The sequence below is a fragment of the Helianthus annuus genome, chromosome 9 (genome assembly GCF_002127325.2).
Source record: "Helianthus annuus cultivar XRQ/B chromosome 9, HanXRQr2.0-SUNRISE, whole genome shotgun sequence".
Classification (NCBI taxonomy): domain Eukaryota; kingdom Viridiplantae; phylum Streptophyta; class Magnoliopsida; order Asterales; family Asteraceae; genus Helianthus; species Helianthus annuus.
Window position 1 is genome coordinate 180,569,175 of NC_035441.2, and position 72,089 is coordinate 180,641,263.

A 72,089-nucleotide genomic window follows, 5' to 3' on the forward strand; every position below is an offset into this window, starting at 1 on the left:
AAATTAATTTTAGTTAAATTAGTAACAAATTGCATCGTAAAATCGCTAATAAGACTCGCCTTGAACATTCACGTCGATGATTTTCCGAGTATCTCTTATTTAATCCAAAATTTTTATTACTTGTATATATTTTTTTTTTCTGAAAAGTGGGGAAAAATAAATTAAAATACAAGAGAAGAGGGGAAAAATAAATTAAAATACAAGAGAAGAACGTGAGGATGCATGCGAGGAAAACACTCGAGAGCAAAAGTCTATTTTGTTTTATTTTAAATTCTTTCCGGCCGGTGAAAGTGTTAAACAATCATTTTAGTACCTTTAGAGTTGTATCATTCAACTAAAAATATACTTCAAGTTTTATCCATATATTCCATGGGTATTTTATACATAGTAAAAAATGACTGAAGCCGTTTAAAAAGAAGCAACTCAGTTGGTTTGACAGGTTTAAAATGTATATGATTTGGTTCACGTTTCATTTTTTGCACGGTTTATTGGTGTTATAGTTCGGTTTATAGCTTCGACTTGAACGTTGTGTTTTCGAGTTTACTAATGAAAGGAAATAGGAAAAAAATGAAAAGATGTTTGTGTTTCAAAATTTCTTTAATTAAAATGTATATTTTTAAATTGAAATCACGTATCATGTATAATGATGAAAAACGATAAGTTACAATAATAGTTCATAAACTAATCAAAATGGGAATAGAACAAAATAAATTACTTGCTTATTTTATGCTAGAATGATATGACAAAAGAAATATTACGAGACTCAACAAATCATAGCACACATGAGCTCTTTGAATATGTAAATACATTATTGGAGTTTTTATAAAAAAAAAAAAAAAAATTTTGGATCCAACCTGGTTATAAAATCGTTTTCAGTTTATATAATACAAAATATGATTGAATAATTTAACTGATAATAAACAAACTTTTGAATTCAAATATCTATAAATAAGAATCAAACTGAATTTTAGCTTAGTTGCCTAAAACAATGAAGTTGATTAAAACAGACTCAATAAAATCGAGAAAAGTATTTAGGTGGGAAAAAGATGAGAAGGCCTAGAAAAGTGATATAGTTTCTTTCTTAGTATACTAGCGGTAAGACTCGTGTGCAAACATAGGTGGTTTTTAGAAAACTATGCATAACATATTTACTTATAAAATTGATATAAACTAATGATCAACAGGTTTACTCTCAACAGGAATTTCATTATGTTAATAACCTAACCACTGTTGTCTATAAAGTTAAATGACATAATATAAAATTGTTTGCGATAGTATACAAAATTATAATCAGATTTTAATATATTTAAAACCAAAAAGTTGAAAGAAAGAGGCACGAGGAGCGCACGTGTTAAAAGATCTTTCATATATCCCATATGATGTTGGATCTATAAAAAGGTCAGGACCCTCGTCCAGCTGACCCAAGTGATGAATTCATATTCCGACCCGAATCCGGTAGAACAACCTCATGGCAATCCACGTGCCAAACTTTTGATCACAAAGATGTGGATTGCTTTTTGGCTAGCAAAGGCCCGACCCGACAATTCAAGCCCCACAGATAAAGCCACTTCTATGTTTTCTCTAATTATCACCTTTTTTAACATGAATATTTTTAATTTAAACAAATTGTTAAAATCAAAAGAATTCATGTTTCTTATTGGCTTAGTTAAATACTACATATAATTGCTTAATTAATTAACTCAAGTTGTTAATTAATGACAGAAACATATACAACCAAATATTTACTTAATTAAAATATCATAGTGGCCTGTGATATTGGTAAAAGGACTAATGTACCAAATATTGGAATTGAAACTTTACATTTTTTATATAAATTATATTTTAGTTTAGTTTGGAAAGGATGGTTTAAACTTTATAAGATTCTATTAAACCCAAGATTAGAACATGCGAAACTTGATTGGATTCTTTTGGTCCAAATAAGAGGATAAGGAGCAGACCTAGCTAGAGGGCTGGGTGGGCAGACGCACCCTTAAAAATAGTGTATTTTATAGGGAAAAGTCTTTCGATCGCACACCTTGAAAATTTAGTTAAACCATTCGTTTAAGGGGATTTGCTGTGACTGTTAGGTGTGGTGATCATACGGGACATCGGGTTTTAAGTCATCTCAGGCCAACGATCTAGTATGGGTATGAATAGACAAACCGCAGGTTCGTGAGGAATGACTTAAAAGTTTTTTAAAGATGAGTTCTACGATCTTTAAGTCCTATTTAATGAGCTTAGGGCTAACATTGCACAGGGATTCGGTTGACTGAATGATTGTGACAACAAGTTTGCCAATGAGCTAGTGGTGGAGTGGTAAGGGAGAGATCTGTTGTTCCAAGTGCCATAAGTTCGATTCTCGCCTTCCCATTATCTTCTGCGGCACCTGGTGATGATGTGAGACTAGGCGGAGATCGATCGCTAGCTCGGATCCTCGAACTGAGCGTGTTTTACCTCACCGCACTGTCGTGCCTTCGGGCGAGTGTTCACAGGCTTCGGCCCTAGGTGAATGTTATCCCCAGTTCGGAGGCGAGTGCATCCCAATGTGGTGAATTTTGTCAGTAGACCATTTGGAGAATTCGTTATCCGTTAAAAAAAATGATCACAAGTTATGTTGCGTGCATGTAAATGGTTTGATGTGTAAAGGAATAATTATGCATGAATGTAAAAATGGTTGTGTGAATGGAATGTGATTAGTGGGGTTTCCATGAAAAATGGGAGAAACAAAAGGAGTTAAAATCTAATGGGAGTCGTTGGGATTGTTGTCATCGAACAAGGGCCACATGTTGGCAAGAAATAGAGGTGAAAAGGCCATGTGTTAATATAATGTAAGGTACAACACTGCCCTTGACGATCCATTGGCTTACACGGACCAGGGGCCATGTTCATGGAGTTTTTTTTGCCATGAAGATATGAGATGTTGTAAATGTTTATAAAGATGAGTTAAATGGCTTATTACATTATATGATGAATGGTTTTGAAATGTTTTAACTATAGATGCACCATTGAAAATTGAAAACTAATAATTATTAACATGTATTTCAGGATAAGCTATAGTAAGCTTGGGTTTAATTTTAGGATAATTTTAACTATAGGGCATTCTATTTTATTTTTAACTCTAGTGTAACAATTAGTGATGTAATTGTTTAGCTAGTCAATTGTAAGGTTGGGTTTAATTTGTTTGAGATTGTTTCATTAAGACCTTCAATTAGTGAACTGTTTAGCTAGTCAATTGTAGGTGTGACAAAAAAATTAAACTATTAATAAAGTTAACAATATGTATGTATTATAACTTGTATTATAAAGGCTAAAAAGGCACTAATATCCAAATGAATTAATTACATTCTTAGTACATCTCGTTGACCTATTTTGTTATTTTCATACCAATTTATTGAAACTTACATCATTGGTGCTAACTTTTAAAAACTGTTTCATCACTAGTACCCCATAGGTACTAACCATGTAATTAATTCTACAAATGATTTTACCAAAAACTGTTTCATCACTAGTACCCGATAGGTACTAACCATGTAATTAATTGTACAAATGAGTTTACCCACATGTACTAATGGTGAAACAATTTGTAAAAGGTGGTATCAATGAGATAATTTCCAATAAACAAGTATGAAAATGACAAAACGGATAAACCACAAAAACTAACCATGTAATTAATTCTATCCAAATACTTGAAAGGCAATGTTTCTTCCGATGCTTAAACCTAGACCTTTAAGGGAAACATCACTTTAACTTTAAAACTTTGAAATTGGACTCAGTCTCCACACAAGCGGTGAACGAACACATAACCTTCATGTATTACATATATTAGCAAGATATTACTCAATATGTTTGTTTGTTTGTTTATTTAATTAACATCTAAGTTAGAAGACAAGTCACATAAACATCATAATAAATATAAGCTAAATGAGATTAGGAGACAATTCCTTTCTTGCAAGAAGTAATATTATAAAACCTAAGGCCATGTGTAGTCATAAAGCCCTTGTGGGGCGTTATGTGACACGTGTCGTGCCACGTCATACGGGGGCTTTATATCACTAGAGTCCGTAGTCATAAAGCCCCTACCCATCATTACCTAATTATTAATTTTCAATTTTATTAATTAATTATTAAAACCCTTAATAATTTTTGATTGGTCAAACAATTAAATCATTCTCACATCACGCCGCGAAAAGGATAGCGCCGCCCCCCATTTTCACCCCCATAGCGCCGCCCGTCGCGGTGTGCGGGGCGCTATGGGGCGCTATAACCCAAAAAAAGCCCTTGTTCGCGCTCCACTACATATGCTCTAAAAAGGCACTAATATCCAAATAACGCCATCCGTTTCTTTCACCCCAATCCAATCCAATCCCAGTACAACGGAAAACGTACCCTCATCACTCCTTTTGACCAAAACACCCATCCCACGTGAGCCACCTAACGAGAAAACACAAACCCATTCAAGGGTAAATCAGTCATTTCACAAATCCCAGTTCAATGTCATTTTGCATGGCAACCAGGGGCATTTTTGTAACTTCAAGTTGATAAAATGGGTTATATAAACCCCAACATTGAACCTCACTTTGCCACCCTTCAATTTCACACACACATATTTCCTCTCTCTCTAACTTTCTCTCTCTAAAATGGAAGATGATCAAAGAGAACTACAACTACTACCAACACCCCAACACACCAGAACCCCCTATGCTTCTCCCTGGCCGTCGGATTCGATGCGATACCAATCGGATAACATAAACTTCCCTTTAGAAACTGCTGGCCCATCTTTGGACTTGCAGCTATCCATAAGTCTCCGGCCCATCCAGCCGCAGCTGTCACAATCTTTCAACTGCCAAGAATCGGCTAAACCCGATAACGGACGGCTCGAGTCGCTGAAATGGCAAGCGGCGGATCAAATTCGGATAGCGACAATGGAGAAAGCGTATGCGGAACGTGTAAGGGAGATGACAAAACGTGAAATGGAACTCGCGCAATCGGAATTCTCACGTGCGAGGCACATATGGGAGCGCGCACGCGAGGAGGTTGAGCGGGTTGAGAAGATGAAAGAGCGGGCCACTCGACGGGTTGATTCGAGTTGTTTGGAGATTACTTGTCAAGCTTGCAGGCAAAAATTTCGACATTGATAGTTATCAGTGAATATTTTTATTTAACTAAATGAATTTCATATTTTTTTTTTTGGTGTATTAGGCGAGCTAGAAATTAAACGATCAGAATTGTTCTGATCGGGAAAAAATAAATAGGGTAAAATGGGAATATGGTAAAGGGAGGGATAATAAATTAAGGTGACAATGGAACTTCACAAGCAAGATTATTTCTGTTTTCATTTTATTATTTTAGAATAGAATTCTACTTTTTCTTTCTTAACCTGCACATGAACTTGTGTGTTTAATAATTACTGAATCATTCTTTTGATTTGTTGGATTTTATTTAGATTTAGTATTTGATGTATAAAAACAAAACTGATGTACGAAGTTGGAATAACTCTTCGGCATTTTTGTTTGTTTTTGTACCTTTTTATTGTCAATGATGAGTGAAAGTAAAATTAAATGAATCGTACGAGAATTGGATAATAAACATACTACAAAGGTATATTTATGTACAAACAATCCAAACTCCAATTAATCGCTAATTCATGATTCTCTTAGATGGAATGGAATGACGAAGATTTTCAAACTTTATTTGGTTTATTTTGTTTCTCTTTCAGTTTATGTTTCTTGTTCGTGCGATAACAATGATACTAACGTTTCATCATCCGATACACTAAAGATGCTACATTTAACGTCATCTACGAATGGTCACTAACGGGTTTGAATTTGATCACATGTTTTGTCTCCATTGCGAGATGAATAAAGGAATATAAAGAGATTTAAAAAAGTTTTATGGCGTCGAATTGAAGATAACCTAAGGTATCTTCATTTCAATCTCTATCATTTTGTTAGGTAATGAACTAACATGAATTTGTCAATACGTAGGCAAAATAAACATATTCCTCAAGGTTGTGGTTAATTGGTTATGTAAGTAACAAAAAATAATATAATAAATTTATATATATATTTTTTAAAAAAAGATCACTCTAATAATAAGATTAAGACGAGAAGTAAATTAATAGAACAAAGGATGAGAGAAAACAAAATGACAATATAATCGTTTTATGATTTGAATTATGGATCAATATATTTGTTAGAATGATGTATTATTTCCAAAATATTACTTTTGGTAATCATGTTTTTTTGTTATATATACAAGTTGACATAAATCTTGTTTCCTTACATACCAAATCTCCATTCTGTGGCTACTTAAGGGACACTTAGGATTGTTGTCTTTATTAATAGATAAAATTGTTATGTTTTTATCACTTATATAGAGTTTACGTTAATCACAACTTAAACAACAACGACAACAGCAGAATAACAACAATTATTCTTGTTATAATAATACTAATAAGTGACGGTAATAATATTAATATTAACTAAAATAATGATAGTAATAATGATAATAGTAACAACAATATCCATACAAATCATTACAGTAAGTAATATTAATAATTACAATCAAAATAAAAATAATTATAATACCATCAACAACAATGATAACAATTACAAAAATATTAATAATTAATTTGCTAATAAAACATTTGTACTAAATTATTCAATTTATACGTGTAAAATTTGTAAAAACAAACAAATTAATAATAATGAACTGTGAAATAATGAATAGTTTTTGGTTGTTCATTACTACTTAAATATGTTACTTAATATTCAAGATATTAGATAAAAACATCTAAATCAATATTAATGACATTTAGCATTAATATTTTATAGTATTGTTGATTTTAAAATCACAATTTTAATTTTAATGTAAAATATTATAACTCATAAAAATTAATTCACATCAATAGTTATGTTACATGCAATGCAAACAATTGATTTTGTAATTAATGGACACTCAGTTTTATATTTTTTTTATTGGGTTTGTAAAATTGAAGGGTAAGGGACTAAATGAACACGGAACGCACACAAATCTTTTTTTTTTTTTTTTTTTTAACGGCCAACGAATCCTCCAAATGGGCTACTGGCGAAATTCACCACATCGGGATACACTCGCCTCCGAACCGGGGAAAACCCTCACTTAGGGCCGAAGCCCGTGAACACTCGCCCGAAGGCACGACAGTGTAGTGAGGTAAAACCCGCTCAGTTCAAGGATCGAACTAGCGATCTCCACCTATTCGCCTAGTCTCCCATCATCACCAGGTGCCGCAGAAAATAATGAGGAAGGCAGGAATCGAACTTGGGTCCCTTAGAACACCAAGACTCATCCTTACCACTCCACCACCACCTCATTGGCGCACACAAATCTTTTATCTCGGTCATTGTCATCTTCTCACTCGTCCTGCATTTCTTTCTTATTATTTATTTTTTGAGAAAAATGGTATAGAGATGAGATCGAGTGATGAGAGAGATGTAAATTTTTATGGTTTAAGAATATGATGGATGTGATGGAAAAATGTGATCTATCAATGTGAAGGAGTGAAAATTATAGGATTGGAGGTTAAAAAATAATGAATTATCCCACTCTAAAATCATTGGCGGAGCCAGAAATTTTTTGTTATGGTATCTTTTTTATGGATACATCGGTTTATAGTAACCCGGAGTCGAACTTTTGGATCGGTTGGTCAAATCACATAATAAAAGCAAACATCACAGTAAAAGTACAATGTCATTGAATAAAAACACATAATAAAATTACAAAGTCATTTGAAATATGTAAAAAAATGCATTTAATAGTTGCTCTATACACGGTTTCATGTTTTGAAAACGATTCATTATGTTTTCAATGGCAACTTGCAAAAAATAACCTCTTTTTCATTATAAGGCTAAAAGGTATGGAGGGTGTGAGTTGGGTCATCAATGCCACATAGGACCATTAATGGACTGCTATACCATCCTCTTGTTTCATCCACCATGGTTGGCATGGATTAAACCATGGCAACCATGAGTCTACTTTCCTTTTTAAATATTTCCTTTTCCTTTTCATAAAAATAAATTAAAATAAAAAATAGTGGTTTGGGTAATGAGCATACCCTTAGAGTAGTGGTTTTAGATGATGGATTAGAAGTGGGTGACATGACGCTGATGTGGAGGGTCATGGTGACCATAAGGGTCATGACCACACCCTAAAGCGTAACAAACAAGTGCACGCATCATTCAAATGATCATCAAACATCCTGTTAGGTTAAACAATTGAAACAAAACAAACTAGACATGGAGCTATAATGTTTACTGGATTAGAAAAAAATAAAAATTAAGCATTTTTATTGATTTAAACTATACTAATTAAATTCAAGTAACTGGGCTTATTTTTGAAATATAAATTTGTTTATTATGTAATTCTTTTAGAAGAAAATAAAACAATGGTGTCGTTTGTAAAAAGACAATGGTGTCGCTCGTAAAAATACCATGGTGTCGCTCGAATTTTTCCGATTATACGTTGTATTTGCTACACAAAATTCAATGGTGTCGGACGACACCGTTGTTCCCCAATGTAAAAAATTCATAAAATTTATTTTACAATCAAAAAGTTAATTTTTACCTAATCTTTTTTTTCAATTAAAAAATTAATATTTTCTTAATCTTTTTCAAAGCTTTTGTATATAAATACATGTAGAAAGTCGTTTAATAAAAAAATTGAGAAATAAAAACAAAGTTTTTACAAAACAGTTCAAAAAAGTGATTTTTTTTTACAAAAACTAGTTTTCTTTTTATTTAAACGATTTTTACATCTGCTTATATGAAAATGCTTCGAAAAAACAATGTAATTTTTTATTTAAAAATGAATTTTAATGATTTTTATATGTAAAAATAGTGGTTCTTCGGGTCTCCACTGTTATTATGTTTCGTATTGAACCCAACCTTATATGTATTATTAACATGTATATATTAATGAAGGTTAGTACATTTATTAAAAAAATTATATATACCCCCACATTATTCAGTTTTAATACAAACCAACATGAAAATCACACATGATAAGGTTAAAAAAGAAAATGGAAAAAAGAAATGGAGTCCACCTTCTTAGCTTTTAGGCATTCAAACCGAACACCCACTACCCTTGTCTCCCTTCCTAATTTGATTCCAAACGCTAAAATCTATAAACATTGTCACACTCCTCTCAGTGTAATAAAAGTACTAGTTTTCAAGCTTAAGGAACAACCCCATAAGTGGTTTTGCTATAACAAATATGAGACCAAGAATAGTAGAGAGACTGGTTAGGTAAAAGGCTTCACGAGTCTCGCTTTGCCTAACGCAGGTTACGAGTCCCCCTACGTATTCAATACGTAGGGTTGGATCACTTCCTTATCAATTGCTTGGAATTCAAGGTTAAGAAAGACTCAACCGAGATTCTATGCATGTAATGTGATAGTTTTATTGAATGTGAAGAATAGAATATGCAATGTGCAGATTCTAGAGAGAGAGTCAGATTTTCGGAATGTCCTATCGAATGACCAAGTGTGGTCATTTATAGAGAAGGATTGTTCCAAGATGGGAAATCTTTAACTAAGTGATCCGAGTATGCAGTGAGGGGGTTACCCGTTTTGGAGGGTTGAAGGCTTTAACCTGCGGATAAAAGTCTGTTTCTCCTCACGTGCCTCTTTTGCGGCTGAGTGAGGGAGTCACACGTAAAGTGTGATAGGACGTGTCACTGTCCCATGCTTTTTGCTGTTTACCACAGCTGGTCGTCTATTTGAACCCTTTAAGCTATTTTTACTCTTGTAGTTTGTTTATTAAGCTTGAGCTACCCACGTCATCAGGTAACTAAAAGCTTCCTCAAAGTCAAGAGCATATCAATATGCGACTTTCAATTGAAGATAATCCAGAAAGTAGGGGAGGGGTGTGCACGGTTCGGTTCGGTTCGGTTTTTGGGTAAAATCAAAACCGAAACCGAAAAGTCAGTTTTCGGGTTTTAAAAACCGTTCGGTTTCGGTTTTTTTCGGTTTCGGTTTTTCGGTTTTTACGTCGGTTCGGTTCGGTTTTTCGGTTATTTCGGTTTTTGGAAAAAAAAAATTATGTAAGATTCAAAAAATAAAAAGTATAATTTATATTATAACAATCTTTTTATATGTGTACAAGTTATTATAGTCAACCTCTTTAATTAATATTGTTTACATAAACCTAACCTTCTAATCTATTTTTATGTTTCTTCAAAGTTTTTATTAAATTTAATTTTTATATTAAATTTTGTTATATCTTATAGGTAATAATAAATCATTTCAGTTATAATGTTTTTATTATAAACACTTAACGTTCAAGAATAAAATTAACATTTTCTACTAGCATTGGGTTAAACACTTAAACAATTTAAACTTAAACATAAAAATATATGGATTGTATCTTATCGGTTCGGTTCGGTTTTTTTCGGTTATTGAAAAAGTTTATCCGAAAACCGAACCGAAATTTTCGGTTATTGAAAATCCGAAAACCAAACCGTCGGTTTTTGTTTCGGTTCAATTTTTTCGGTTCGGTTTTTTCGGTTATTCGGGTTACGGTTCGGTTATTTCGGTTTTCTTGCTCACCCCTACCAGAAAGACAATTATATAAAGTGTCACATTCAGAAATCATCTCATTTTTTTGTTGTTACCTACACTTAGTAATTTCTGTTCTAAAATAACCATTGAGAGTAGCTAGTTTTGGGTTAATTTCTGTTCTAAAATAACCATTGAGAGTAGCTAGTTTTGGGTTGGTCAAATACATTTCGAACCATATATACTCCTCCCGTAGCAGTTTTCTTCATTGTTTACTCATCTCCGTTAAATACACATATGCTCAAGATTTAATATATGTACACTGACTTGACTGCCAGCGAGAGTAGTCGCGAGGCTTCGGTTACATAGACCTTCTAACAAGGTGTTCGTGGTCTTAGAACCTTCAATCATGCTTGAGAACACAAGTATGACACAACACTACCACCAAGACGATTCCGAACCGAAAGAACTCTTTCTCCACGTTGGTCCTCAAGTCCCCACTCTACTTCGGGATTTTTGTAGCAGTAAAATTTTATATTCATGTGTACTTCAGTGAGAGGTATACCACAAGTATCTATAGTTTATTTTTTATGTATTTAATAATAAGATTTATTATTTAAACAGTACTTGAGTTTACGCCTACAAATTAATTGGCCCGAAAAGAATCTTCACAAATGTTTCCAAAAATAAATGGACCTATCATGAATTGAACCTTCACGTTTAGATTATTAATACCATACCCTACCAACTAAATATTATTTAGGGGCTGTTTGGCTACTTTTGAATGTTTAAATGCTAAATCAGTAAGAGATTTTAACTAGTATAATGTCTGAACTATTAAGAGACAATATAATGCTTAACTTAATGATGCTTTTATAAATTCACTAATTAATGTCGCTTTTTGTTTCTTAATTTATTATTTTTGTTAAACTATGCAATATACATATACATATACACGGGTGATCATTGAGAACCAACTCGAAACAATTGAAAAAGGAATAAAGAAAGCAGATGCAAATCTATACGTGCTCTCAAAAGAAAAAGATCGTAAACAAAATTCAGACATCAACTTTTTTAATAGATAATTATTAAAGCAAGAAACAATGTTAAATATTTTTGTGTATTCTTCACATAGTTCAGTGTATTTTTTTATATCAAACTGAAACATTCATAGATTTTATTATTATTATTATTATTATTATTATTATTATTATTATTATTATTATTATTATTATTATTATTATTATTATTATTATTTTATAACTTTTCACATAGGCTAATGTATTATTCGCATTGATTTTAAATAAGTTTTTTATAAATTTATAGTAAATTCTCTTTTTCATACATATATTTTTTTATTTATATGCAAAAGTAGATGATTATTTTCTTATTTATTCATAATAACTTGTGTTACATACATTGCTGAATTTTAATGTACTATAACCTATATATATATATATATATATATATATAGGGGAAGGATCATGAGAAAACTAGTTTAAATGAGAAAACCAAAAAACTAACTAAAAAAACCTAAAAAACATACCAAAATTTTTTTTATAAAAAATCGCTAGTTTTTATACATGGAAAAAAATTTTCAAAAAAAAATAAAAAAACTTTTTTTTGTTGTATTACACATGTGCACTATTACGGATATAGTACACATGTGTAATACACATATAATGCACATGTGCAGTACAAAAAAAATATTTTTTTGAAAATTTTTTTATATATAAAAAGTAGCGATTTTTTATAAAAAATTGTAAAAAAACAAAATTTGGTATGTTTTTTTGGCTTTTTTTATGTTTTTTTAGTTAGTTTTCTAGTTTTCTCATTTAGATGTAGTTTTCTCATGATCCTCTCCCTATATATATATATATATACATAGGGTTAGGTTAACGTACAATATCCCTTATCGTACAATATGTACGCGCTCATCTCAGTCGTCCGATCTGGTGCGAATTCAATTTTGAACATGCGATTTATGCTGAAAAACCAACATGCGAAATTGTTTTATATACCAACATGCGATTTCATAAAAGAAAACCAAGATGCGAAATTGTTACAAAAAAAACAACATGTGATTTCATCAAAAAAACCAACATGCGATTTCCAACATGTTTTTTTTATAACATGCGATTTCACTATATCGTACGTATTGTACGTTAAGAGATATTGTATTTTACACTTTCAAAATATATATATATATATATATATATATATATATATATATATATATATATATGAGTGAATTGCAAGTTTTGTCCTTTATCTTTATGCCTCTTTGCAGGCAGTGTCCTTTATGTTTAAAATTGACGAGTTTTGTCCTTTATATTTAAAAATCAAGCACGTTTTATCCTTTGAGCCTAACTCAGTTAAATTTCTTCGCTAAATCTGATCATGGACTAATTATGTAATATATATAAAACTATTCTCTCTCCCCTGTTTACCACCACCTTCCACCATTAACCCCCAATCATCACCTCTAGCCATCACCCTTCACCACTCTCCAACATCACCATCATACCACGATAGTCACCAACCCTCCACCACCTGTACCGCTAACCCTCCACCACACCACCTGCACGCCAACCCTCTAAAAATTATATCAACAATTAACAATGGATAAATTAATCCCAAAGGCAACAACATGTAAGAAACACAAGGATATATATGTATACTGTAACAACAAACTTATGTATATCACCATGTTCATCAGGTTGTTTACGACTACATAAGTCGAATGCTACCGAAATCAAGAAATGAAACGGAATTACAATTCAAACCAACACAAACCATAAGATATACAGAAACAACTCACCAGTTCCCTCTCGGACCCGACACCGTCGCATTGTCACTAACTCAGCTTCACTCACTGCCACTGCCTGAGCCGAACCACCTTTGCCATCGTCATCCACCACCGTAGACGGCGGCGACGCAGCCGCCGGCGTCACCACCAGCATCCTTCATCGTCACCAGTATTCTCGTCGTCATTCCATCATCATCAGAACATAAAGAAGACAAATTCCAGGTCGATTAACACTTGGAATCTGAAACAAAAATCTTAAAAGAAACGAGAGAAGTGAGATGGCTTTATTAGGATCTGTCGCCATCGATTCTCATTACCTCATCGTTTGTAATGACAGGTCATCATCGTTATTTCAATGGCAGCATCATCATCTTGTGTCCTTCACCACTTCAGCCCACCGCCACCACAGCCGTGAGCGGCGGCGACGCCGTCAACACGAGAGAGAGAGACAGACGGATCGGAGAAGAGAAGAGAACTATCAGAAGAAAGAGGGAGAAGGTGGGTGAGGATTTGAGAAACTCCCGTCATCAGAGTTCTGATCAGACGGGAGAGATAAGGAAAAGGGTGAGCGACAAATTTGGGCTAAGTTTGTTGTTAAAGTATAGTAAAGGTGAAATGACAAAAATACCCTCATGTGCAAGGCACATGATCAGATTTAGCGAAGAAATTTAACTGAGTTAGGCTCAAAGGATAAAACGTGCTTGATTTTTAAACATAAAGGACAAAACTCGTCAATTTTAAACATAAAGGACACCGCCTGCAAAGAGGCATAAAGATAAAGGACAAAACTTGCAATTCATTCTATATATATATATATATATATATATATATATATAGAGGGTCAAGATTTAGAGAAAACGGTGAAAGTGTGAGAACGGTGAGAACGCTTATGGATCGTCCGATCAAAACAATCCATGTACTAGATTACGCGGTGGCTTTTTCGTAAATAACACAAATATAATTATGTGGGACGCGTTTCATTAAGGGTAAAAGGGTCTTTTTACCGCTCATATCCAAAATGCCAAATATGATAAAACGCCAAACAAAAAATAAAACGCCATTAAAAACAAAACGCCAAAAATTAAAAATAAAACGCGTTGAATATTACAGGAAGATGAAACAACACAAATAACTGAATTACAATTATTAACATTTATTAGAAGAAATTCCCTCCTAAATTACGCGTCAAAAACATTATTATATAAACAAACGTAAAAACAAAGCTTCAATAATCACTTCAATCTATCCATTTTCTGCAAAAAAAAACACCTTTAACCAAAAAACGCCAAATTAAACAAAACGCCAAAAATGGCAACAATCGTTTCGTGGAGATATACTCTGGGAATCAGGCGATACGTCATCCATTTTGATAACAGAAGGAGGGTGTATGTTAAGACGATCAGGGCTATTCTGAAGATGGAAGAAGAGATACAGAGGCAAATCCTATCCATTGGCATCGCTCTAGACAATGAATGCCATGAAACACATATGCTTATGAAAGCATTAACCAGCAAATTTGGACCAATCAAAGGAAATGTGAAGCCAGACCCTGTCATGACATCATGGCGTTTTGATGATGAAACAGACATGGTGACGATTACATACGACAGCGGAGAGCAACAAGTCTACTGGCTAGAGAACATCATGACAAAGCAGTGACTGGGTTTAATGGAAGAATTGCATAACGCCACCTGTACCAACCCAGAAATAGACTCAAAATTGGAGTTAATCCAAGACATGTTCAGGTGGAGGCTTCAAAATCTTCAGGAACAAGAAGCTGATGAAGGTGAATATGATGACATGGATGAAGATCAAGATGAAGACTCCGAGGAGGAAGAAGATGACACAACTGATGGATACTATTCAGATAAAGTACCTTCTGACGAAGGATTTTAATTTTTTTTCGTCTTTTTTTTTTCTTCAATGCAATCTTCTTTTTTTTAAATAATTAAATGATATATTTCTATCTTTATTAGCAAAACGCCAAAAAAATACTAAAAAATGGTTAACCCTAACAAAACGCCAAAAATAACAAAAAATATCTTTCTTGCTTAAAATTTTATTTACTCCGTTATTGTATTTTGACATGTTGTTCTGCATAAGGCCATTTAAAAAAAACGCCAAACTTAGAAGATGGGATGTCAATAACCTATAAAACTGATAAAGCTAATCAACTCAGAAAATACAAAAAACAGAAACTGAAAAGACAGTTACTTTATTACTATCATTTATTACAATAAAAAGTCACGCCTAAACTAGGCGCCAAAAAACTCCTATAAGAGAAGGGTCTATACACAATGAAATTAAACACACCCAGAAAAACACAAAAACGTCATATCCTCTAGAAACCACTCCCTTTAAAACGCCACAGATGGCAAAGCTTTCACTGAAATGCATCATTTTTCTGAGGTGGTTAACTCAATAATATTTTGCTGAATAAGATGGACAAATATTCAAGAAAAAGAGACTGATGACATTGATATGCCATCATGTAAGCTATGTTCTTGATGATTATTTGAATGGAATAAACAGATCAACACAAGGATAAAATGCTATTTTGGACTTCATTATTACAAATAGTATCAAACAAGAGTTGATCTTTAATGATATGCCACCAAACAAGAATATCACACCAAAAAACAGGTTGCCACTAAGCAGCTACTACTAAAAAAACGGGGTTTATAAAGGAAAGTTGGCATCTAGCTAATGTATTCAAAAAGGTTCAAAACGCCAAAAACAGATTCAAGAAAAGAAGAGGCTGATGACATTGAAGATGCGGAAGAAAAATTAGATTACCGTTTTGTATTATTTTTGTTTTCATTTTATATTGTTTTGATATCAAGTAATATGTTGTTTTGTTATATAAATAAAATACATTATTATATAAAACGCAAAAAACTACAAACACCAAAACGCCGGTAGTATGAAAACTGGGAGAACAGCTGCTAGCAAAACACCTTGTAAAAAAGGGGTATTAAACGCCAAAAAATTCACTAAACGCCAAAAATAATTGGTCTTCTGTAATCTTATGCAAATTTTAATGACTCGTAGTGAATTTTTATACAAAAGGCCAAAAACGCCAAAAAATTAACCAGAAAACGCTATACCGCAAAAAAAGTTATATATGTGACACAAAAACAATTAATTCAACGCCAAAAAGTTTAAAAAATACAATTAACGTCAAAAAAAACTTAGATGCCATAAAATATCATACCGCGTAGGGAAAATAAAAGAAGAATGAAAAGACAAAAAAACCCCTCCGCCCTTCTCTATGACGCGGGACACGTGTTGGGCCAGGTGCGTTCTCACACTTTTGAGCGTTTTCTCATGATCCCGTTTTTCTCTCTCTCTCTCTCTCTATATATATATATTAATGATTGTACGTACTTTTGTTTATTTCTACGAATGTGTTAGTTGGTATGTGTTCATTGTTGGTCAACTAAAACCCAGATATACATTCGCATGCATGTATGTAGATGGTAGGATGCATGCATATTTGGTGATTGGTGATCAGAAGAAGCAAAAATAAAATTAATATCCATTGCTTGCAAGTACCTACATCACTATGAAAATGATGCATCGATCATTTGAATATAACATTGATATTTCTGAATAGCATGATCCCACACATCTTTTTGACGTAGTACGTAATATCTTAACATGTATCATCAAGGGAAATACAGATAACATTATATACACACACTTGTGTACTGAAAATTGGTCGTGCCGACTATTTCAGAGCATTTGGAGGGTATATATGCCTTCATCAGTCATCACCAGATTTTGGTAACCTTATTTTTGATGTCAACATTTTTTATTTATCATTATATTCATGTACGTGTGGTGAATGTCAGAACTTAGTTACAGTATTAAACTAACATTATAAATTATAAACTCCGTGTTGCGGTGGAGGTGTAAAATCATGCCAAATAGCATTAATGTCGCATTATCGCGAGCGACCACCAACACTGAAGTTGCAGCGTGTTAATATGAAGAAATTAGACCGAAACGTAAAACATAGAAAATAATAACTAAGTCGATCTAAGACCAGCACATTATGTCAAACCTGTCAAATGGGAAAAAATAAACGATGTAAAAAAAGTTGAACCACACACGCACATTACGTCGTGTTAACTCGCAAAATTTAGAACGAAGTGTAAAGCGAAACGTAAAACATTGAACCACACACGTACGTTGCGCTGTGTTAACTCGCAAAATTTAGAACAAAGCGCAAAACGAAAAAAAATTGAAAAAAGAAAAATATAGGAGACCAAAGTAAAAACGTTGTGGTTAAAGTTTTAATATAAGTTTATAAATAGCTAATATGGTTCAAGTTTACATTTCTACTTGTTCATAAAAGTTTATAATTTTAATGTTCTATAACTTTTGGATAAATAGAAGTTATATTATTTTACATATTTATAACTTTTGGATAAATAAAAGTTACATTATTTTAAACAGAAATATCTTAAAAGTAATTGTGAGGTTTATAAGTTTATAACAAATTATTAATTTTGAGAGTCTAAATTATAATTATAAATACTATGAAACTCGAATCTACCAAATACTATCATTTATAAAAGTATTACAACCTACACTAATTATTGAATTATAAATATTAGTTAGAAAGAGTAAAAAGAATGTTGGCCCTCGTGATCCAGTGGCGGACCTAGAAATTTTTTCATGAGGGTGCGGAACATTTTTAAAAATTTTAGGCCCCTAGGTATATAAGTAAAAAAATCGGTTCGTATCGGGTCGGGTCGGGTCACGTAAAAGAAACGAACATAAAACTAAATTTATATAATCATCGAAAACATGTCAAACATTGTTACAAACATAATTAAAACGTCGACGCCCTACGGGTTTTCATTTTTTGAACTCTATCCAAAACATTATCTAAAGCTAATTTCTTAAGCAATTCTTTCTCTATATAACATAAGTTCATCGCTCCATAACATAATGTTTCAATTTTAATTTTAATTTTCAACTATTCAAACCCTAGAAATCATAACGTAAGTTGTAATCACCCTAAAAATATATAAACAACATAATCACCCTAAAAATCATCTAAACAACGTCAAAACACACAAAATTTCAAACCTATTTAACAACTTTATTACCCTTTTTTTCTCCAATAATATCAACCAAAATCATCAAAATAACAAAGAAACTTACCCGTGTTAGGATTCCGGTAAGATTTGGTATCAAACGACGGTGGTATGGTGGCTGATTACGGTGGTCGCCGGCTGCTGGATTATTGTCGCTGGGTGATGTTGTTCGTTCGCAGTGCAGGGACGCAAGAGAGAGAGCGGGAGAGAATTTCTAAAGGTTTTGTGCTTTAATTATTTTATTATAGTTTGAAATATTGTTGGGTTTGGTTAATGGGTTAAGACTTAGTGGGCTAGCTAGTTAGGAATTATAAGTGGGTAAATGTATGGGTATTTGGGTTTAGTTAGTTAGGTATTAAAATTTATATAATTTAGGTAGTATTTTTTTATTAAATAAGAGTTTACTAAAAAAATTAAAATATAAATTGATAACACTTTTTACCTAAGGGGTGCGGACGAAAAACTTCAAGGGTGCGGTCGAAAAATTCCAAGAGGTGCAGACCGGATTTTCGACGGAACTTAGCACTAATTTTTTTTTCTCCGGGGGTGCGCCCGCCAACCTTGGGCTGGGCTTGGGTCCGCCCCTGACTGTGTCATGGAGCCAGAAGGTCATGAAATGGAGCCGAGTGCTCTGATCACTCGCAATGAGGACAATTCACACGGAGGTTAACCGCATGATGTAGAGACGACAAAAGAAGTCGAACTAACGGGTAAAATGAAACATTTGGGATAGATATACAGATTAAAATCATGTATATGACTATATCATTAAAAAAGAAATTTCTCGGGCTTGAAATGACTATGGTATTAGATGATACTTTATCTAATTACCCTAAAATAGATGTATGTTTAGCCAAACCATATGTAAATATGTTCATTTCATCATTCTTTGTTATTGTCTAATAGAATAATTTATCAATATACTTTTATAGTTTTAATATTTCTAATTTCTCTATGTTATAACATTTACAAAAAATTAAGATAATAAAAAACTTATTTAAGAACTCCAATGGGTATATTTTAACAAACTATCGGGTTTACTCAACATTCGATGATTAATAGGTAATCGGGTATCTGATGACCGGCTGCTATAAAACCAGGTATGAGACTAGAAATACCAAGTGTGCATGTGACATATATATGCGGTATTTAAGTTTTGGCTCTTAAATGAGGTATCATCAACTAATCACATACACTTTTATTAAATTTAACAATGATCTATTTTTAAATGTAAAACTATTTAAAACAGTATAAACTGGCATATCTATTATTTAAATATAATACATAAGGTAGTTCTACCTTATGAAGTTCTGTAACTATATAATTCATTCTTTTTCCCTCTTTATTATGTATTGTCACCACTACATACAATTAATGTCTATATTGTGCTATACCTAATATGAGTTCTCATGGAATGCCCCTTGCATGTATATTTCTTTGTTTGCATGTGTATAAATATATGTATGCCATTGAGTATGCTATCGGGAAACCTAATTTAAACTAGACATATGGATTTGGTTATGTCTATCTTTGGGAGTTATATATTATGTTGACATGCATGCACGAAAGTTGGATAATCATTTACACATACCAAACACACTCCCGTCAAGCAAAATTAGTATATGTATAGTACCATCATTTAATTTAAATAAACAAACAAGTATATGTGTGTGAGTGTGTGTGTATATAGATATAGGTTTAATAAAATATAAGAAAAATAATAAATTTTACGATTAAGAAACAAGTCCACACGATCTGTCCCTATAGATACATTGATGGAATAGAAGCGTATGTAGGACATTGTTTCGTTTGAAAAATCATCAACCCCTTAGGCTATCACTATTATCGATCCTTAACATTTTGTCTTTTCTCTTCTTGTCATCTTTCCTTCCCTTGTAATCTAGTGCAATGTTGCTTTCCCATCTCTATTTGATGGTGATGTATGGGCATACAAACACTAACAACAATTATTTACATACATTATTGATTTTCAAACCAAACAAGTTAAGTACATGTATTTTAAATACATGTCACAAACTAGACTTGTAAATCCATTGATTTGGAGCCACCTCCAAAACGACGGTCAATGTCCGCGAGAGAAAACCAACGTTGCTAGAAGATAGTCACATTTTTGTCTTTCTATAATAAAATCACATAACATGTAATTAGAACAATGAAAGGTTCTTAAAGTAAAAATCCGCTAAAAATAGTGACCTAAAGAAAAAAAAATGGCAACTAATGTTCTTTCTTAGGGTTTGAAGAGCATGTTATGTTGTTAGGATTTGAACCTTATATTTTATATATCCGTATATGTTACTTTACTAAAATTGAGATTATTTAAGACGTCTATTTTTACCCTAGCTAGTCAAATTGACCAATCATGAAAAACCAACAAAGTAAAGAGCCCCCCAAACATCATGGGTGAAGTCTTTGATTTTTTGCACCATATGGTGTTCCTTCCTTTTTAGTATAACATTTGGAACAATTGATTTGGACAATAGCTATATGAGATGCAATGAAAATTGGCAAGGGACAAACAATGGTGGAGATGTTTCCTCCATGTGAGGATTCACAGTTCAATCCTTTTTTTATTTCCACTCTTACCCTTTTGAATGTAATAACAAAAACAAACTAATCATATTAGATTTTTATTACAAATATATTATCTTTCTTCATAAATAATTAACACTATTCATCTCATCGTGCATGAGTAGTTGTATAAGACAATAAGAGTGGTGATCCTTTTTAGATGCATATTTCCATGGACAATTTGCCATTTCATTCGGCATCTCTCGATGTTGAGTGATGGATTGCATTAAAGACGAAACATGTAAATAAACCGTTTAATGACGTCCCAAGGCCTGGGCAATATCCTCTGATGATTAAGTCAGTATCACTTGTGTGAATGTGCAATGTGTGTATATGTATATTAATTTATGTAATATAGAATCGAGAAAAGGGTAAACAAGAGATTGCGGTTGTGTAGATAGTTAGCTAGTAGAGAGAGTCTCTATGAAGGGTTGCTCTCCCTTATGTGGAGGTGATGGGCATTAACCCACAAGTCAAATTAAGGCGGTCCAGAGCACAAAAGATGAGGCACAAATAAAGTTTACCTCTACATATGGAAAAGTGGATGGCCAAATGAGTAACATTTGAAAGTGGCAATTTCAATTTCTTCAAACCCCCAAAACAAAGGGGAAACTACTTTTTTTATTGATATCCAAAGAATGATCTTATAGCAACAAATAATAGTGGTGGTGGGGCGCTTTTAGGAATCTTATACAATATGTAAATTGTGATCACATCAATATAAAAATAGCAATGTTACATTGAAGTGGACAGACATGAATAGGGGAGTGGGGGCAATTTTGTCTTTATATATAAAAGTTATACAAGCCTCAAATGATGAATTTAAAAGAACCGACGCTTTTAATACTAACCAAGTTTAAGAAGAAATTTACAAAAAAACAACATAACCACTTGTGGGTAGTGTGTGGAAAATAGGGTGTAAACGCGTCAAGCTACTTGAGAGCTACTCGAGTTCGGTTTGAAAAAAAACTTGAAACGAGCTGAGCTTATACGAGCTTGAGCTTGGACCTGAGTCTTAAAATAAGTTTGTTTAATAAACATGACCGAGCCTGAACTTCACTTACCAAACTCGAGCCAGCTAGCGATTGAAACGATTTCACTGTTTATATAACTTTTAATTAATATATTAAATATTAAATTACTATATATAAAATTACAAAAAAATAACTAAATTATATATAAAATAATAATTATATTAGTTATTATAACTTAATTAATAAATAATAAACAAGCTGAGCCCGAGTCAACGCGAGCTTAAGAAACAAAGCTTGAATCGAGCTTGAACTTTCATAAATTAAACCAGCTCAAGCCTATCCAAGCTCAAGATTAACTCAACTCATTTGCACTCTAGTGGAAAGTAATCACACAAATGCAGTATGAGAGAGATAAGGTTTAGAAAATTTCTTCTGTGTAATATTTAAAGGAGTAAATGATGGATTTATTTTATTACAATTTTTTTATCAAAGACAAAGAATATATATATTATATATATATATATATATATGAGCAACTACAACGTAGTCGTTCGAAAGGGGTCCAAAACAAGACTAAGACAAAGCGGACGATGGCACGATGAAGGTGATGATGTGGACGAGTTCGGAATGGATGAATCCGGTGCACCGGACTCATCCAGTTGGGTGATGGTGAGCCCCCTTGAAAAAACTTTTTTTTTGTCTAAACTAAAAAAAAATGTTTTTTAATTAAAAAACGTTAAACCTAATTAAATTAAACCAAAAATATATAAACCAAATTACATAAATATGATTAAACTATAACACAAACCTAATTAAAACATCACTTAAACATGAAATATTAAACCTTAATTAAACACACAAATGCCATAATACATCCATTCTCAATCATCTAGGCTGGACTCTTGAGATGACACGCTGTGATCGTTATCACGACGGTCCGACCTCTCGTCTCGTTACCTCTTCCGTAATAAGAAGATGGATAAACCGTATTTTCGTCCAACCTATGTATGTATTCCTCAATCGGGTCATTTTCGTACCCTTCAGCCCAACTAAGTACGACTTCTTTTGGACGGAGGTTTGCGGCAGGAGGGTTTGTATTGAAGTTTGTTTGAGTATTATCCCCAAGTCGTAGTCGATCAAATTGTAGTTAAGTCATGGTGTAGCCAAACACCAAGTTCAACTTCTCGTCTGTAATAAGATTTGGATCATCATATGTGTGAGGAAAATGGTGTGTAGGTGAAGGGTTTGAAGATGGAGGACGGTAGACTGGTTGAGGAAAAGGGTATGAAGGTCGAGGAGGGTAGACTGCTACAGGTGATGGGTTTGCAAGTTGGGGATTTACATTGGGGGATCGTATAGGCCTTGTTGCTGGTGCAAGGTAGACTGTTGCAGGTGTAGAGTTTGACGGAGCAGGGTTTAAACGTCGATGAGACGATTGCCTAAGCTTCGAAGGTCCGGCTGCTTCACTTGGATTATAACCACCAGCCATACCTTCGAATTAGTTTCATATTTAGAGTGAATTGTGGAGTGAGAGGTGTAAATGTGGGTTGGAAAATGAAATATTGTATTAATAGGGAGAGAAAAAATAACCTTTATAAAACCCATCGGGTTTCTATGGTGTAATTACCCCTTAGGCATCGGGTATATCTGTTGGTTTCGAGTAAACCGTTAATTTAAAAAATTTCCCTGTTGGGTATATCAAACACAAAACCCATCGGGTATCTATCAGGTAACTACTAATCAATTACAAATCACCATTATGACTATAAAAAAATATATCAAAAAACTACAATGTATATCAATAAAATGCCAAAATGTATATAGAAAATCCTCAAATGCATAGATGACAAAAATGTTATGCCAATAATTGATATATCATATAGTCATATACGTACATATTTAAAAAAAAAGTTATATTAGATATACAATCGAGTAAACGGGCACATTTAATTAAGTAATTAGGTCGGGTAAATATGTATATTATTAAAGGGTCCTAATAAATCCACATGGTATCATCTTATTTACACATGGTCTATACGGCCATATAAGGTTATACGGCCCGTATAGAATAAAGTGAACTGACAAAGGCTGCTGGCAACAGCCTTTGCCAGTTCACTTTATTCTATACGGGCCGTATAACCTTATACGGCCGTATAAACCATGTGTAAATAAGATGATACTGTGGTCGTATATATATTATACGACTACTATATACGGGTCGTATATAACTATACGGCTCGTATACAATGAATTTCCTTTATTTTATTGTTTTATTACTATTTGACGCGACGTATTATTCCTCGATTCACGTGCGAGTAGACGTAAGATTCTCTGATTCGATGTTATATTCCTCGATTCTCGTGCGATTTATGTGATTAGACGTTAGATTCCTCGATATTCGTGCGAGTTATTTGATTCGACGTTAGATTCCTCGATTCGCGTGTTAATCATTTGAAACGATGTAATATTCTGTAAAATTCTCTATATAAACGACACTAATTTCATTCATTTTCATTCAACTTCTATTTGTTTCTTCTATTTTTCTCTGTATTCAAATTATTTACGCTATAATGTCGGGTTGGGGTAACTTTTTTAATGTGTTTGATAACGAGGCGAATAAGGGGAGTTATGATAACAATGAAGATAACAAAGCGGGCATGTTTGATCTGAATGCTCCGTTCGATTCCATTCTTGCGTCGGATGCAGGTCAGGATAGTTGGGGTTTGGATGCAATTCAGCCTAATTATGCCGGTTATTATCCATCGCAACACTCGGTTAATTTTGAAGCCCCTCCTGTTAGTTTTGGACCACCGACTGATAGTTCTCAGTCTCCTCCCATAAGTGATGGACCGCCGGAGGGTCCAAATGCTGACCAGGAACGTAGTGAGTTTCAAAACAAGCAGGTATAACATTTAATTATACGTTTATTTGTTGTACGTTAACTATTTTAGTGTTTTTACGTTTGATGTTGTTTTTATTAAAACCTTAGATTAGGGTTGCTCAACGGGTCGTGTTCGCGGGTTGGTGGGTTCAACCCGACCTGAACCTGAAAATTTTACACAAACCCGTACTCGACCCGAACCCGAAAATCGTATCATACATAACAACCCGAACACGACCCGAACTTTCATGGGTTAATTTATGACGTAAAATATATTGTTAAAAAAACATAATATAGTATAAATGTGTAACGGGTCAAGCCGCTAACCCGACCATGTTGACCCGAACCCGACCCGTTAACCCAAACGGGTTCGCAGGTTCAACCTGAAACTGACCCGAACCCGTTTATACTAAAGCTAAACCGATTGGTTAATCATTAATTGACACATATAAGTGTTTTCGTTAGATATTCGCTAGCATGGATGAATTGGTAGAGTGGTGTAGAGACGTTGGACGCGTGAATGGCTACGCCCTCGTCACCAAACGCACCATCTACGATAAACAGGGTAGCGGTAAGCCATCAAAAATCTGGCTTACGTGCGATTGTGCCGGCGAGTACAAATCAACAGCCACGGTCAGACGCAGCGGGACCAGGAAAACCGGTTGCAAGTTCCAACTGATCGGGGCATACAAAAAGAGGTTAGGTTATTGGGAACTAAAGGTTGATGAAGCTAAACATAACCACGAACCATTTCTGTATCCAGAGGGTCATCCGTCCCTAATGAGGCTGACTCCATCAGAAGAGAGGACGGTGGAGCAAATGACGCATCAGAACATAAAACCACGAGACATTCTTGCTGCCATTAAAGAACAGAACCCCCATAATGTCTCAACAAGAAACACCATATACAACGTTCGGGCCAAATTGGGTCGAATGGAACAAGTCGGCGAGACTCCAATGCAGATACTTTTCGACCGGTTGGGGAAGGTTGGGTTTGTTTTTTACCATAGAACATCTCAAAGTGGCGAACGGGTCGAGGATGTTTTCTTCATCCACCCAGAGTCGAACATGTTGTGGCGCACCTTCCCGCATGTGTTACTTATAGACGCCACCTACAAGACGAATCGGTACAAAATGCCGCTAGTCCAGATTATCGGCGTTACATCCACGTTGATGTCGTTTTGCATTGCTCATGCGTTCGTAAGAAACGAGAAACAGGAAAACTTCACATGGGTTCTACAGAGGTTGAAACACTCATTAGACAGTGTTATGGAACCCCGTGTAATAGTAACGGATAGAGATCGTGCCCTAATGAATGCATGTGCAACCGTGTTTCCCAGGGCTAGACATTCATTGTGTAGGTGGCACATACAACAAAACATCTTCAAACATTGCAGGAAAAGCTTTAAAACAGATGATCAATGGGAAAGGTTTCTTTACAAGTGGGGCGAGCTAATTAAGTAAACGACCTATCATGACTACAACTACTGGTACGAGCGAATACGATCAAACTTTCCACGCAAAAAAAACTGACGGTAAGTTTTATATAATTTTTGCTTAATAATCGTATTTATTTGACTTGTCTTAACTGCACTTGACTTTGATTACAGAGATTATGAACTATTTGGATTCAATCTGGTTACAACCATATAGAGACCGGTTTGTTTCGTTCTGGAGCGACCAACATCTGAACTTCGGTCAACGTACAACGAACAGGGCAGAGGGTCAACATGCCCTTTTGAAGCAGTACCTAGGCGACTCTAATTACACCCTGGAGAAAGTGGTACCACTTATCGATAAGCTCATAAGAAACCAGGTGACAGAAATCAGAGGCAGCATTGAAACAAGCAGGAGCCGAACATTGGGTCATCATAACAAACCAATATTTAATCTCCTACTAAAGAAGGTTTCACATGCCTGCCTAGAGTTGATATCAGATGAAGTAAATGAAATAGAAAAATTAATGTTATATAACCGTACATGCGCGTGCCGTTTTTATACAAGTTGTGGGTTGCCGTGCGCGTGTCGGTTGGAACCGTATACAATGAATGGTAATACATTATTCGACCAACCACATTTTATAATCATAGCCTTTCATCACGCACAATCTTATTGACGTTTTATGTTGTTTGTTGATATGTTTCTTAGGTGAAATGATCCCGTTGGAGTTGATAGACCCTTTTTGGAGAAAGTTAAATTTGGACTCCATAGTGGAACCGAGCAAGGTGGACTCTTTCGACTTAGACGGTGAATTTGCACTTCTCAAACAACATTTAAGTGCTCAGCCGAGAGAACTCAAGAAAAACTTGATTCAAAAAATGAAGGATTTGGTACAACTCAATAAGACGAAGCTTAAACAACCAGTTGTGAAAAAAAAAACACACGGGGTCGTCCAACTTTAAAAGCTCAGCAACAAAGGAAGGATGATTCGTTTACGGAGCCTTCTAGACACAGCTTTTTTACAACGCAGGACCAGTATAGTGATTCACAAGATGGGTTTGGCAGAGTCAGCGATCGAACCTACCAGGCACAACTCGTTTATCGAGTCACAAAGTTATTGTACTGAAACACCTATGTTCTTCGGCGAGATTGCGAAAGGTGCTAAGAATTCGAAAACGAAAAACAAGGTCGCAAAATCAAAGGAAGAGCCACCAGATTTACCTTTGCTGCCTGTCGGACAAGTTAATATGTTCTTGCACTACCAAAAGTTCATTCCACCGTGCTTCTATCCACACCTCAGTCACATACAAAATGTGCAGGGTGATGGTAATTGTGGGTTTCGATCTATAGCGGTCGGCTTATCGCTTAAAGAGTGGCAGTGGCCATTCATACGGAAGAATCTTCATGATGAGTGCAACCGGTTCCACGATTTTTGGAAAAACATAAATGACATTCAGTATCAACAAGTTCTGGAATCGTTAGTTTGGTCCGACCAAATAGTCGGAGCACCTGAACATAAGTGGCTACAAATGCCATTCACGGGGCTTCTGATAGCAAACCGGTGGAATGTCATTTGTCTCTTATTAAGTGACCTTGGTTGTGCTTCATTTTTTCCCATGTTCACAACAGCCGAAGAAAGTATTCCGCATCGAACAGTCGCGCTTGTACATGTAAACAGGAACCATTTTATTCACATCAGATTAGAAGGGGAATATCCAATGCCAACCCCATCAGGATACTGGCGACAACCGACACGGAATACGCCAGCAGAAAGTTGGTATCACTATTACAAGGAACGTATTGACCATTATAATATGATCGTTGATGAATATAGGACCAGGGATTACATAGATATAGGGATGTTGTGAATATAAAATGTTATTTACATGTTTTGACAATTTGTAATGATCAACATACACGTTATATAAATGTTTTGGCAACTTGTTCAAATTGAATTTGAAAAAACGTTTAAACGAATCAACGTTAACGTATACCGACCGTATTTTCGTCAGTTCCGCATATAGTAATTGAAAATAAATGAAAAATACTGAATTGTATACGGGCCGTATAAACATATACGCCTCGTATACAGTGATCGTATATTAAGTATACGACAGAATTATAATAAATTAAATTAATGTATACGAGCCGTATACACTTATACGACCCGTATACGCAGGAAAAAAGATCGTATAAGTTTTATACGACCTCATTTCCACCATACGGCCTCAACATTCCACAAAAAATTCTCTCTGTTTTCTCTCGGATCGTTCTTGGACAGCGTTCTTCGGCGTTTTTGGCGTTTTCTTCTCGTTCTTCCTATACGGTACGTTTTCGTATAGTAAACTTTCAAATTCCATAACATGTTAGATTATGGTCTTGTATAGGAAAACGTAGATAGGCATAACGATTACGATTGTATAATTCAATTTGAAAAAAAATTTGAAACATAAAATTGTAACTGATTATTCAAGTGTATACGGTCGTATAAATTGTATACGATCGTATAATGTTTGATTATTCAAACTGTATACAATCGTATACATTTTATACGACCGTATACACTTGAATAATCAAAGGTTTGTCGACCGTATACATTATATACGCTCGTATAACCTTTGAATATTCATACATTATACGATCGTATATTTATATACGGTCGTATACCTGTTTGAATATTCAAAGGTTATACGAGCGTATTTAATGTATACGGTCGTATACTTGTTGAATATTCAAACATTGTGCGAGCGTATATGATATGTACAATACGTTCGTATACAAGAACAGTATTGGTATAATACGTTAACGATAATCGTATAGTGATTGCTAAGTTGTAATTGTTATTTGTTACAGACGATATGGCTGAGTCATCAGCAGCTGGTGCGGCCCGTAGAGGTCGAGGTCAGGGTCAGGGTCGGGGCCGTGGACGTGGACGCGGACGGGGACGTGGACGTGGACAGGAGGAAGAGGTTGTGCCCGATTTTACTGAGATGGGGCAGTTTGTTAGAGATATCCCCCGAGTTACCGTTGCCTATAGGGTTTTGGGCAAATCACGGGAGATGGTGCTGGATGCGCCTCGGACCATAGATTTTCAGTTTTTACCGATATTGGAGCGATCGGTCGGGTCCGGGAGCTCATGCCAGCTAACTCCCCGTGGGACCGCTTATTTGATGTCGCCGTAGAGCGGGCCCACAGGGAGATTACTTTAGAGTTTTATCTACCTTTTCATTTACGGACACCCGGGGTGGGGGTTTTCAGCATTTTTTGACGGCAGAGGCCGTAGCTTTTTCTATTTGCGGCAAGAGTCAGAGGATGTCACTTCCTCAGTTCGCTGTTGCCTTGGGTCTGTACTCACAGGAGGACTCAAGGTCCCGCGCATTTTATGATGCGCCAGTCACCACGCACACTAACGTGTTGTGGCCGTATTGGCGCACTATTGGGTTCGGGGAGTTCGCCAAACCGAAGCAGCGATCCCCGAAGGCACGGGCGACTGATCTTTACGACCCGTTACACCGATACCTACATTGGTGTATCACCGTGACGATCGCCGGTCATCATGATAGCAGGGAATGGGTCACCCCAAATGACCTATTCTTCTTGCACGACTTACTTAGCGGCGGGAGGGCCAACTTGGCGTACAAGTTGGCCGCATATCTCGCCGACTACGCTTTTAAGCGACCCTCTTCCCACATCAGCTGTGGGGCCTTCGTCACCCGTCTGGCGAAGGGTTACTTTCGCCTCCTGTCCCCACAGGTGGCAAGTGATATGACCCTAATACGCCAGCTTGACAGGGTTGGGAGGGACACAGCCCTATCGATGGGTTTGGCTCGCGAGCTCGAGGGAGGGCAGCTGGTTTGGGCTTATGGTGTGGGTGAGGGACCCCGTAGACAGGGTGGTGGAGAGGGTGGTGATGAGGAGGGAGACGATGGAGAGGGAGACGAGGGGGAGGGAGATGGAGATGGAGGCGACGGGGAGGGAGGCGATGGAGAGGGAGGCGACGGAGAGGGAGTCGGTCATGCTGGCGATCGATCACATGTAGCTGCGGAGGAGTTACGGGGTGATCGCCCGTACGTTCGACGCAGCGTGAGACAGCGTGTGATGCCTTCACCAGGGGTGGAGGAGAGACTCGTTCAGGTCGAGTCGGATGTAGCTGCAGTCAGAGGGGATTTAGCTGCAGTCAGGGGGGATTTAGCTGCAGTGAGAGAGGATGTACGCTGGATGGTCGAGGCGATTGTGGCTATGCATTCTGCCGCGCCCCTACCTCCACGAGCTGGCGCAACACCACCACCACCACCACCGCAGTTGCTTTTTGTATTATTATTATTATTATTATTATTATTATTATTATTATTATTATTATTATTATTATTTTTTGTTATTTTACGTTTGAAATTTTGTAAAAGTTTATCTTTTTTTTTGTTTTAGATGTAAAACATTATAAATATTAATCTTATGTTTAGATGTTAACTTGTTTGTTTAATAATTGTTGTCGTAGTTTATCATAATCATATCACATATTTATCGTTTTACATACTGGAAACTTACTAAACATTATAAATACGTTTAACTATAAACTCGACTCGTAACATAATCCGATATATACAATACTATTTTAAAATTTACAAAACTTATTAAACGATTTCCCGATTGCAACAAAAAATTAACTATTTTATACATATTTATCGTTTTACAAAGTGGAAACCTATGAAACATAATAAATACGTTTAACTACAAACTCGTAACATAATGCGATATATAGAACACTATTTTAAAATTTTCAAAATTTATTAAACGGTTTCCCGATTGCAACAAAAAATTAACTTTTCTATACATATTTATCGTTTTACAAAGACGAAACTTATTAAACATAATAAATACGTTTAACTACAAACTCCTAACATAATCCGATATATACATCAAACGGTTTCGCGATTTCAACAAAAAATTAACCTTTCTTGCTATACGGGCCGTATAACATTATACGGCCCGTATACAGATTTTAAAACTAAAAACCCTTGTCCAACCTTCGAAAAAATATGCTACTATGTATACGACCCGTATATAATATACGGCCCGTATACATATAAAAACAAAAAAACATTCCACTCATGAAATTCTGTGCATGAACATTCTATACAGCCCGTATAATTATATACGGCCCGTATACAAATTGGGATGTAAAAATAAGATTATAAGGGTGTGGATCCAAACCCAAACCCAAGAAAAAAATAAAAGCTAATCCTAAACCCGATCCTATACCCACCCTCAAAACACGTTGCAAATGTGTCGGTTCAGGTTTGATTGCTATAGAGTAGACCTGGCAAACGGGTCGGGTTGGGTTGGGTCGGGTCATGGGTGAAAACGGGTTCGGGTCAGAACGGGTTCGGGTCAAAACGGGTCAATTATAAAAAAGGGTTGTTTTGGTTCGGGTCGAAACGGGTCCGGGTTGAAACGGGTCCGGGTTGGAACGGGTCCGGGTCAGAACGGGTCCGGGTCGAAACGGGTTTCGGGTCGGGTCGGGTCAGTTTTTTTTAAGCATATAACTTTGGTGATCATACTTGACATGTTAACTGTCATTAAAAAAACTAAAACTTTTTGAACAAAAAGACATTCAAGAGATAAGCATTCAAAGGGAAAACAATGCCACAAACATTAACTCAGCACAAATATTATTAGTTTAAATGTATAATCCTCGTTACAGACAGTGAGATATGTTTTGAAATTGTGACGCGTAGCATAAAATTTGAATGTCAGATCACGAGTCATCCAAATTGGCTTTAACCGGTGTCGTTTTACGCCTTAGGTTCGGTTCGAAACGGTATTGGTCGGAACGGTTCGGTTCGAAATGGTACTTGTCGAAACAGTAAACGGTAAGGGTCGAAACGGTTCGCGCCGAAACGGTTCGCGTCAGTTCGAAACGGTACGGGTCGAAACGGTTCGATTTGAAACGGTACTGGTCGAAACGATACGGGTCGAAACGGTTCGCGTCGAAACGGTACGCGTCGAAACGGTACGCGTCGAAATGGTTCGCGTCGAAACAGTTCGATTCGAAACAGTACGGGTCGAAACGGTACGAAACCCGCCCCGACCCGAAACTCGTCTCGTGCGGAAACTCGTGTCGGTCCAAAATCCGTTGCGATCCGAAACCCGTCCCGTGCAAAAACCCGTGTCGGCCCGAAACCCAACCCGAACCGACCCCATTCCGATCCAAAACCTGCGTCGTGCGGAAACCTGTCTTGGCCTGAAACTCAATTTGAACTGAACCCGTTACGTGCCGTAACCCGTCTCGTGCGGATACTTATGCCGGCTCGAAATCCATTCCGACCCGGAACCGTCCCCGTTTCTTTAAGACACTAACCCACATCGACCCATTTCTTTAATGTTGTCGACCCGAAAATAAAAAGATGGAATTTCAAGTGACCCATTGTGACCCATTTAGTTAAAATATCTAACCCAAACCAACCCATATAATTTTAAAATCAACCCAAATTGACCCATTTGGAAGGCTTTGGGTCAAGATTGCCCCCTCTACTATAGAGTCTCACATAGTCGATAGTTTCTATAAGCAGATTTTAGATCTGTGTTGCAGAGTGGAGTTCAACGGCGATGGAAGAGGGAAAAATCAAACTCGCCGGTCAAAATTCTTTAATGAACTCCGGCATTTCCTTACGTCCTCACCGGTGTTTCGAATATCGGCGCCCTTTTCACATAGTAAGCCAGTTATTACGGTACTATTTTGCACATCCAATATGTTCAACTTATGAGCAAAATTGTGATTATTAGCTTTGATTTTGTGATTAACATGACAATTAGTCATAATCTTCTATGAATTGTTGAATGCCGTGTATTTAACTTGTGAATTTTGATTTTGAAATACTGAATTTAAGAAAATTACGAAACTATACGGAATCGGTTAATCTGTGTTTTCTTGTATGATATCGGTTATAGTCAGCGGTAAGTTAGTTTAATAAATGAACGAACATGAACAAAAAATTCCGTTCGTTTGGTTAAATGAATGAACATGAACAAAGGCCGCATTTGTTCGTTTATGCTCGTGAAAGTTCGGTAACATGTTCGTTTGTGTTCGTTAGTTTGTGGGGTTTTTAAGTATGTATGGATAATTAGGTTAAGTGCTCAAGTATGTATGGATAATTAGGTTGGTATACTTTGGCGGGATCTACTTAGTGTCTGTGATGCCGATTTTGTTGAAATATAATATATGTTCATTAGCGTTTGTTTGTGTTCATATGTGTTCATGAACGTTTTGTTTGTGTTCATTTATGTTCATGAACGCTTGTTTGTGTTCATTTGTATTCATTTGTGTTCATGAACACTCGTTTGTGTCCGTGTGAGTTCATGAATGTTTGTTTGTGTTCAGTACCTAAAATTAACAAACGAACAAGCTCATTTCCTTAACGAACAAACACGAACAGAAAATCTCGTTCAGTAAGTATTCATGAACTGTTTGTGAACACATGTATTTCCTTAACAAACGAACACGAACAAGGCCTTGGTTCGTGTTTGTTCGGTTCGTTTGCAGCCCTATGTGTGACCTCACTATAGTTCAATTGCTCCATGTTTTTCACTAGTGAAATACTCAAATGCGCACACCTAAGCGCCCAGGTACGGCTCAGCCAAAAAACCGCCTTGAGTGCAGCAAAGCGCATAGGTGCACTGAACCGGGAAAAACCGGCCTGAGTGGGTCTGGAACAGCTATAAATGCTTGTCCTGAGCACCTTACGACGGGCTAACCCTCCTTGAGCCTTCGACTACCTAGGTTTTTCACATTACAACTTCACCAGCTTTGCAAAGGATCTGATTTGGGGAAGAAATTGATAACAATAGCAAATAAGTGTTTATATTCAGGCTCTTGAATTCACATCAGTATATCTAGTTCAGTTGACTACATAGATCATACAACATATAATTATATTCATAGAGTATATCAAGAAATATTCTTCAAAACACAGATCTCACCCCTAACTAAATTCATGTGATTTTTATGTCTTTTTCCTGCCTAACAAATGATAATAACAGAAAAAAAAAAAAAAATTTGAACAAATGCTATTCACTTTCACATTTGCTTCAAAGAAACCAAATTCTTTTTCTGATCTATCTTAAAATTCCAAAACTTCCCTTTAGAAGAAACCAAATTCTTCTCACTCAAAAACTCCCAAGAAAACCATTTCTCAATCATCCGATCAACATCATGTACAACTACATTGGTCCCATTTCCGGCCCGCGCAAGAACACCAGCCATATAAATAGCACTCATTCTTCCCGGTGACTCGGGCCCGTCCCCACCCGGCCCATCCACAACAATAACATCCCACTTAGTCTTGAACACTTCTTTAGGAAGCCCGGTTAACGCAATCTTGCATTTGGCGGTAAGCGTTCTTACTCCAGGCCGCAAAGAACAACTCGAGTGTGTTCTCGCATGCTTGAGCAACTTGTATGCTTCCTTTGCAGACGTTTTGTACCGGATTCTGTAAACCCGTGCCGACCCATTAACATTCGTCGTCAAATCAATTAGCTTTTCAGGTTTGTCCTCTAGAAAAATTGTTTTACCGCCTTCATTGATGGCTGGTAGTTTTAGATATTGATCTTCAAGCCCGAAAACAAGAAGATTGCAAGGTGATTTTTGTAAAATAATATCCGAGAGAAAACGAAGTTCTTTTTCAGATAATATTTTGTTACCGTATGTGTCGGCCCGAGTGTTTTTTGTGTTTGGAACATGTTCTAGATTGAGGAAATAAGAAGTCGTTAGGGTGATTCGGAGTACGCGAAAGAGGGAGGCGCTGACTAGGATGAAAATGAGAACGAGGATCAATTTCCGCTTTGTAAGGCTCATTTTGAATGAAGATTTGTGTATAGTTTTAGTAAGGTTTAGAGTTGGATTTGAAACAATGGAGAATGGGCATTTTAGGTAGAATGAATAAAGGGAAGTATTTGCAACTAAATATCTTTGTTGAGTTGAGTGAAAAGGAAGGAATTAATGATTATTGCTGTGATTTGAAGCATAGAAATTGTTGGGGCATCAACAAACTGCTACTTATTTTTTAGAGGGTGTTTGTTCTACATTTTTAGTGATTAAACTATGCTACATTTTACTACCAGTTATCTTCATATTTGTTCATTTGTCTTTCTGTTTACATCTAGTCTGGTGGTATGCACATGAGCATGAGTCTCTCTTTTTAGCTTTATGTGAGGTAGGAGTGTGCAATAAACGAACCGTTAACCGAAATCGAACCGAAATTAACCGAAACCGAATTAAGCGAAAGTCGGTTAACGGATATTTTTTTTTACCATCGGTTAACCGAAATTAACCGAACCGAACCGAATCATTTTTTTTATTTCTAGCTTTTATACCTCTATTTCATGTATTTCATGTTTTATGCTTTCATTTCATGTAATAATACTTCTATTTCATTTATTTATGCCTTCATTTCATTTATTTATACCTTCATTTCATTTATTTATACCTCCATTTTATGTATTTAAACATCTCTTCATGCATTTATACCCCCATTTCATTTATTTTATACATCCATTTCATGTATTTATACATCTATTTCATGTATTTATACCTCCATTACATGTATTTCTAAGCAAAAAATTTAGCCGTTGTTTGAATTGGTTATTAACCGAACCGAACCAAGAACCGAAAATCGACAAATTAACCGAACCGATTAACCAATGACTTCGGTTACAGTTACGGATAATGCTAATAACCGAACCGAACCGTGCACACCCCTAGAAAATAGTGTTTTAGGTTGGATAATTTTTCATTATATGGCTTATTATTGTCATCATCAAACTTTATACATATATATATATATATATATATATATATATATATATATATATATATATATTTTTATAATTTAGAAATTACATCAAGATCTGTATAAACGCGAATGGCTATATGGGGAACCTGTGGCCTGTGGGTATGGCTGAGTTGACATCCGAACTCACCAAAATGAGCCCACATGGGTTGAAGTGAAAAATGGGTTGTTATGGTAGTTGGGAGAGGTTGGTCAGTGGGTTATAAGGCCTCACTCATTGTAGACTTTTTCTCCTACTTTGTGATCAAGAAACTTGGGACATCCTATCCTACATTATTATTATTATTAAACAAAGATCATAGAATAAACTATAAAGGACTTGGTATATAGTTCAGGACCCATTCTTCAAAACATAGTTGATTTAGGGGGATATTCATATAACATATAGCCATATAGGTGCATTTTTTCAATTTATACTATAAAACAGGTTACAGCTCAATGCTTTTATTTTGCTAAAACGACTCATTTAAACCCGATTCCACCTTTGACTCATTTAAACCCAAGTCCACCTTTGTCCGAACTCTTTTTGGCCTAAAACAATTGCTTAGGTTTGAACTCATTTTGCTCATAACTCGTTTAACAAGAACTCGGTTTAAACAATAACCTGGTCGTCTTGTCTGTTTTTCTAGGCTTAATTACAGTTTATTTGGCTGTGGTCGGTATGTATCTCATCCAAGTGCATGTAACATACTTATAAGTCTTATAGAGAAATAACTAAAAACTGAATAAATAATATGGAATTAAGAATTGAAAAAGGAAAATATCAATTAAATTAAAAGTGCAACGCAAAGTATACGTCGCGTGTGATGTGATCTACAATAATTTATTTTTACTAAATGTCTCATTTGATGGAGCTTGCAACATATAATAATATGGTTCATTACAAGCAGCTAAACATAGTGTGAATTCAGTAGTAGGACCAATACTAAACTATTTGTTAATTGAATACCTCCGAAAATGGGCTTTGTGACTAGTATCTCTTCCCTCCAACTTGTCTCCTACCAAAACGCATCTTTTAAACGGCATCTATAATCTATTATCATTGGTTAACATCCAACTCATCACCATAAAAAAGAATGTTACTTAAGAAATCTTTCTCATCAAAATGTATTTTAATACATCTATGATATATGATTAATATCGTTGTTATTACGATTGATCACGATTTTCTACTTAGTATCGTATAAAAAGGAATTGGAATTTAAAGTAATTAGAAGTAAAATGTGTCTCACTTTGTAGTCCATGAATCTTAAACGTGTTAAATGAGAGAACGCTTGCGGTTTATGGCGTTGAAGAGACCTAAGTGGTTTAAACTTAAAAGATCAATCATTCTTTGAATCTCACTCAGACTCTAATTCATAAAGAATTATAATAATCATATATATTTTGTCACAATAACCATATATTTCCGTATTAATATTTTTTAGACAATAAACAAATCTTTCTTTAATTTACCGTGATTAAACTAGTTTTTACGCTAATCTTAATTAACATCAAGCGGTTCATGCGAAAATATATATGTTTTTTTTTATTCATAACCAACACCATTTATCAATTCTAAACTGTACTTGAAAAGAGAAAAAATGTCGTTTTCCTTTGTAATTTTTATAAGTTTAAGGGGTGACATTTCTAAATTAAATATGATTAGTGGGTTCATAAACTATATTAAATCCTTAAGTTGGATGGGCGGAGGTAGGAAATATAAACCCACCCCAACTCGGATCCACAACCAAAGTTCCAACTCACTTCTTATGTAACCAACCGTATATACCCATCACTATCACACACTTGTCACAATCTAATTGGTAAACAAGCCATCATATCCTGACTCATTCACAACTCACTGAGTCAAACCAGCCTGGGAATAACTTGTTTAAACAAAGCCCATTTGCATATTGATTGTTTATTAGTCTAAATCACTATCTAAACACAAGAAATATGTAGGATTTTTTGGCTTAAGCTCTGACCAAGTCTCTTTGTTTCCAGATCCCATTTCTTGGCAACTTCCTAATAAGAATACAAGAGTAACCACTTGTGTTGTAGATGTCATCAAACACATTTATAATACTGGCAAAGGTTTCATTTGTAGACGAATAAGATCCGTTTTTCGCTTTTGTATCGGTTTGTTAGATACATAAATCTTGTTTATCAACCGAAAGATTTTAATCTTGATTGTTTGCAATGGGGAGGAACAATGAAGAGCCAAGAATGATTCAAACTAGACCAAAGGTACAAACTGTACTAATCTTTTTATCTTTCAAATGATATAAAAACTTATGATAAGATTATTGTTATTATAAACTTGTGGAATAACATTATATGGATCAGGGTGGAGTGGAGCGCGATATGGTGAAATCCCTTTTCAAGGTAACGGAAACCGCAAGACCAAACAGTATGATCATTAAGGTATGTATTAATGTGTTTTAAGCGTTTGACTCTTTTACGTTTATTCAAGATTTTTTGATATTTTTAAGGAAGATCTAATGATGAATATGAATAACAGAAAGCACATAGAGTCATACCTGCACATATCATAGCCGAAGCCATATCAAATCTTCATGGCGTAGACCTTAGATGGTCGGGACCCATTACACCTGCGGAAATGCAATATGTGGAACAGTACGTTGTCGCTAAGTATCCCGAATATTCAAATGCGCTCGTTGAAGGAAAAGACAAACCTGACCTTTATGAGCTTTGTGTGAAAGAAGAACCTTCACAGCCTTCTCCAGAAGACAAGCGGAAATCGCCACGAGGGGTATTTAGGGAAACGCCAGGAAGTAACTTTCACGATGTTGTAAGAATCCAACTTGAGCCATCAAGATTACTCGATATCCTCACTAAAAAGTCATCATATATTGGAAGTTTTATTTCAATACCCGAAATTCAAGCAAGAAACAAAGTTTTAAAGCATTGTGGATTACCCGACGATGAGTATCTTGTTTTATTCACATCGAGCTATAGGGACGCCATGATGTTGGTTGGTGAAAGCTACCCGTTTTTCAGGGGGAATTTCTACATGACGGTCATGAACGAAGAACGCGACTACATAAGAGAGTTTGCAGGCTACAAAGACTCGAAGGTAGTTTCAGCACCCGAGACGTGGTTAGATCTAAGGATCAAAGGTTCGCAACTGAGTCAGTATTTCAGAAGGAAAAGCAAGCATAGCCCGAAAGGCTTGTTTTGTTACCCCGCGAAAGTAAATGGGACCCACTACTCTATGCATTGGGTCTCGGAAGCACATAGAAACTCGTGGCATGTTTTGCTTGACGCAACGGCTATGGTTATGGGGGAAGATCGGCTTAACTTAGCACTCCATAGGCCGGATTTCGTGCTATGCAGTCCTGATGACACGACCACTCGTTCTTCAAAGATTACTTGCTTACTTGTTAGGAGGAAATCATTTGAAACGACATCATAAGAACACTATAGATGTTTACTGTTGTTGACAGCTTTGTGCCGTAAACGTAGAAGTGTTCTAACTTGTTTGAGCTTGGCTTAACAATAGCTGTTTCATTGGTTTTAGCATGTAAAATAGTTTGCTGAATATAATAAAAGGTATCAAAATTGTAACCCAGAAGAGCATGCCTTGTATTTGGGTTTTTTTTTTTTTTTTATAAACAATTGTTTTTGTGAAAATTGAGAGATTTCATAAAATAGATGGGTAATAGAACAAGTAAAAGGCATAGTCATAGGCGTATCCAGTTGACCCGTTTATAAATTAACTATTTTCTACATATTTTGACCCGAACCCATTTTGACATGTTAAACAACCTGTCCAACCCACCCATTTGACCATCAGTACCTGAGAAACAGATTTTTTTGGGTAAATGAGCATACGCCTGGCAAACTATCATTGAAGAAAAACGAAAGGGGGCATACCCTCGTCAAGTCACCCAAAACAGGCTTTGGGGACCAAAAATAAGAGACCGTACAACCAAGACTAGGTATAAACAAAATCGTAGATCTACAAGGGATCACTTTCCCGTTACAAAATAAAACAGAATTGCGTATGTAACAAGTCGGACCATCCAAACTACGCGGACTGTACAAATTTAGATACCAATAATAGCCCAACTGATGCTTGGCCTTCCAACACTCACAACCTAAATGATCATAGTGTTGGTAATCGAACATGCGAATCACAGGTATGAATATAAAAGAATTGAGAATCAAGAATAATAAACTTGCTTGTATTGAATGAAAAGTGATGATTACAATTGACATACATGAACCCTATATATACTATACGAATAGATGCGATGATAGAGACGTGTCTCTTCACGAACGGTTGCGACTCTTGAACTTGTGGTTGAGATTGATCTTGAAGAGGTGTGTCTCCTTGTGAAAAATCACGTCTCTTTGTTTCTGTGATGTTAGGCGTCGAACTGAACAGGTACGTCTCCTAGAGATGTCGCTTGATTAAGTTTGTAGGTTACAAACTTTCAACTTGTCGCTTCCGGTCCTCGCACTTACTAACTAATCTAATTATAACATAAAACTAACTAACTACTAATTACAGAACGACCCCTATACCTATATTTAGTTTAAAACACCAATACTCCCCCGTAAACTAAATATAGTTTAACAAAGGTCTTCAACTTGCTCGACTTGCAGTAGCATTGGTTCCTCTTCCAATGCGAGATTGGCTTCTTGTTGCGTGTCTTTCTCCTTTTCTTTCCACTTGGTGCAATCTCTTGCAAAATGACCAAGTTTTCCACAATCATAACATCTGAACTTGCTCTTGTCTTGGTTTCTTGGACCCATATCTTTTCCACGTCCTTGACTTCTGCCATAGTTTTGAACACTACGACCCTTTCCATGATGCAAACTTTCAAATTTGTTATCTGTACTTGCCATCATGAGTCCTCCTTGATTATTATCTTCTTGCTTGTCTTGACTTTTGAGACGTTCTTCAAAAGCTATTATTCTTCCCACTGCTTCTTCAAATGGCATTTTGTCTATTTCCGAATATTGTTCGATATTTGCCACGATGGGTAGGAACTTCTTCGGAACGGAGATAAGTAACTTCCTTACGAGTTTCTTGTCTTTGATAGTGGTACCGAGAGTTTTAAATTTGGCTTTTATACCACTCAACTTGCTTGCGAAACTACTTACTGTTTCGTTCTCATCCATCTTTAAAACTTCAAGTTCGCTCCTCAAAGTTTGTAGACGTGCTTTCTGAACCATATCTGCCCCGAGATAACGAACTTTGATTGCATCCCATACTTCCTTTGCTTTTTCGTATTGCGCAACTTGCATCAAAACATCTTCTGGTAACGTTTGGAAGATAAGTGCTTTCGTTGTGTGCGCCTTCTTTTCATTTATCCCTTCCATTGAAACAACTGTTTCCCAAAGACTATATGCCTTCAAGATTGTTTCCATCATAACTGCCCATTGGGTGTAATTCGCCTCTTTCAATTTTGGGCATTGAAGAGATACATTCCCTTGCTCGTGGAGTGACGTTGATGCACTTCCTTCTTTTTCTGTCATGCCTCCTTTCTTTCTCCCCTTGCTTTTCTTTCCTATCTTGCTTGTGATCGAATGATCCTTTTCTTACTTAGTACTTGCGTCTGGCCAACTTGCTAACCAGGTTCTTGCGTTTCTGACCGACTTGCTAATCAGATTTTTATGTACCCTGACCCACTTGCTAATCAGGTTCTGACCGACTTGCTGATCAGATTCTTGCTAACTTGCTGTTGCGAGTGATAAAAATATCCAACCAACTTGCTAATTGGACTTAATTTGATCGACCCGCTGTACTTGCTTTTTCTTGCTTTGACCGAGAATGATCGTTTCTTGCTAGACTGAATCGTGATGATTCAACGTGCTACTTGCTATTTTGAACCAAACGGTCCGGAACTTGCTATTTGAACCAAGAATCGGTTTGACTTGCTAGAACCGATACGGGTTCGATTTCTTGATATACGTATCGTTTATGATTCAAAAATTGACTTGCTTACTTTAAAAACATGCTAATGATCCCCTTTTTCAACATACAAAAAACTTGATTTCTTTTTTCTTTTTGAACACCAGTTCCACAATTAGTGTGATTCCAATATGGCTTTGCAAAAAAAGTCAAACTTGCAATTAGATTTCGTGATCTTGTTTATGATTCTTTAATGAATCAGTAACAACAAATTAATTGGAATCAAACCAAAACAACTTTGACCCTTTTTTTTTTACACAGAACCGATGACCCTATTATTCCTTTATTGTGGTTCGACTAAATCAAAAGAAAAAAAAAACGTACTTACGAAATCGAACACGTCGCCCGGTTCTCTGATTCAATCGGCAAACCCAGATTATCGTTTCTTGCTCGTAATCTTTCACTGTGATTTTCTTTCTTGCTTCCTGGATCGATTAACGTGGTGCTCTGATACCACTGTTGGTAATCGAACATGCGAATCACAGGTATGAATATAAAAGAATTGAGAATCAAGAATAATAAACTTGCTTGTATTGAATGAAAAGTGATGATTACAATTGACATACATGAACCCTATATATACTATACGAATAGATGCGATGATAGAGACGTGTCTCTTCACGAACGGTTGCGACTCTTGAACTTGTGGTTGAGATTGATCTTGAAGAGGTGTGTCTCCTTGTGAAAAATCACGTCTCTTTGTTTCTGTGATGTTAGGCGTCGAACTGAACAGGTACGTCTCCTAGAGATGTCGCTTGATTAAGTTTGTAGGTTACAAACTTTCAACTTGTCGCTTCCGGTCCTCGCACTTACTAACTAATCTAATTATAACATAAAACTAACTAACTACTAATTACAGAACGACCCCTATACCTATATTTAGTTTAAAACACCAATACTCCCCCGTAAACTAAATATAGTTTAACAAAGGTCTTCAACTTGCTCGACTTGCAGTAGCATTGGTTCCTCTTCCAATGCGAGATTGGCTTCTTGTTGCGTGTCTTTCTCCTTTTCTTTCCACTTGGTGCAATCTCTTGCAAAATGACCAAGTTTTCCACAATCATAACATCTGAACTTGCTCTTGTCTTGGTTTCTTGGACCCATATCTTTTCCACGTCCTTGACTTCTGCCATAGTTTTGAACACTACGACCCTTTCCATGATGCAAACTTTCAAATTTGTTATCTGTACTTGCCATCATGAGTCCTCCTTGATTATTATCTTCTTGCTTGTCTTGACTTTTGAGACGTTCTTCAAAAGCTATTATTCTTCCCACTGCTTCTTCAAATGGCATTTTGTCTATTTCCGAATATTGTTCGATATTTGCCACGATGGGTAGGAACTTCTTCGGAACGGAGATAAGTAACTTCCTTACGAGTTTCTTGTCTTTGATAGTGGTACCGAGAGTTTTAAATTTGGCTTTTATACCACTCAACTTGCTTGCGAAACTACTTACTGTTTCGTTCTCATCCATCTTTAAAACTTCAAGTTCGCTCCTCAAAGTTTGTAGACGTGCTTTCTGAACCATATCTGCCCCGAGATAACGAACTTTGATTGCATCCCATACTTCCTTTGCTTTTTCGTATTGCGCAACTTGCATCAAAACATCTTCTGGTAACGTTTGGAAGATAAGTGCTTTCGTTGTGTGCGCCTTCTTTTCATTTATCCCTTCCATTGAAACAACTGTTTCCCAAAGACTATATGCCTTCAAGATTGTTTCCATCATAACTGCCCATTGGGTGTAATTCGCCTCTTTCAATTTTGGGCATTGAAGAGATACATTCCCTTGCTCGTGGAGTGACGTTGATGCACTTCCTTCTTTTTCTGTCATGCCTCCTTTCTTTCTCCCCTTGCTTTTCTTTCCTATCTTGCTTGTGATCGAATGATCCTTTTCTTACTTAGTACTTGCGTCTGGCCAACTTGCTAACCAGGTTCTTGCGTTTCTGACCGACTTGCTAATCAGATTTTTATGTACCCTGACCCACTTGCTAATCAGGTTCTGACCGACTTGCTGATCAGATTCTTGCTAACTTGCTGTTGCGAGTGATAAAAATATCCAACCAACTTGCTAATTGGACTTAATTTGATCGACCCGCTGTACTTGCTTTTTCTTGCTTTGACCGAGAATGATCGTTTCTTGCTAGACTGAATCGTGATGATTCAACGTGCTACTTGCTATTTTGAACCAAACGGTCCGGAACTTGCTATTTGAACCAAGAATCGGTTTGACTTGCTAGAACCGATACGGGTTCGATTTCTTGATATACGTATCGTTTATGATTCAAAAATTGACTTGCTTACTTTAAAAACATGCTAATGATCCCCTTTTTCAACATACAAAAAACTTGATTTCTTTTTTCTTTTTGAACACCAGTTCCACAATTAGTGTGATTCCAATATGGCTTTGCAAAAAAAGTCAAACTTGCAATTAGATTTCGTGATCTTGTTTATGATTCTTTAATGAATCAGTAACAACAAATTAATTGGAATCAAACCAAAACAACTTTGACCCTTTTTTTTTTACACAGAACCGATGACCCTATTATTCCTTTATTGTGGTTCGACTAAATCAAAAGAAAAAAAAAACGTACTTACGAAATCGAACACGTCGCCCGGTTCTCTGATTCAATCGGCAAACCCAGATTATCGTTTCTTGCTCGTAATCTTTCACTGTGATTTTCTTTCTTGCTTCCTGGATCGATTAACGTGGTGCTCTGATACCACTGTTGGTAATCGAACATGCGAATCACAGGTATGAATATAAAAGAATTGAGAATCAAGAATAATAAACTTGCTTGTATTGAATGAAAAGTGATGATTACAATTGACATACATGAACCCTATATATACTATACGAATAGATGCGATGATAGAGACGTGTCTCTTCACGAACGGTTGCGACTCTTGAACTTGTGGTTGAGATTGATCTTGAAGAGGTGTGTCTCCTTGTGAAAAATCACGTCTCTTTGTTTCTGTGATGTTAGGCGTCGAACTGAACAGGTACGTCTCCTAGAGATGTCGCTTGATTAAGTTTGTAGGTTACAAACTTTCAACTTGTCGCTTCCGGTCCTCGCACTTACTAACTAATCTAATTATAACATAAAACTAACTAACTACTAATTACAGAACGACCCCTATACCTATATTTAGTTTAAAACACCAATACATAGTATATTTTGCTAGCCCAATATATGAGAATAGGCCAGGCTGTACGCCCCTTATCATAAAACCCCGCAAGCCCAGAGATACACCCGAGCCTTCTGCATTTAACATTCCGGCCCAATTCAACAAATAATAAATCCAACCAACAACCAGCTTGTATCATTTCAACCCCGGCTTTTTGTTCCATGTTCCATAGTAGCAGCAGCTAATAACGATTCCACAGCAAACCCGGAAGATCCAAACAGCATACCCGGTTGATTGCCAGCCTTTGTCAGACCTTCACAGACTACATAACATAACACCACCCCGGAACCCACAGTTTAAACCCAGATGAACTCTATCCCAACCCAAAAGGACGAAAATACCCCTGCAGCAAGCTGAGAGTATATCCAGCACTATAAGCGTCTTAGCAGCAGACCATAAAAAGCTGAACCATAGACTATATCACGTGATGGGGAACCCGTGCGTTGCTGCGGGAGCGACAATTTGCAGCGCGGAAGTCAGTTTTATAGAACATTTTTCACAGTTCTCAACCCCAATAACCCCAATATTATTTTTGTGATAGTATTGTTTATGTAATCGAAATCAACACACTGATGAGTTTTTTAATACTTTATAGAAGAGAAAACTGTCAATGGATCAACCAAACCCGGCATGTCTGTCATAGAAACAACCCATTTCAACCTGAACCGATTTGACCCGTTAAGATAAAGTAGTGCTTAAGGTTTGGTATTCCGGCTTCATTAACAAGAAAATTATAAGTAATGGTTTAAATAAACAATCAGAAGCTTCAAAATCATGAAAAAGAAAAGAAGGCAATACCAGCTTAATAGCAACTTCTTCACCAATCTGAATATTAACACCTGCACATCAGCAAACAAAATCCAGTCAACTAACTATTATAAATAAATAAATAAAAAGATATGACAGCAATAATTCAAAAAAAATTAATCGATGAAGCACCGACATGAGGGGACCAAGGGATCACCGATGGAAGTATTTCCTTACCGACTAAAACGCTTGCTTGCGACCAAATCTCCCGACAGATAACCTAAATTTCATACCAAAAAAAAAAGATCTCGTTCTTGAAAGGCATAACGTACCATGGTTTTATCAGATGGATCCAAACGGCAATAAACTCTTTTGATGCCTTCATGTGTCTTTTTTATGACTTTCAGCAATGGTAGCAGCTCGTTGGACTGCTTCTGCATTAACAAAAAGTCGCTTCATAAGTTGCCCATAATATATACATGGAAGCTTACCTCGATATCTAAGCCGTACTGACCGTATCGACCCGGTTCGTCGCCGAAACGCACTAACTCGTAACACCGCCACCTGGAAACATGGTAGACCTTTTATGTCATCTTCAGTAACAAAAAGCCATCTAAAACAGTGAAATATCAGCCCTTGTTGGGTTGAAGTAGCTTCCCTGTGGTCCACAACTCCAACATCTTTAATGCAGCCCTTGGTTAATCCATAGGAACCATGTGTCCAGCGTTATGAACCTTAATAAAAGTCAAAGGGCCATGATTCTTTAAAATGCCAGCTTCTTTTTCGTCGTCGACTATAAACGAAACATTTGAAGCTGAAATAAAATCGAGTGTGAGGTGGTGACGCGTTAATAACGCAAAATTACAACCACCTGACGATGAGATGAAGGTCAGCTCAAGCTTAACTTATGAATGTTGCTCGAGCTCGAGGTTGGCTCGTCGATAATTTTTCAAGTGATATATTTTTCGACCCGAATAGAGCTCCAGCTGCAGCAATTGATACAGGTTTAATAGGTAATTTGTTGCTAAAATTGGTTATAAAATGTAACTTGGTAATACAGTATGCCCTATCAAAACTACCAGTGATCAAATCATATAAATTTTGTATTATGATTATATTTCTTAATTGCTTTTTTTTTATGAAATCTTGTCATTGTCACCCGACTCGTTAACTTAATCCATTTTTAACGTTAATTCAAGGGTATTTTTGTCATTTTAGGCATTTTTAATTAAAATACATCTTTTTTCGGAAATACTCGACTTAACGTAAAAAAAAGTGATGAAGTTAACGAGTCGGATAAAAATGACAAGATTTTAAACGTTTTGGATCTAGATGTGAAGAAACAAATTTTTAGACAAAAGTCAAAAAAAATGGCCAAACCTTAGGGACGAAAATGACATTTACTCTTATATTTCAAATGTGTATAATTTATCTCAATGGGCCCAATCATCAAGTGGTTGCCCTCATCTAAACCAACCCGCCCTTCTCTACCATGTTGATACTTGTATCGTTCTTGGTTATATTTTATCTCTAACAAGACATTCGAATAAAGTTTCAAAAGTCAAAACTTAGCTAAAAGCCTAAAATGCAGACGTGTCAAACAGGCTATATGGGTCAAAATACGGCCAGAGTGCTATCAAATGCTTAAATCCATTTCAGTTTAAATAAGATTATTGTTTAACAAAAATAACTTTTATCATCTTGTTTGGCGCATTATTTATTTACAAAACTAAAAAAAAAAAAGTGGACAAAAAGGTGTTGACAGGTCAGCAACCAACCCGACCTGGGTATCTATCTTGCTTTCTCTAACATCAAGTTTTTACATGTGTTGCAGGACTTTGTCAACGTTGACCAAGTCTGCTAACCCTGATGACCCAACAGATTGTTTCGATCAGTTTCTCGAGTTCCATAACCAAATTGTTCAGGCCATAACCAACATGGTTGGTGTCAATCAAAGCAGCAACCGAAACAACTAACAAAGTCTAAAAGTATCAAAACACTTACTCTTGGAGTGTAGTAAGTAATCAAACTGCTTTCATCTCCTTCATTGGCGGTCGCCTTCATGAAAAGGCCAACTTCAGCTTCTGGAATAATCCCTGCTTCCTTTTCTCTTCTCGCAAGCTCGGTTAACATTTCTGTATTTCATCGTTTATATTATAGTCATTAATCGTATATTTTTTTACAAACAAACCGATGTTATATGGAGGCTAATTAAGTTACCTAAACGAGATCCAACGCCTTGGCATGTAACAACAATCCTATTGACAAAGCCTCCAGATTTCTCATTTGCCTTTTGCGGGTCAAATGATCTGTTTCAACCGAAACTTTGACCCGTTACCATACCCACTCGACCCAATCATCTTGCCACCTCTACAGAAAACACTTGCCACGATTCTGGTTTGCTTTTTATGCTTTAATATGTGGTTTTTAATATATTATTTCTGTCGATATGTTTCAGCGAGCAAGGGACCACAAAATGCACTTTACAACCGGACAGAAAGAGACGACTGAACACTTAACAATTCAAGAACCAACAAAATGCATTTTCAACCAATTATTATTCTTTTGGAATTATAGAACATTAGCAAAAGATATAAACCTTAGAGAACATTATCACTCGCTAATATAAACATACCGTTTGTCTTCAATATAAACATAAAGCAAAAGATAAAACTTGGAAATTTATTCGCGAGAGCTATTAATTAAAAGAAACATTGATAAACTGATCCAGAACATTCAAACTAAATTACACAACAAAACATTAACTTCAAAACCGACAAACTGCTTACACAACCCGCGACTTTGGACACCTCAATATTTCGTTCTGCCATCACCCTCGGTGATCACATCCGAGAAACCTCCGCCAGCCGGGATCATGGGCAACACGTGTTCTTGATGCGGCACAATCACATCCAACAAGTAAGGCCCGGGTGTATCCAACATCTTCTGAATAGCTGCTCGTAGATCCGCCTTTTGGGTCACTCGAGCAGCCGGGATATCACAGGCTTCAGCAAACTTCACCATGTTAGGGAATATTTCCGACTCTTTTGACGGGTTTCCTAAGTAGGTATGAGCCCGATTCGCCTTGTAAAACCGATCCTCCCACTGAACCACCATACCCAAATGCTGGTTGTTAAGTAATAAAATCTTAACCGGCAGATTTTCAACACGGATTGTGGCTAACTCTTGAACATTCATCATAAAGCTTCCGTCACCGTCGATGTCAACTACTACCGCATCAGGTCTTGCAACGGCCGCCCCGATAGCAGCGGGCAGGCCGAAACCCATTGCCCCTAGCCCGCCCGACGTCAGCCATTGTCTAGGTTTGTTGTATTTGTAAAACTGAGCAGCCCACATCTGATGTTGCCCGACACCGGTGCTAATAATTGCATTCCCGCCCGTTAACTCATCAAGAACTTGAATAGCATACTGTGGAGGAATCGCTTCGCCAAACGTTTTAAAGCTCAACGGGAACTTCATTTTTTGTTCATCCAATTCCTTTCTCCAGGTCGAAAAATCAAGATTAGTCACCGAATTCTTTTCCTCCAAAATCTTGTTCAAACCCTGTAACGCGACCTTAATATCACCACAAATCGACACATGAGGCTGCTTATTCTTCCCAATTTCAGCAGGATCAATATCAATATGAACAATCTTCGCCCTACTAGCAAACGCCTCAAGCTTCCCCGTCACACGATCATCAAACCGCACCCCAAACGCAAGCAACAAATCACTCTTATCAACCGCATAATTCGCATAAACCGTACCATGCATCCCAAGCATATGAAGCGACAAATCACTCGAAGCAGGGTACGCTCCGAGCCCCATCAAAGTACTCGCAACCGGAATCCCCGTAAGCTCCACAAACCGCCTCAACTCATCATCCGAATTCAAACACCCACCACCCACATACAAAACCGGCCTCTTCGCTTCCCCCACCAACCTAACAATCTGTTCCAAATGCCCATCATATTGAGGCTTCGGCATTCTAGACAAATAACCCGGTAACCTCATCGGTTCATCCCATTTCGGCACCACTAACTGTTGCTGTATATCTTTCGGTACATCTATCAAAACCGGGCCGGGTCGACCCGAACTCGCAAGATAAAAAGCCTCACGAACAATTCTGGGAATATCCTCAACATCCAACACAAGATAATTATGTTTAGTGATCGAACGTGTTACCTCAACAATTGGGGTTTCTTGAAACGCATCGGTTCCGATCATTCTCCGGGGAACTTGACCGGTGATTGCCACCATGGGGACACTGTCTAACAGCGCGTCAGCAAGACCACTAACTAGGTTCGTAGCTCCGGGACCGGAAGTGGCGATACACACGCCGGGAAGACCGGAGGCGCGCGCGTAGCCTTCGGCGGCGAACACGCCGCCCTGTTCGTGACGGGGGAGCACATTGCGGATAGTGCTTGAGCGCGTGAGAGCTTGGTGGATCTCCATTGACGCGCCGCCGGGGTAGGCGAAGACGTCGGTGACACCTTCCCGTTCCAGAGCTTCCACCAACACGTCTGCGCCTTTTCTCGGTTGATCTGGCGCGTAACGGGAGACAAAAGGCTGCACCGGTAACGGTCGTTGAGTGGTGGTGGTGGTGGTGGTGGTGGATTTGGAGTCGGAGAGAACATTGGAGATGTGAAGACGGTGTCGTTTTTGGGTAGTGGAAGTGATGGGTAATGCGAAACGGGGGAGGAAGGCGGAGCGTGGTGGCAGTGCGGCGGCGGGTGACGGTGGTTTGAAGGAGATGGAAGGGTTGGGAGGAGCCGCCATTGTTGAAGGTGTGTGTTCTAGGGTTACTGTTCGTATGTTTGTAAATCTGTCTGGTTATTTAATGATGATGGAATTGAAACATGTGGTTGTGTTTTTGTTTTGAAACCCAGTGTTTAGCTATGTTGCCTGTACAGTTTTAAAAAGGGGAAGAAGTTACAGGTTTAGTCCCTGAAGAAAGTGTTAGTGTATGTTTGGTCTGGTTAATATAGAACGATCAATGATGACGGGTGGTGGACACCATTATCGCAATATCCACATCTTTAGGCCAGGGGCGTGGCTTAATGCCACCATGCCATCTCAACCACTTTAGCGTCATGTGGCGCCATCAACCACACCGAGACAATTAAATGGGGGGCGCTCTCATGTCCTCGCCATTATGCTAACGGAAGAAAATTGGCATTTTCGAAGTGAGTGGTCAAACACGACCGTTGTGCAACGTTCATTTTTTTTTAAGTTTTTTTTAATTCAAATATATATACAAACCTATCACAAACTAAAACACACCAATAAAAAAAACACATAAATTCTATCCAATCATTTTTAAAAATGTCATCCGATTCGTCAAGCTCTTCATCCGACGATATTCTTAACGATATGATTATCGAAGTTACGCATGAGACGATTAATTATTCGCGAGAAGAAGCCCAATCCTCTACATTGCGTACCAGAAAACCGGCTCTTGAACGAGATTGGTTAGGTGCTCATGAACGTTTAATGCAAGATTATTTTTGTGAAAATCCGTTGTACGATGATGAACATTTTAGGCGTAGGTTTCGTATGAGCCGTTGTCTTTTCCTAAAAATTTCTAATGATCTTGCGAGCGAATTCCCTTTTTTTTTGCACAAAGAGAAAGTGCTAGTCGCAAAATTGGTTCCTTTGGAATACAAAAGTGTGCTGCTGCAATTAGGCAACTAGCGTGCGGCACAGCGAGTGATGCGTGGGATGAATATTTAAGGATGTCGGCCAGAAGCTGTCGTGATTGTCTTGAAAATTTCTGTGAAAGTATTTTTTATTTATTGTTATTATTATTATTATTATTATTATTATTATTATTATTATTATTATTATTATTATTATTATTATTTACAGTTTATTATTATTATTGTTATTATTATTATTATTTTTTTATTTACAGTTTGATATTTTTATTGTTATTATTATTTTTTTATTAACACTGTTTTATTAGGTGTTGTCTTTCTGTACGGGAGGCGATATTTGAGGATGTTAACCGTTGCCGACGTTCCACTTTTATACGAGGCCAATCAGCGAATACACGGGTTTCCTGGGATGTTGGGCAGTCTTAATTGCACGGACTGGGAGTGGGCGACATGTCCAACCGCTTGGAAAGGGCAACACCATCGTGGTGACCACGATTGTCCTACCCTAATATTACAAGCGGTCGCGTCTCAAGACTTATGGATTTGGCATGCGTACTTTGGCATGGCCAGTGCGAACAATGACATCGCAGTTTTACAATCTTCGAATCTTTTAGACGATGTCATAGATGGTGTTGCACCAGATACTTCATTCTATGCAAACGACGTGGAGTATAAGTATGGTTACTATCTCACATACGGCCTTTATTCGGAGTGGGCGACGTTTGTGAAAACTTTGTCATGTCCAGATGACGAGAAAATAATGTATTTCAAGAAAAAAACAAGAGTCAACAAGAAAAGATATCGAGCGGGTTTTCGATGTGTTAAAAAAGAGATGGTATATCATTGCCCAGCCGTCAAGGATATTTGAAAAAAAGTAAAATGAGAAACGTCATGTATACGTGCATCATCTTGCATAACATGATATTGGATGACTCGGGTAGAGCGTTTTGTGGAGAAAGTTATGATGAAAATAACCAACCGACGAACCCACTACTCACATACGCTGAAAAAGAAGTTATCCGAGCGAAGATACGTGATAGGAACACACACCATAACTTTCGAGTTGATATGACCGTGCACCTATTGTTTTATCGTGAACAAGGAGGAGACGACGAAGACGACGAGTGATTTTTTAGTGACTTTGTATTTTTTATTTAAATTATGACATTGTATTTTTTTTTATTTAAATTATGACATTTTATTTTTATTATTTAAATTATGAGTTCTAAGTTAATATATCAAAATTAAATAATGTTTAAATTTAGATAAAAAAAAAATAGTTAGATTATGATGATGGGTGCCTTAAACCATTGCATGCAAGTTAAAAGTATGGGCTTTAAAGCCCCATATATGACGTGGCGGTGAAGTGGTGTGATAAAGCGTTTAGAGGCTTTATACCACACCCTCTAGCCTTAATGAACCCGAAGTGTTATAAAATAATAATATAAATATATGATTAACTAAGTCTTGTATATTTATATACGATAGAACCAAATAATTGTGCCAAGTAATTTTTTAACCAACTACGTGTCACATAATTTAATAAAAAAAATTGGGGTGTGAACCGTGTGACAAAATTCAACAAAGCTAATTTTTTTAAAATGATACTTTAATAATGAGTCTTTTATCTTTATATACAATATGACCGAATAATTAACGTAACGTTTTTATATTTTCTAAACCGGCTACGTGTTACGTAAAATAATGAAAACATATAAAGAGTGAGGTAAAAGTCCATACAGGTTATTTTCAAAACTGAAAAAGTATTTGAAATATATTATTACATTACATTACAAGTCTTTTTAAAATGTAACTTAATCAACTGTGTCCTTTTTTAACAGCATCAATTGAGTCTTGTATCTTTGTGTACCATAAGACTAAATAGTTATAAAATAAAATGATTATGAAAGGAACATTTTTTTTCAAACCAGCTACTTGCCACATTTTTAATGATTAGTTAAGTTTGTAGTTTGTTTCCGTTTTGATTAGTTAAGTTGTAGTTTGTTTCGGTTTTGCTAATAATTAATCATATAAAAAGTAATTGCTATAACTCTTATCAAGTATTTAGTTTCTACTAAAAACTATACATGTCATTATAGTGTAGATAAAATAAAAGTGGTATTAACAACTAAGAAAAACAATAGAGTCTTGTAGATGAACAGATAAAAGGGTATAACCACCATAGGGTGGTGTGATTGCATCGACTCGTCTCGTCTTTCGTAGATATAGTAACAAGTTAAAGTATAGTATATCACATAAGACAATGTGTTGTAGGTGTAGCATGGCCATTAATGTTCCACATCAGCTGATAACTAAGGGAACACTGTGCCGGGCGTTAATGGGGCTAGCTAATGTGTTAACGGAGTAAGATGGTTTGGTGGTGGGGCTCATGGATGTTCCAACCAATATAGTAATTTTTGTTTTAGTTATTGGTACCGGGTGTTTAGTTAATCCACAACATGTTGTTAACGGATATTTAGTTAATGGTCAAGTTCTAATGTGGCAGTGGCGTGGCGGTGATATAGCAGTAGGTTTAGTTAACCCATAACACATCGTCTAAGAGCATATAATTAAGTACAATATTCAAGAAATGTGACATGGTAGATTAAGTTTAAACATCCGCGCTACTTGGGAAACTCAATAAGTTATAAACTTAAAATCATTAACAAACTTTTAAAAACCTTTATGCTTTTAAACGTGATAAAATTGTTACATATTATACTTTAAACTTGTATACTTAAGGAGAAGGTGATTGAGTGGTGGTGGTGGTGTTGGGTTTGGAGTCCGAGAGGACTTTGAAGACGTGGTCACGTGGAGACGGTGGCTTTAATGAGAAATAGAAGCGATTGGTAATATGAAACGAGGGAGGAAGGTGGAGTGAGGTGGTAGTGCGGCGGAGGAGGATGATGATGGCTTGGTGTTCTATGGTTAGTGAATGATGATGGTCATGAAACATTTGGTTGTTTATATTGTTTTATATTACATTGTTTGTTTATGCACATAGGTCGTTTTAAAAGCATAGGAAAGTAGAAGTTTAGTCCCTTTAGTAAGTGTTGATAATTGTTTGGTATTCCGATATTTTAATAATTTTAGTCTAAAGTGGTTGTTTTTTTTTCAACGTTTTAATAATTTTAGTCTAAAGTAGATTTTTTCAAAGTTTTGTTACTTAAAAGACTAATGTCGGCTTTGAACTTCCAATAAACCAGATAATTAATAAGCTAGAAGTCTTTTTTTAAACTAATAATTTAATCAACTTAGCCTTTATCGATAAGGCCAAATAATTATGAAAGTAACACTTTTGAAACTAGTGACGTGTTAATTTTTTTAATGATTAGTTGATTTATAACTTGTGTTGATTTGGATTACAATTATATTAATTTCACAACTGATAGGTTTCAACTTGTGTTGATTTTGATTACATTTAGTTTGTGGGTAACTTTCAAAAACAAGTCCTTATATATCTTTTAATAAACACTCAAATTTGTACCCATGTGTCACTTAACTTATATCTTTTAATAAACGAAAATTAGTGGGACGTCTGTTTCACCTTAGCATAATCTGACCTTGACTTGTTTGTGTTACGCATTATACAAGTTAACTCAAACATGATACGCTTATTATTTTATGGGTTTTATTCTATTAGAAATTGTTGCACCACTGAAGGGGTATGGTCCCAGATCTCGCGTCAGCATCGATCGCGAGTGACCATTACCCTTATCAAAACCCCCACCAGTTAACAACCTACTTGTGCCCATGCGAGAACGCATCGACATAAGGGGTGAATCCAATCTATCTAGTAACGAAGGAGGACTTACATGGAACATGAGAACGGTAGAGTGATGCGACATAGCATCACATCTGGTGTATGAAAACGGAAGTATTCACAGCGATGCGGCCTCGCACCGCGTCCAGTGAACACTTCTATCAATACAAGGAAGCTGGATAACAGCAACAGTCACCACAGGCGACGATGCGGCCAGCACCGCATCTCGCGTATTTCTTGATCACTAGCAAGAGACGCGATAACATCAGATGTTACCGTAGACAGCGATTCGGCTAGCACCGCATCCTATACGCTCAACAAGTGGGACTGACACCACAGTGCAAGTGGAACCAATGGCAGTCACCTGTCAGAACTACGGAAGCGACATACTGACGTGGCGTCGTCTCAACGACCGACATGTCTGACACACCTACAAAGGTGCAGCATGCCGTCAGTCTATCCATCCACCTCCTCCTTCACTCCTCGGCTATAAATACCAACCCCAAACCAGGTTTGAGGTATCTCTTGACAACTCCCTCACTACTACTACAATCTTACTTTGCTTCCCAAGCAGACTACTGATTCTCACGCCGGAGAGTGGTAACAAGGAGCACCCCCCACCCCATCCTCCTTGTTACGAGTCACGGTTTGTTTCCTTGTGCAGGAGATCAACCCACCGGTGATCCAGCCAGCGATCCTCGAGAGAAAGGGATTAACCCTTCTTGACGAGACCAGTGAGTTAACCCTGCCCGGTTAACCATTGTTTCATCATTGGCGCCCACCGCTACTCTTAGCACTTTTTCGATCATCCTTTGTCCTCTCTCAAAATCATGACTGATCACCAAAACAATACTACAGGGGATAATCCACTCCCCACCAACACAGGAAATGTGGGGAGTACCCCACCGGAACCGAATCCGGGCCATATCGACACATCAACGCAAAGGGGTCCATCCCTAACGTTCGGGCATGACTTATCACAGTACGCATCTGTGATCCCCCCGAACATGGACCCCCACATCTGGTATGACCAACAGGCCACCCTGCTGGCCGCAACATACAAACCGCGCTTGTGCGGAAGCGCACATACAAGCTGGGCCAACCCCAGCACCGCACACCCCTGCCGATCGTATTTTACAATACGAAGGCAGGGCGCGTTCACGTCCAGCTTCGAGAAGCAGACGTGAGGACCGCGGATCATCTTACTGTTCGGTCCACACAATCAACGAGGATGATTCCGCATACGAGTCCCACACCAGGGGACCAGTGCATACCCGCCTAGGTCCTTATGTTGAGGACAGACGACGGTCTGCATCTCGACATGGCTCTGGAATTCAGAGCCGGTTGGGCCCACAACCATACACCGAAAGGTATGGTCGTACCGACCCGAACGACCGTACATATTGTGGGGATTCACATGACACCTGCAGCAGACCGGGAGGACGCAACTATGTTCCTCCCACTCACCCCCGCAGTACATACCTCAGGGCTGCAAAACGCCCTGAGAACCAACCCTATAGGCCGAAAGTTGCGGCCGAAAACTCCAAATTCGCCCCGCAAATAGCCCACGCCCATGTCACCACAACAAAATTCCCATTCAACGTTGGGAAATATAGTGGTTCATCCGACCCGGATGACCACATGAACATTTTCATAGGCGCAGGGTGCAACGGCCAGTGGGACGAACCCACTTGGTGCAATTTTTTCCCCCAGACCCTTACGGGTCTGGTCAGGGCTTGGTTCGATTCTTTACCAGTGGCGTCACTAGACTCATTCGAGGACTTTCATGCCAAGTTTCTCGCTCATTTCAGCCAACAACGACGTCACACACGTGACTCGTTGGACGTCATGAATATCTGGCGCAGAGACAACGAATACCTAGATGCATTCGTTGTCCGATACAATAAGGAGTGCCTGGAAATAGACGACGTGGCAGATCAAATGGCACGGAACCATTTCATCAGGGCCGTGAAAGATAGGTAGATGGTTATGACCATCTCCGGCAAAGAAGGCTTTCCTAAAAATTGGGAAGATGTCATGACCGCAGTCAAGACATATGCCCAGACACAGCGGTCCCTCGAACCGCATGTGACAAAGGCAGAACCACAGGCCAAAACTTCCAACCACGGGTACAAGCGTAACAATAAACGCAACCGGGACGTAGGGAATAGCGATATTTCCAAACTATACGTCCCGCGGAGCAACCCGTTTGACCCGAGGAAACGCAACCCTCAACGGGACAACCGGGCACCAAAGAAAGATTCTCGGGACCGTAACTGGACCGAGATCAACATGTCGCCAAGCGAGGTCCTTCTTGCGGACCCGCAATTCTTACGACCGGCCCAACCGATGAAGTCTAAGAAAAATCAGGACCTCACACTCTACTGTGAGTATCACAAGGACTCGGGCCACACCACCAACAACTGCATCAGTCTCTGGCTAGAGATTGAGCGGGCCTTAAAAGAGGGGAAACTGCAACACCTTTTGCCAGGTGGACAAAAACCCACGAAGCGCATCATCCCTCATGGCGAAGGTACCTCCTTCGGAAAGAGAACCATGTACGTGGCTTCCTCCCACATGATCAACGGAGGCAAAGGTAGGCCGCGCAAAGCGGCGAGAAGGCCGGACAATGACTGGAAAGACGAGCAAGTCGTCTTTCCGAAAGTCCGAGGCGGACCGCGCGATAGGCGCGCCGTCGTTATTACAGGCCAACTGGCACATTACTGCACCGAGAGTCTATTCATCGACCCGGGCAGTACTTCTGACATAATCTACGAACAATGCTTCAACCAGTTCGACCAGGAGGACAAAGATCGGTTGCAAGCAGTAGATTACCCATTGGCCGTGTTCGCAGGGGAAACTGTCTTTCCCCTAGGCCAGATCACTTTTTCTGTGCGTCTTACCAGCGGCAGACACATAAGAATAGAAGAGGTAAACTTTATGGTTTTACCTCACACCTCCAGATATGACGTACTCCTTGGGAGAGAATCCCAAGGCGATTTCAATATGATTACATCCGTCCCCCACTCTGCTGTCGGTTTTCCAACCGAATCGGGAGTCGCGATAATCTACGCACGAAAAGACGTCATGATGACGGACGAACTACGTCCGACCAAGGTCGCAACGTCTACCCCCAATAACCAACCAGAGAAATGGGTTCTTAACGCGAGATACGCAGAACAAAAGGTTACATTGGGTCACGCTTTGTCCCCGACCACAAGAGCGCACCTGAAGCAGCTTCTTTTCGGGAACCAACACATTTTCGCATGGACACCCGCAGACATGACAGGGGTCCCGCGTGATATTGCGCAACACCACTTGAATACCTCACCAGGTATCAAGCCGGTGATCCAAGGCCAACACCACCTTAGGTCCGCTAAAAATCAGGCGATGCAAGAGCAAGTCGAAGAACTGCTCTCCGCAGGCATCCTGCGGGTAGTCAAATACCAGACTTGGTTATCCAACCCAGTTATGGTAGAAAAACCATCCGGAGGCTGGCGCATGTGCGTCGATTACAAAGACCTTAACAAAGCCTGCCCTAAGAATTGTTACGCACTTCCGGAAATCGACGAAAAGGTCGATAATCTCGCACCATTCAGATGGAAGTGTTTCCTCGATTGCTACAAAGGGTACCATCAGGTACAAATGGCGATCGAGGATGAAGACAAAACGTCATTCCGCACTCCCACCGGGAATTACTGTTATACAAAAATGCCGTTTGGGTTGCGCAACGCGGGCGCAACCTATCAAAAGCTGATGAACGACACTTTCCGCGGCCAAATAAGCAAAAGTGTCGAAATCTACATGGACGACCTAGTCTTCATGAGCATGGAGGAAGATACCATGCTCACAGACATTGAAAGAACATTCCAGACTCTGCGAAGCGTTAACATAAAGCTCAATCCAGGGAAATGCTCGTTTGGAATGGAAGAAGGCAAGTTCCTTGGGTTCATCGTGACAAAAGATGGATTCAAGGTAAACCCGGAGAAAGTTCAGGCGATCGAGCGCATGTCATCGCCTTCATCGATGAAAGATATGCAACGACTAGCCGGCAGGCTAGCAGCACTCAACAGATTCTTAGCCAACCATGCAGCTAAGTCTTACCCTTTCATCAAAACCCTGCGTAACTGTTTAAAGAAAGAACAATTCCAGTGGACCGCAGAGGCCGAAAACGCCTTCCGGGAAATGAAGGAGTGTTTGATACAACTCCCAACCTTAACCGCACCACGCAAGGAGGAGCCACTCATATTATACCTATCTACCGCGGACAACGCGGTAGGTGCGGTATTGATAGTGGAGCGGAAGGGGGTTCAAACACCCATCTATTACATCAGCAAGATGCTCAACGACCCAGAAACAAGGTACTCAATAATGGAAAAATTGGTATTAGCACTAGTGCACGCATCAAGAAGGTTGCGACGCTACTTCGCGAACCATGTTATCACGGTGCTAACCAATTACAGGATCGGCCCGATCCTATCCAAACCTGACATTTCTGGGAGATTAGCAAAATGGGCAATAGAGCTGGGCGCGCACACGTTGAACTACAAAACGCGCCCCGCGATAAAAGGCCAAATCTTAGCTGATTTCGCTGCCGAAGTAACGGTGAATCGCATCCAAGAATGCGAACAAGCACAAAACCCTGCACCAACGCCATCTACCTCAGAAACTTGGGCACTATTTACTGACGGTGCCTCCAACGAGAAAGGTGCGGGCGCAGGTCTGCGACTCGTCAGCCCTGATGGCCAAGAGCTTACATATGCTATCCGCCTCGATTTCAAAAGCACAAATAACGAGACCGAATATGAAGCCCTACTGGCAGGACTACGTTTAGCAGTCAAACTCGGCGTGCAGCATCTGTAAGCACACGTCGACTCTTTGTTGGTTGCAGGACAAATACGCGGCGACTATGCCGCAAAGGGGGATATCATGATCCTCTACCTCGAGCAAGCCCTGCAACTAACATCCAAATTCGCTTCGTTCAATATCCGACATATTAATCGAAGTGAAAACAAGTCCGCGGATGCACTATCAAAACTTGCATCCACCAGCTTCCAGCACTTAGCAAAGGAGATACGCATCGAAATTCTGCAAAATCCTTCGTTACCCCTGCGCCAACTCAACGTCATTCAATACGGTACAACATCATGGATGACACCTATTATCGCATATCTGCAATCAGGTGTGACCCTCGAAAGCAAATCAGAGGCACGCAAGCTACAATACAAAGCGTGCGATTATCAAATGGGAGACGGTATCTTATACCGCAAGTCATACCTAGGACCACTACTACGATGCGTCAACCCCAGGATACCACATACCTCATCCGAGAGATACACGAGGGCATATGTGGCATACATGCTGGACCGCGCATGGTAGTGGCCAAAATCATGAATGTCGGGTATTACTGGCCCGGCATGCACCTGGACGCCGTCAAAGAGTTGCGCAAATGCATCGACTGTCAACGTCATGCTCCAAAAACTTTGCGGTTAAAGAACAACTTAGTCCCCGTCACAACCGCATGACCCTTTCAGAAATGGGCAATTGACGTTGTGGGACCTTTCCCTGACGCTCCGTGTGCGGTCAAATTTATCATAGTAGCGGTTGATTAGTTCACAAAATGGGTAGAAGTAAAACCGCTCGCCTCAACCACTGCTATGATAACAAGAAAATTCATTTGAGAACACATCATCTGCCGTTTCGGGTTACCAATGTGCATTGTCACCGATAATGGCACCAACTTTGCTGCTGACGAATTTCAAAAATGGCTAAAAGAACTACACGTTGAACACATATTCTCATCCGTGGCACATCCGCAAGGAAACGGCCAAGTTGAGAGTATCAACAAGAGCCTAGTCGAGGGCATCAAAGCAAGGTTGGGAACAGTCAGGCGTGGCTGGGTCGATGAACTCCCAAGTATCCTATGGGCTCACCGTACTAGCCCAAAAACAAGCAATGGGGAAACACCCTTCAGCCTAGTCTACGGTTCAGAAGCGGTGATCCCCACGGAAGTAGGTATCCCCTCTCCTAGAATGTTGGCTATTGAAAAACTAGACAACATCACAGAACGCAGGATCGATTTGGACCTCTTGGAAGAAAGGCGCGAAAACGCTGCCATCAACGAGGCCAAATATAAATCCAAACTTGAAAAGTACTACAACACGCGAGTCCGCGTTTGTACTTTCAATCCAGGAGACTATGTCCTACGCGACAACGAAGCATCTAATGCTGAGCGCCCAGGCAAACTTGCCCCCAAGTGGGAAGGACCCTACCTCATTAAAGAGGTCTTAGGAAAAGGCGCATACAAATTACAAACGTTAGAAGGCAAACCTATCGCACGAACATGGAACGCACAACAGCTTCGACGCTGTTATATGTAAGCCATGTTCCTACATTTTCTATGTAACATAGCGGGCCGCAGGCCATTGGCAAATAAATAAATAAGCAATTTTATACATTATTGTTTGTTACTACTATTACAAATGCGTGTTCCACTTTGCGGTATCCCAAAAACAGATTGGCAAAATCTTCATTCGCGATACCCACACAAAGTGGTAACCACACACAAATATTGTAATAGGCTAGCAAAAGGCAAAAAGACTTGCATATTTATCCGGCCGGATAAACAAGTTTTTTGTTAACACTTAACACAATTCCTGAGCCCAAAAAGGCAAACAATGGAATTGACGCGTACTCATACGACAAAGGTATGGAGTATACTTGACCCCATTCACAAATGGGTAGAGTTCCGGATATATAAGCTTTCACAAAGCTTACACAATTCTAAAACCCTAACGGGGTAAATAACAGAATTGACGCGTACTCATACGACAAAAGTATGGAGTATACTTGACCCCATTCACAAATGGGTAAAGTTCCGCATACATACGTTCAAACATGCAAGAATTAAAAACACTTGTACAAACTGAACAAAAAACTTTATATTCAAAAAATTAAAGCACCCACGCGATGCCTAATGGATTTACATAAAGTTCCTAGTATATACAAGAGGAAAACAAAAAGGGGGCGCACTTGCCAACCTAAACCCTATTTCGTACCGCTGGTACCCGCGTCATCTCCAGCACCACCAGCGGGATCTTCCCCTTCTGCATCGGCATAGAGCATCCGCAGCCGGTCAACGTAGTCCGCAACCTCTAAACAGTCGTCCAACTTCTCCACACAAGAGAGGGACGTATCATAAAAGGAGGCTACGGCCGCGTTCAGGCGACCTTCGGTATCCACGACCCGAAAACCGGATCGCTCTTCGATAACACCGCCTATGGACATGACGTTCATATGGGAAATGTAACGATTATAACCAGCTTTAAAGCCAGCGTCACGAGCACGCTGCTTGACCAAGTCCAAACCAGCTGCGGTTTCAGGAGCATCCATAATGGCCTGAACAATCTGCAACACAACGATAATAAAGTCAGCATATGGTCAACCTTTGGCTCAAACATCACAACATACTTACACGCGCGATGCCATGACTACGCATCCACTCGCGATCAGCCTCCAGCTGTTTAAAAGAAGATGCCAAGGCATCCTTGGCCTCAACAGCAGTGTTAGCTCGCTCTTCTGCTGCAGTCATGCGGGCTGTGAGGTCAGTGACCGCGACCTCCCGGGTCTGAACCTCAGCCTGTCAAAGAGCAGAAAACAGTTTACTCAGTAAACATTTTCAAAAAGCAGGGAAATATAAAACAAAGGTAACAAGTCATACCTGAAGGCTGACAACAACTTTATCCAAACGAATGCGCTCAGCATTCGCCACTTCAAGAGCCTTGGACGAACGGCTCTCCCTCTCTTTGGCCTCCTCCAGGGCCTTCGCAGTACGGGCCCCCGTTTCCTTGGCCTCTTCCAGCGCTTAAACAGCCAGGGCCTCTACCTGTTGCGCTTTTTGCCTCAGCTGCAGCTTTCTCCTTGCCCAAGGCAACGTTCGCTGCCTTGGCATTCGTCAACTCCTGACGAGCACGAAACAGATTATCATTCTGCTTCGCCCAAGATTCATTCCACTTCTTGCGCTCATTGGAATACTTTTCATTCCAACTCTTGCGTTCATCAGAAAGAAGTTTAGTAAGAGTACGAACCTGTTTCAGCTGAGCAGTGGCAGCCCACTCCGAGGTCTGCTTCTGCTTCTCAAAAGCAGCTCTATCCTTCTCAAGCTGCTCCGCACCCGCACGAGCAGCCTTGACCAACTCTTCCGCTTCGGCCCGCAAGCGAGCAGCTTCATCCTCTCTGCGGCCTAACACCTTGTAGTCTTCCAAAATAGCGTTAGCCACTATGGAACTTCCTACTAGCAAGGTGGAGAGTTGATTGATTCGCAACTCACGGGGGGCGGCACGGGCACGTTCCACTTCAAAGGGGGTGCCCAAACCACCCAGAATCTCCTTACACGCAGAAGGATCGTTGGAAATATCATCCCCCTACATAACAGTCCAGGGGGTCGGTGATAAACAGTACTTCGACCCTGGGTATAGGTGCGGTAATAATACTCCAATTCAGACTCCACAGGCTGAATTGGAGGCCCATCATAACCCGCACCATCGGCAGACGAACCGGTACCTTTCTCACCAGCAGGAGACTTCTGCGGCTCAACATCATGCTGCCGCATCTCAGCATCAGTTTTTTGCGGCTCGGCATCAGACTTTTGCTTCCCAGAATCAGAAAACCGCAGACCCAAATTATCACCCTCATTGGGAGAGATCAGATTGTTGGACGAATCAACGGTATCAAAAATCTGGGTCGCGACCTTCTCTGCGGTACCTTCCGTTTGCACGGTCGAATCAGGCACCACCTTGACAAAGGGTGCCGAAGGTTCCTCTAACGCACCCGCACCTGCACCCGTGGCATGCGGAGGTGACAACGGAGCATCAAAGATAGAATAATCTTTATCTTGAAGCTCTGCAAAACAAAGTTAAATAGCTATCAAAACACAAGCGGTACATAACACTTGAGACAAGCAATACAACACTTACCAACAGTACCCGCCGGTTTCTTTGGTGTCGGACCAGTCCTCTTAGACTGCAACCTCCGACGTTTCGTTCCACCGGCACCAGCGGCCGTCTCTTCTACTTGCCTATTCCCAGCACCAGACTGCGAGCCCGCAGCTGTATCCAAACCCTCAAAGGTATCAGATACTATCACATAATCCAAGTATCTATGGAAAGAATAGTGAGAGATACCTGCCGCCTGCGGCACCAGATGAGGCACAACGGTGACCTCCGGTATTTTCTTTTGGCGAAAGCGCACGCCTTTCACCGTTTGCCTCTTAGGCACACCCTTCGCATCAGGGTCCCCTAAGGCCCCAAGATCACCTGCATGAAAACCATCCAAGAGGTGAGTCAGTGCAACCATTATTGTTATCACAAGAATAAAGGATTCCTAAACATACCTTTGCCCCGCGGCAACTCAACTGCTAATGCGGCCTCAGTAGGCACCCGGAAGTTATCTCGAATGGTAACATTAAACTCCTCCTCGCCATCCGCACAAACAACTGTTTCAACCTGACCCTGGAAATCCGGGGCAAACATCCTCCATAACGGAGCATCCTCTGATAGCAAACGCACAAGTCAGTAACGCATACGGGGATAAGGAAGTTAAACAAATGAAAAGTACGTACCACCACTTTTCTCCCACACCACGGGCTTTGACTTCTTGTTCCTCCTTGTCAGCATCATGCGCAACACCCACAACTGTGTGTTGCTCAGCTTCACCGACTCAATAGTCTACAACTGCGGAAACCAATCCACCGACTTCGTGCTAGGGACTGCAATGGTCTCTGATATGATCGTATCGGTCACATTCCGAAACGTCATATTGCCAACTATCGCAGCAGCCTTGATGTAAAAGAACTTCATTTTCCACTTCGTCATCCCCTTGGGAGGAGTCATCAGCTTGGGACTACCCTCTCGTTGACGGAAAGAAAAGAACCCCAAAGACACCGTCATTTGATAAAACCGTCGGAAATCCCCAACGGTAGGCTCAATGCCAAGAGCACGAAAGGTGAATTCAAAATTTCAAATCCGAATCATACCAAACGGACTCAATTGAGAAATGTGGACCTTATACCACTCCAAAACCTCAACAACAAAAACAGTCAAAGGTAACCGGAGTCACCATCCGATGGGTAACAGGCCCCATATTCAGGGGGCATTTGATATCACGAATCAGATGATCAAAGGTCTTCTTGATCCACTTTAACACCGGTAAACCACCACCGACGGCTCCCTCCTCTTCTTCCTCCGCCACCACCGGCGATGAAGGCTCCGGATTTTCACCCTCCACATTGTGTGGACTTGACGGTTCAGCCATCAAGAATATAAAAGATGAACACTAACAACCTCACCGGAATTTTCAACAAATATCGTCGGAGAAGAAAAAGGAAAGGTTTCTCTCACCGGCAAATTTTTGAAATTTCGAACAAGTGAGGGGAAACCACGAACGGTTTCCCCTTATATACCCATCGCAATTAATGCGGAGGGAGAAAATGAATCATCACGTTCAAAAAGAACGAATTGCGCGACACCACGTGTCACGCGCCGTTTTCGCTGACGGTTATCACGCGCGCGTGGCCGCCCACGCGCCTGACATAAGAGACGTTTACACTCTTTGCTACAGTGCATTTAATGCCTCGGGCAGTGCAAACGTTCTTTCATTTCAGCACATGCCAGAAAGATCTCACCAACTTCCACCAACTCACACGTGAGATCAGCCACGTATGCAACAAAAAGCGACTACCTTATCCAATTACAAGCGGCATGCGGTTTCTCTGGTACACCGCACCATAACCCATACCGCATATCGTTTTTTTTACATACCCCTAAAAATAGGCAAAAATATATATCTCCACACTATAAGGGGGTATAATACCTTTCCGCACTACCCACGAGCACACGTGGAATATGCGGAAATGACACACACGAGCCCGTTCAGGTGTGTCAGATACTCAGAACCAGTGTTGTTCTTTGGACTGAACCGCATCTCAGATACAGGTAAACCGCATTGCCTTCATTCTCTTCAAGCTTCAAATCCCTCCTGTCCGGTTCACAACCGCAGAGGGTACATGAACACCTTTTTTAACTTGAAGAAGGAAGGGAATGTACGCGCGCGCACATCAACAACCCTGACTCCTGAACCTTCAAGAGCCACATCCGAGCAACACACCCGTTTCGAGCGAATATGGGAATGCAAAACCGCAGACACTCATGAGTCACTGCGGACATAACCATAGCTTCCGGAAATGGTTGCTACGGTAGAGCCACAACTAACTCCACATCGAGGGACGAAACTACTCCAAGGAAAACTCCTCGGTACTGGAGCGGGAAGGAAGGGGCCTAAGGAAGAGATGCGGACAAGATCCCTAATGATCATACGAGCCCTTGTCGAACAACAAGCGATCGAACAAGCGGTAACAAGTCTGCTTATGACTTTGTTACCCTACTTGTACGTTGGATAGAATAAACAATGATGGGCATTACCATGCCTATGATCATGTTTATTTGACCGTTATCCAGAATCACATTGTTCGACCAAACATGGCCAACAATGACGCAAGTACCCAACGTTGCTCCCACAACCATGGCCAACAATGTCAAGCAACGAGGTAACCGCAAAAGACGTGCGGTTACTTGAGAGCTAATGGGAAGAAAATGAACACCCCACGAACGGAATCATCATTAGATATCCAATCATGGGAACAACATGCTCTCTTCTTCATTCACCACTTCAAAGGTTGGGTCGAAGTTTGTGCACACCTTCAACCACATCTCAAAGATTGGTTCGAAGTTTGTACACTTCCTCCAACTAATTCCTACAGTTGGTTCGGCACACCAACAGGTGGCAACCAGCCAAAGGCTGAGAATTTCGCATCAGACGAAACATTTTCACCGGTACGGAAGAGGCGTCAAATGACCCTTCCAGACCTCCAGCTTGATCTACAAACAGAAAAGACCATCCACATGGTCTAGGATCTTCTCCAGACTGACTACCTTCTAAACACCATAGTCCAGTACTCCTCCCACATACAACTTGTATGTGGCAGCAACACTAGACTGGGGGGACTTGAAGGGGTATGGTCCCAGATCTCGCGTCAGCATCGACCGCGAGTGACCATTACCCTTATCAAAACCCCCACCAGTTAACAACCTACTTGTGCCCATGCGAGAACGCATCGACACAAGGGGTGAATCCAATCTGTCTAGTAACGAAGGAGGACTTACATGGAACATGAGAACGGTAGAGTGATGCGACATAACATCACATCTGGTGTATGAAAACGGAAGTATTCACAGCGATGCGGCCTCGCACCGCGTCAAGTGAACACTTCTATCAATACAAGGAAGCTGGATAACAGCAACAGTCACCACAGGCGACGATGCGGCCAGCACCGCATCTCGCGTATTTCTTAATCACTAGCAAGAGACGCGATAACATCAGATGTTACCGCAGACAGCGATGCGGCTAGCACCGCATCCTATACGCTCAACAAGTGGGACTGACACCACAGTGCAAGTGGAACCAATGGCAGTCACCTGTCAGATCTACGGAAGCGACAGACTGACGTGGCGTCGTCTCAACGGCCGACATGTCTGACACACCTGCAAAGGTGCAACATGCCGTCAGTCTATCCATCCACCTCCTCCTTCACTCCTCGGCTATAAATACCAACCCCAAACCAGGTTTGAGGTATCTCTTGACAACTCCCTCACTACTACTACAATCTTACTTTGCTTCCCAAGCAGACTACTGATTCTCACGCCGGAGAGTGGTAACAAGGAGCACCCCCCACCCCATCCTCCTTGTTACGAGTCACGGTTTGTTTCCTTGTGCAGGAGATCAACCCACCGGTGATCCAGCCAGCGATCCTCGAGAAGAAGGGATTAACCCTTCTTGACGAGACCAGTGAGTTAACCCTGCCCGGTTAACCATTGTTTCATCAACCACCTATGTAAATAACTTTTAATAAGCCGTTTTTAATAAAGTTAAGGTTCACGTCATAGTGTTTGTTGGTGGTGGTCGCCAATATAACCAATATTTGCATGAAGATTGTTTGTTAAATAAACGGATAGATTAAAATTACAAGCGAATAGTAAAAAGAGGGATCAAAACATATGAACAATTTTTTTATAATTTTAATTTTAAGTGTTCAATAATCTTAGTTTTCATAAAACGGGATACAACTAGAACTAGACATGATACGTATATTAATGACATTTATTTCGAGTCGATGTCGTCCACTCCCGCTAGTTGGACAGTTGGACCACCTCACTTTTATAAACAAAAATCATATCTTTCTGAGAGATTTTCTTTTCTAACTTATTTGTATTTTACAGTTGCCAGAAATAATATTAGTTTATCATTAATTTTTAGGCTAAAGGTGTGGGGGCATAGGTTGAGTCATCAGTGTCATGTATGACCATTATTAATAGATTGGTGCATCACCCCTCTTGCCTCATCCATCATAGTTAGCATGGATTAAACCATGATAACCATAGTCATCCTTTCATTTTTCAATATTTCATTTTCCTTTTCACAAAAATAAATTAAAATAAGAAAATAGTGGTTTTGGATGATTGATTAGAAGTGGGTGACATGACGTTAATGTGGAGGGTCATGACCACGACCACCTTTAGTGGTAACTGAATTGGGCATGAATTGCCCCCAAAACGCCCCACGATGCCCACCTGCCCCCGGAGCATTTTTGGTCTTTTTTTTAATGGCGTTTCCTCAAACACGTCCGAAATGAATCAGATTCCCCCACATATTCACAAATCTCCACACACCCTTTTTAACTTAAATAAAAAATAAAAATCAGATTCCACCACATCTTCACAAATCTCCACTGCACTTATTTTTAACTTCATCTCCTATAATGGCTCATATGTCACATGTCACGGGACATTATGATAACGCCCGCTACAAATCGTCTTAGTGTTAACAAGAGAAATATATATATTCAACTTTATCATTGCGGTTAATAATGTTTAAAACCAACTAAATAATTTTTAACTTTTTGACATGATTCTTTTAATATTTTTTAACATTTTTCTCTTTAAACTTTTGTTGAGTAGTTAAAAAAGTCATTTTTTTCGACATCCTTGGTTATCAGGCAAATCCACCAACTGAATTCACCTAGGTTAAATTATATAAAAACTGGAATAGTAAAAAATTGTACTTAGAAAATTCTATCCGGTATTTTTATTAAAAGCTAACGGACATACCCAATACCTGATGGGTATTAAGTAACCTGGTACCCGACAGGTATGAGACCATATGTGAGGCGCATTGTTACAACCAAGTTTGGCACATAAACCTGGCCCAAACACAACCCAGTAAGATTCCTGCAATGTCATGTGTCAGCCAACACCAACCAGACCCTTTTGAAGATCTCTGTATTTTTGTTGTAAGGGAAGGGTGATGCAGAATTTGTTGAATATAGAATTATTGATGAAGAATCAATAACTAACATACAATTTAACACAGCCAATAGCGGACATAAGAACATTCTACAGGGTCGGGATTTTCTGATGGTGTGTCTACCGAGAGATTTTTAATTAGTTAGAGACACCGAAATTTTTTCCAGATTAAGTCGGGTCACCTGAATGTTTTGCGTTTTAAGTGTAAATATATGAGCAATGGCGGTGATGAGGGTGTGCGGGGAGGACCACCGCACAGGGCCCGTAATTTTGAGGGGCACGTGTTTTTTTTAATAAAAAAATCCAATATATATGTTATTTTTTTAATAGTATACCCATAACAACTCCAAGATAGGCCATTTACATAACAATTTGTATGGTTTATACGTTAGCTCATTGGCATTAGGTTTAGTGAGCCCAATACTCATTTGATTTTGAAAAAAAAATAATAATAAAACATTACGGAAGGGCACCCGCACCTTTTTTCAAGCTCGAACAGGAGACATGAATTCTCAAAGATGCCACTGTATATGAGTCGTGGAGTGTACTATTAACTTTGTGGTATAATAACATTGTATTGTAAAACTTCCAGAACAATTGTGAAATGTGCATGATCTCAGAGGTTTTTTTTTTTTTTTTTTTTTTTTTTTGTCTTCTAACGGTCTATACTTCAGGCTTGAGGTCAAACCTGTTCTTTATGAAGCAGGCATTGATAAGAAAAACCCCTTTCTCGTTAATGAAACCAACCATTATCTTTGTGTCCATGTATAATCGCCCATGATTGTAGAATTTAGATCAATATAAACAAATAATTGATGTAAATTTAGCAAGGTGAAGGGTGGCAAGCACAAATGAAAGTAAGGATTCTTTATAGCAATAAAAAAACATAGTTAAGAAGTTGCTGGCCAATCTACTAACATGTTATACTCGTTTTACCTCTAAAAAAACAAACCATAAACACATTCAAAAAACAAAACAAACCATAAGCACGTTTAAAAAAGCCTGACTGGTGATTCATACCTTAAGCCATGCCTCCGCTGGTTGCTGTGCGAATTATCTGAAACAAAGCTGCCAGAAAGTAGAGACCATCATCACTTTCAAATTCAGAAACAAACCGGGAAAATTAGAACAATTTTCGATTTTTGAAAAAAAAATAATAATAAAAGATTGCTGTCTTGTGATAACAAATTGATCTAAACAGTCCTGTATAGATTTTTTTCAAGGGAAAATATATTATCCCATATCTTTATAATGTTTCATTCACATTTTTTCAAGGGGAAAATATTTATCAAAGTTTTTGTATAACTAACTTTGCTTTATCACTCATACATAATAAGAAGTGCATTAGCATGAGCCAGTGAAGCCCGTCAAAAACTTTGATTTTTTTTTCAAAACTGCTGCTTTTTTCTCCTTCTTACACAAATGGGGTCAATTTTGTTTCGTTTTAAAAATGGGGTCTCCAGACTTCGCAAGTCTTGAATGCGTTTACCTCAGCAACGATTCGTAATAAGGTTAAGGTCATTACATTTTGGCAGTGTTCACCTACATCCCACCGACACACCTACAATTCATATTGAGGAAAACACATTCCGGACTTGACCAGTATGGAGACAACATTTTTTAAACATATATATTTGGAAAACTTACAAGTTTTGTCCTTTATCTTTATACCACTTTTTAGGCGGTGTCCTTTTTAACGAATGTTGACAGGCGGTGTCCTTTACTAGGTATTTTGTTGCAAGTTTAGTCCTTTACACCCAACCCAGTTAAAAAACCCTGTTAATTGTTGGGTGTAAAGGACTAAACTTGCAACAAAATACCTAGGTAAAGGACTAAACTTGCAACAAAATACCTAGTAACGGACACCGCCTGTCAACAATTAACAGGGTTTTTTAACTGGGTTGGGTGTAAAGGACTAAACTTGCAACAAAATACCTAGTAAAGGACACCGCCTGTCAACATTCGTTAAAAAGGACACCGCCTGAAAAGTGGTATAAAGATAAAGGACAAAACTTGTAATTTTCCCTATATATTTTTGGTCTTGTTTGTGCGATAAGGTTTAAAAACACATAATTTGTTAAAAGAATTCCAAAAACATTCAAGACATAGTGCATATGTTCATACTGTTTTGTCTTTGCACATCAGTATCATACAACAAAGTCCAAGAAGAAAACACTCTAAAAGTTAAAGTCAACTAAAGTCCTGATCAAGAGTAATCAA

At 38.5% G+C, this 72,089-nt stretch overlaps 6 protein-coding genes and 1 long non-coding RNA gene across 11 annotated transcripts in view; 3 read left to right on the forward strand and 4 right to left on the reverse strand.

The window, feature by feature from the left end:
• The first annotated feature begins 4,585 nt into the window (after positions 1-4,585).
• On the forward strand, positions 4,586-5,382 carry LOC110879915 (protein indeterminate-domain 16). Its single transcript, XM_022128458.1, has one exon. It carries the CDS (start codon positions 4,638-4,640, stop codon positions 5,133-5,135), a length of 498 nt encoding a protein of 165 aa, XP_021984150.1. The 5' UTR covers positions 4,586-4,637; the 3' UTR covers positions 5,136-5,382.
• Positions 5,383-32,851: 27,469 nt separating this feature from the next.
• On the forward strand, positions 32,852-39,754 carry LOC110879916. 4 transcript variants are annotated; one of them, XM_035977944.1, is made up of 4 exons: positions 32,852-33,060; positions 38,164-38,406; positions 38,506-38,583; positions 38,681-39,754. In XM_035977944.1, the coding sequence occupies exons 2-4, from the start codon at positions 38,359-38,361 to the stop codon at positions 39,593-39,595; spliced, it is 1,041 nt and encodes a 346-aa protein (XP_035833837.1). In that variant the 5' UTR covers positions 32,852-33,060; positions 38,164-38,358; the 3' UTR covers positions 39,596-39,754. The 4 variants fall into 4 exon arrangements, with proteins under 4 accessions (XP_035833837.1, XP_035833839.1, XP_021984152.1 ...); XM_035977946.1 differs by having other exon boundaries at positions 38,378-38,406; XM_022128460.2 differs by having other exon boundaries at positions 32,852-33,043.
• On the reverse strand, positions 34,407-35,183 carry LOC110876893 (probable methyltransferase At1g27930). The gene has a single exon (XM_022125050.1). The coding sequence runs from the start codon at positions 35,181-35,183 to the stop codon at positions 34,407-34,409; it is 777 nt and encodes a 258-aa protein (XP_021980742.1).
• Positions 39,755-44,887: 5,133 nt separating the features above from the next.
• Positions 44,888-48,420, reverse strand: LOC110879917. 2 transcript variants are annotated; one of them, XR_004868085.1, is made up of 5 exons: positions 48,256-48,420; positions 48,040-48,170; positions 46,550-47,021; positions 46,368-46,469; positions 44,888-46,127 (listed from the first exon to the last, which is right to left on the reverse strand). It is a non-coding gene; the product is annotated as an uncharacterized LOC110879917 (long non-coding RNA). The 2 variants fall into 2 exon arrangements; XR_002559075.2 differs by having other exon boundaries at positions 44,888-46,469.
• Positions 48,421-48,691: 271 nt separating this feature from the next.
• Positions 48,692-50,978, reverse strand: LOC110879918 (acetolactate synthase 2, chloroplastic). Its single transcript, XM_022128461.2, has one exon. It carries the CDS (start codon positions 50,812-50,814, stop codon positions 48,847-48,849), a length of 1,968 nt encoding a protein of 655 aa, XP_021984153.1. The 5' UTR covers positions 50,815-50,978; the 3' UTR covers positions 48,692-48,846.
• A 382-nt stretch (positions 50,979-51,360) lies between these two features.
• Positions 51,361-52,820, forward strand: LOC110876895. Its single transcript, XM_022125051.1, has 3 exons — positions 51,361-51,580; positions 52,001-52,454; positions 52,544-52,820. The coding sequence occupies exons 1-3, from the start codon at positions 51,361-51,363 to the stop codon at positions 52,818-52,820; spliced, it is 951 nt and encodes a 316-aa protein (XP_021980743.1).
• A 17,901-nt stretch (positions 52,821-70,721) lies between these two features.
• LOC110879920 (probable stress-associated endoplasmic reticulum protein) overlaps positions 70,722-72,089 on the reverse strand; it is a 3,259-nt gene continuing 1,891 nt past the window's right edge. The window contains exon 3 of the mRNA XM_022128463.2: positions 70,722-70,937. Coding sequence (XP_021984155.1) covers positions 70,891-70,937 — 47 coding nt within the window. The 3' untranslated portion in view covers positions 70,722-70,890. The remainder of the gene's footprint in view (positions 70,938-72,089) is intronic.

What these genes read in the sequence shown, in the direction of transcription:
- LOC110876895 (XM_022125051.1), top strand. Translation starts at nt 51,361, where the DNA reads ATGTCATCCGATTCGTCAAGCTCTTCATCCGACGATATTCTTAACGAT. An exon ending in CGATGATGAACATTTTAGGC is followed by an intron (nt 51,581 to 52,000) that starts GTAGGTTTCGTA and finishes CTGTTTTATTAG; the next exon opens with GTGTTGTCTTTCTGTACGGG. An exon ending in CCAGATGACGAGAAAATAAT is followed by an intron (nt 52,455 to 52,543) that starts GTATTTCAAGAA and finishes ATCATTGCCCAG; the next exon opens with CCGTCAAGGATATTTGAAAA.
- LOC110879916 (XM_035977944.1), top strand. Translation starts at nt 38,359, where the DNA reads ATGGGGAGGAACAATGAAGAGCCAAGAATGATTCAAACTAGACCAAAG. An exon ending in TGATTCAAACTAGACCAAAG is followed by an intron (nt 38,407 to 38,505) that starts GTACAAACTGTA and finishes TATATGGATCAG; the next exon opens with GGTGGAGTGGAGCGCGATAT. An exon ending in CAAACAGTATGATCATTAAG is followed by an intron (nt 38,584 to 38,680) that starts GTATGTATTAAT and finishes TATGAATAACAG; the next exon opens with AAAGCACATAGAGTCATACC.
- LOC110879918 (XM_022128461.2), bottom strand. Translation starts at nt 50,814, where the DNA reads ATGGCGGCTCCTCCCAACCCTTCCATCTCCTTCAAACCACCGTCACCC.
- LOC110879915 (XM_022128458.1), top strand. Translation starts at nt 4,638, where the DNA reads ATGGAAGATGATCAAAGAGAACTACAACTACTACCAACACCCCAACAC.
- LOC110876893 (XM_022125050.1), bottom strand. Translation starts at nt 35,183, where the DNA reads ATGAGCCTTACAAAGCGGAAATTGATCCTCGTTCTCATTTTCATCCTA.